The following is a 72089-nucleotide window of genomic DNA, read 5'->3' as shown; positions in this document are numbered from 1 at the left end:
GTGTAGGACACCTCTAACCAAGGGAATGCACCCTGGTACCATCAGTTCAGCATTTGCGTAGCAGGTCAGCAATTGTGCTTCCGTGCAGCAGTCAGCTTGCCAGTGGAAGATTAGCTAGGAATTGATGGCATTGAGAAGAGCAGGCAGCATTAGTACAGAGTGTTATTATCTTGGTTAAGAGCAATAAGGCCCTAGCGTTTCTGCAGCTTGAGAATAAGGACTCATTCCTTACAGAATGATCTAAAATGTGTTTGCCTTTGTGAACTGAATGAAGGAAATGATCTTGCTGAAATACCAAAAAATCCTGCTTTTCCCCAGATATTTTTCGCCTATATCAGTTCTTGGCTTAGGTTCATAAGGAATCCCAGAGACCCCTGTGGGCAAAATGGAAGGCAGCCGTCTCACCTGGGGGCTGGAGAAGAAGGGAAAGGAGCGGTACAGTCAGTGTGGTAGGAATGCCTAATGCTAAATATTGCCCATTAAGTTGGGTCCTCACCATATATATCCTAGTGGTAAAAGTAATAATTTTGATCTGGCGTTTTACCTGTATCCTCATAGGTTAAGGCCTGTCCAGCTACATGAGTTCGGTCCCTGGTTTAATAGAGCCTGGCAAGGAGCACTCTGAGACTGCAAGCCACATAGCTGGATCAGCCCCGAGCCACAGCAACATGCACCCTGTACCTTGGGCCCTGCTGTGCAGCTGGAGCAGAGAGCTGCACTGTGTGGCATGCCAGCCACAACTACATTGCTGCTACTTCAGAGCAAAGGCAGAGGGAACATATGTCAGTCTGCAAAAGGCCATGTAGACAGCCTCAGCAGGATGTGAAACACATAGTGAACAGTAGTAACTCCTGCCGCACATCAACAGCTAGAATTTCAGGACAAATAACAGATTTTTTTTCTTTGCCAGCATTTCTTTGCATGTTTCTCTAAGCATGTATACATCACCCTGACATTATCTATCAAAGGATAACACTCACTGAAGATGAGTATTTTACGTATACTGTAAGCATCCTTTAGTTTGCTGGAGTACATTTAATGAGCCATCAGAAAATCCCCAGTACGTCAAGACTGCTTTGTACATAAACTAAGAGGTCACATTATTTTATAACTAATCCCCACTCCATCTGTTGACATGCTCAAACTAAGGAATGCATCAGAAATGAGGAAACATTATACCCTCTTGTTCTCTGATAAAAAACTGATTCTGACCACTTAATCCACCAGGAAATCAGGAGCTTCTAATTCTGCGAGCAGCCCCTTGAGTCTGTGTGGATGGGTTTACCAGTGGAGAAAAGCAGCAGTCCACACAAGCAAAGGTGGCAGAATTAGGTCATAAACAACTTGTACAAGTGTCTTTTTTGGAGGCATATGGTCATTTAGTAGCATACTAATTGTGGTGGTTTGGAGCTGCCAGTAAATTATGGTCTTTCAGGACTGAATTTAGCAAGGCTAAGTACCCTGTATGGTTACTTCTGTAAAGTCTTTTACATCCTGCCAAGTATTTTTCATAGTTTTTGCTTTTCAGAAATTGAGAGAGGAGGAATTTCTGGGGATGGTGGGCATAAATAACTCTGAAAGCCTGGGTCTGCTCCAGGGCTGCCTTACCACCACGGTGTCTTTGGCTGTAACTGCATAGTACTGAGACATCTTCTCCAATCTTTGTCACAGAGCCCTCCGTCTTTTCTGGAACACAATGGATACCCAAAGAGCACTTTATGAACATCATAATCCCCCAGATGGTCTTTCACAGAAGAGCTCAGAACAACACTGTGAGGAATAGACCACATTAAATCATGCTTTTGGAAGAATTCTCTGGCTGCATGGGTTGCTGTGTTTACCGGTTTTCTTATAAGCTGTGCCACAGAGTACAACCCAGGTAGTACTCACATAATGCCTTATCCACCAGAAACACCCCCAGAGGAGCAGTTTATCCCAACATGTTTTACTTGCAGGTAGTTAAAGTCAGCACAAGGACATGCCATTGCTTTGTTTTGTGCTTAGGGCAGTAGTTTTCATGCTGTGGTTAAAAAAATCCCAACAGTCTGGGATCTATGCTGAAGGCACTGCACAATAGGCAACGAATGCTACAGTTCAGCACATGCTTTAGATCATCATAAGCCACTTCTGGCAAAAAAAGCAACCCAGCCTCTCATTTCTATCCCCAAATTACCTTTTGCAACGCTCTGGCACAAATGTTTATGTGGTTACTTAGTAAGCCAGAACGAGGAGCTGCCCTGACCGATTTGCTTTAGGCAGGTTGCTTTTCAGCCGGATTGGTGCTCTGGTCCAGTTCACTAAGCAGTTAGAAAAATGGACATGCTGACTTAAATTATTCATCAAACAGCAGATTAAAAAAGGCCAGCCTAGTGTCAGTAGGTTTAAATTCACCAAGTAGAAATTCAGATACACCATCTTGCCATATCTAGGGTCTGCAAATGGAAAAGTATTGAAGACCATGTATATATAAAGCATGATGTGCGCTCATCTGTATTTGCAGCCAGTGTTGTGATAAGGGACCTACTCCCAGCAGGAAACATGGGAGACTGTGGCAGTCACAGCTCAGGAGCAGGTTACTGCCTGACTCACTAGTTATCTCCCACAGGCTCTTTGCTAAGAGAAGAAAAATTAGTCACTAACCTGGAGCCAAGGCTGTCTGTAGTTAGACAGCCCCATCCATTGCCTCTGTAAGGCTCCCAGGTGACTCTCTCTGGAGGCAGGATGTCATCTGGTGTCCTGGCTGTGGATTAGTCATGTACACTGCACACGTCTAATAGGCCACTGGGGCATTCAGAAGGTTAGTCTTACCATGAAGACTTTTACTGTTCCCATGGGACATTTTTGCCTATAAGAGCTGCCAGCACCCTTGGGTTGTGGCCAAAGAGAGACGTGCCCTTCAGGGATGTGTGCAAGAAGAGCCCTGTGAGCACCAGTGCTGAAGGTTAAGCCGTCACCTCCTTGACATGCAGGGATTTTAGGCCCATCCACTCTGGAGTCAGCCACAATTGGGTCTCTGCTTAACGTCTTTCATAGTAGCTTTTGTCCTTTGCTTTCCTGGAGTAGTCTTTTAATGGAGAGAATACCATTTAGATGAAATTGCTTGCTGCCAGAATTGTTAGTGGAAATATCAACAGTGCCCTTCCATAGTTAATTTCCCTCTCTCTTCCCTGTTGATTAAATGTCAGCTCCTTTCTTTGTTCCCTTCCAAAGGAAGCTAATATCCTCCTCCAGCTGCAGCAGATCCCTTTAGTAGCACAAAGCAATGCTGCCCAGTGGTTTTACAAACCTTTCCAGCACAGTGCTCCTTCCCCACTGCCTCCCCAGCACTGCATGCGGCAGCCCGGAGAAAAGGCCAGGCACTTCTCTTTTATGATATACCATGTATATGCCACCACAGGACACAGATGGCTAAACAGATGAGAAAAGTGCAGCAATGACTGCCCAGAAAAATTTGGTATAATACTGCTTGAAGAGCAGGGGCCAAACTAAGCATTAAACATGATAGTGCATGTAAAAGCCTGCAGCTTCTTAAGAGTATAATTTATAAAACCACCATTTTGTTGATAATCTCCCCTTTTATAATGCACCTCTCCTACTGTGGTTTAAGTTTAGTGACATTTCCTAAAGCTAATGTTGCTAAATCATTTACAGTGAGCAATTTCACTTAATTTCACTTCTGTGCTATGTGAAGCAGCTGGGACAAGGTCCAAAGAGCACTTAGAAGCTTCCAGAGGCATGTGAGTGAAATTCAGGCACCTGAATGATCCCAAATATTCCACTTACTTACATCAGGGTATCCCAGATACCCACCTGAAATACCAAACATTGCTTATGTGATTAAAGCATTGCATTTGCAGTCTCCCCAGAAGAACCATTTTCTTGTGTGAGCTAAGCAAGTACACAGCAGCACTTTCAGGTGTGTATCTGGTTCTGCGACTAGGTTCCTGGGGTTTTTTTAAGAATACTTTTCACTCAAAGCACACTCTGCTGTCTCAAGTTGCCTCTTGAGAAGATGATGCACTCTTCTCATATCATAGTTTATTGTGCACAGCCCTGCTCCAGGGTTTGGGGGACCTGGCTTCTTAACTGTAGCCACAATCCCAGCCAGTAGGAATGCTTCTTACCCCAAGGTTTAGAGCAGGAAAACATCTACTAGCTCTCCCACTGGACTCTGGTCATGTTTCAAAAAGAGCCCTAAGCCTGGAAGGAGAAGAGGTGAGGCATGAGGAAGAGCCTAAATAACAGATAAGGCATGGAGCATGAACAGCTTACCTTTGTTCTACTTAAAGTCTCATAAAAAATAGCAAAAATTGCCACCCATTTAACAAATCAACTAATTCCCTTTGCTCTCTGCACCCCAGTCCCTTCCTGGGAACACAGAAAACACTGAAATGTTGAAACTAGAAAAAGTTTTAATAACTGCAAGTGACACAATATAATTGGAACACTTCAGAAATACTAATGATGGGTTTCAGTAGGCATAGCACCCGCAGAAGAATGATCACATCTCACGCTGGTAAAATCTCTATGGATTTTCTCAGGAGGGCAATGCAGCTTGTATTCTACTCAAATCATTTTATGCAAGATGGTTTCAGAAGGGAAATGAAAAATAGCTTCTTTAATTGAAACAATAGGGGTGGAGATGAATTTTTACTAATTAAGCAAGTCGTTACTTGGTAAGGATTTAGCATTTATACACCTCACAAAAATATGGGATACAGTAGATGATCTAATCATCCCACTTGGTCTTCTCCTGTACATAAATTTCTTCTCTGGTACATCATTTATACATTTATATCTTTGAAATTTGTAGTATAATCAGAATAGAAGACATTTTCATGGAACTGCTGCAAAGTTTCATAGAGCATATGCAAGGGCTCACAGTGGAAAAGGTGAGTGTCATACAAACAGAAAACAGGGAAGGCAGCACCCTGTGGCATATGACACATGCAACACTGCTACTGAAAAACATTACAAGTTCCTACCCACTTCTTCATTTGTGGGTTGCATCAGAAAGTTGACTTCTTCAATAACATAACAGGTTGTCAGCAAAAGAGCTGTATGTTGTTATTTTGATCAGCTTTGCTTTGGACCCTGCTTAAGTCTTTTTTGCAGAAACAGAAAAATAACTAGTTGTTGGAAGAACAAAGCTGATTTCAGATGAAATAGGGGAAGACCTCAGAGATAGTGATAGGAGGTCAATGAAATATACATATCAGGTCAGGAAAACGTATAATGGTAGGGATGCACTTAACATAAACATAGTTCCTCACAGGAACTATGCTGCAGAAACCAAGATAAATCAGTGTTTGCGTACTCCTTGTTTGCACTGTGTTTTTCGAATGCAGTTCAGCCAATAACCTGCAATTCTTTAGCTATTGCAGACGTTAATTCTCGCTGATATTTTGTTTGTTGTTCCATATTTGAAAAATACCTCATTTTGGCTCAGCAAATTTGTATTTTCCTATCCCTTTGCCTCAAAATCCTGAGTCCAACAACTTCAATGGATGATTTTTCATTGCCTGAAACAGGGCTAAGACCTTATAGCTATGCTTTTGAAAATCAGAAATACTCCTGTATTACATAAACCAAAGGATCATATCCCATAGACCCTGAAGTGGAAGCTTTTGCTCCTTCCAAAGCAATCACTTCTGGGTTCAAGATCTATGGTTCAGCTAGAACACCTTTTCCTGCTCTACTCTGCACTGGTGTGGCCTCATCTTGAGTACTGTGTGCAGTTTTGGGTGCCACAATACATTAAGAGGGTAAAGCCACTAGAGAGTCTCCAGAGGAGGGTCATGAAGATGGTGAAGGGTTTAGAGGGGAAGCTGTATAAGAAATGGCTAAAGTCACTTGGTTTATTCAGCCTGGAGAAGAGAAGGCTGAGAGGACACCTCATCAAGGTCTGCAGCTTCCTCACAAGGGGAGGAGGAGGGGCAGGCGCTGATCTCTTCTCTCTGGTGACCAGTGACAGGACCCAAGGGAATGGCAGGAAGATGTGCCAGGGGAGGTTTAGGTTGGCTATCAGGAAAAGGTTCTTCACCCAGAGGGTGGTGGAGCACTGGAACTGGCTCCCCAGGGAGGCAGTCATGGTGCCAAGCTTGACAATATTCAAGAAATAATTGGACAACACCCTCAGACACATGGTGTGAATTTCGGGGTTGTCCTAAGCAGGGACAGGAGTTGGATTCGATGATCCCTGTGGGTCCCTTCCAACTCAGGACATTCTATGATTCTATGATTCTATGGTTTTCTATAGCAAGTCACAGTATGGCATTAGGAAGACTGCATTCATCTCATTGTAACACCTTTTGCTTGTTTTTTTGTTTATTACCTTACACACTTTATGCCATTTCCTCCAGTCAAAAGAAGTCCAACATTTTACATATGCACATATGTATATGTACATGCACTTTCCATTTTGTAGAGCAGCTAAAGAAAAAGCTCAAGGGACATATTTTACCTTTATAGCCAGCTCATAATGACAGTTGATATTGTACTGGGTGCAAACCAAGCAATAATCCTTTCACAAAATAACTCACACATATACCCTCTCATCTTCTTCCTTTGGATATGCTGTACTGTTAACCGCCTTAGCTTGAAATACACATTGGCATAAGCCACACACTGGTTAGTCTTCCTACCATCAAATCCATTCACAATGTATTCCTTATGTTAATATCTTCAGAAATGCCAGGAGCAGGACTAATGATTGCAAGGAAATTGTTTTGTAGCATTTTAAAGGGTTAAAATGAAAGCGAACAGGTTGCATGGCACAGTCTAGTTCCAATGAGTTTCAGAGAGGGACATGTATTATGGCAGGAAAAGAGATTAAAATTAGTAGGGTTTAAAGGGAGCATGAGGAGTAAACCTCTAAGGAAGTGCCGGTAAAGAATTATACATTGTACAAAGTCTAAGGGCCATATTGAAGTCAAGGGTAATTGACTTCCGTATGATCCTATGGAAATGGTAATTTAGGAGACTATAGCCAGAGAACGTGAGTGTCTTCTTTGAATGAGTATTTGCAAGATTAATTTCCTAGGGATGAATCCTTTCTTACCTACTTTCTTTTCACCTGCCACTGACTTTGCCTCCAGTCACACAGATATGAATTTGCAGACAAAGAAAAAGTTATGGCCATTTCTCTGTACCACACCCATTTTTACAGCTTGGTCTGTTATGTGTGCTCCAGCTTATACAATATAGCCATGGAAAACTCATTTCCCTTTTCCAAGTCACCACTGAGGCTGGCCATGGTGCCCTCAGATCTGGATCAAGTTTCTATAAGGAGGGTTTAAGTATTAAGTGTCTGGCAGACTTTAATATCAAGCAGCATTGCCAGTTCTGCCAATGGTACCGCCTTTCCCAAGAAACCTTTCGGAGTACTCCATCATCTAAAATACAGAAAGTAAACCCCGCTCAAGTTAACAAGACACAGATTCAGTTAACAGCATGCAATATTGAAGAAGTGATAATGAGACACTTTAGTTTAGGGAGTGATTATTTTCCAGTACTGCTAATTGGGGAGTCTCGGTAAATGAATGACGTCAAGCTTCCTGCAAAACACATTTTCTTAGAAATTATTTTTAAAATAAAAGAGAAAAAATGTAGCATTAGTTTGTGTCCAAATAAGAAACTGCAGAAGATCATGGTCTACCAGCTGTTCTTCTACTTATTTATAACATACTTTTATTGGAAAAAAATATTCCAATCAATTGAGCAAGTACTGTGATAAACCATTTTTGAAAATGTCATTGAAAAAGGTAGTTGAAATCGTACGTAGAAATATGCAAGTCTGTAAATTATTTTGCACATATTTTGGACTTGGTGAAATGAATTAATATTTTAAAAATTAAAAATTAAAATGTCAGGTAAATAAAATGCGTTCCACTGAACTTAATTTTACACTAACAAAAACAATTTGAAAATTTTGCAAAAATATTCTATTCTTTGGATGTACAAACATCCTAGGCACTGATGGTCAGACTCCTGCAGTCCTGTTTAGATACTGTTTAGATCCTGTTTAGATACAAAAGAAACACAGGTGATCAGCTCCTCTACCAATTTTGCAAGGTAAAGCGGTGATACTGATTTAAATAGGGTAATACTGAGGCCAGGATTAGCTCTGCTTTTCTGATTCTAAGGAATGGTGGTTTTATCCATCAAAAATCGGTGTGCTTAGTTTCTTCCTTTGAAGAAACACAAGAGCATAGCACATTGAACAATCTCAAACCTATTGGCGTTAGCCTTGTTTGCTTCAAATTCATAGATGTAATTTCATCTTTCCAAAAAACAACCAGCACAGTCTAAAACCAGTGAATATTGTCTGTTTATCTTTATTGATTTTAACAGTCTAAAGCCAGTGTCTTCCATATATAATAAAATAATTTTGGCTTTATATATTCTATTTATCTTTATTAGTTTAAAGAAAATAATTGAAATTGTTTCCAGAGTCTGGTGTTTGCTGTGCATATAAAATCCAATGCATTAAAACGGAGTATAAGTAAATTGTGTCTTCATATATGAACAGTATTTTCTGTTTTTTCTGAATTAATCTCAAAAGGAATATTCACTGCATAGTTGATATTAATCATGTGATTTCCCATTAGATTTTAGTACAAGTGTGTCTTAGCTCAGTTAATATTTCACATTCCCTTGGGTTTCTAGGATGAGTTATTTCATAATTGAAAAAATGCAGATGAGCTTAATAACAAATAGTAAGGGCAGGTGCTGTCATTTTCATATTGCTTTAGGAAGGAGACTACAACATTAAACAGAGAACAAGGGCTTCAGTTATATCCAAGTAGCTAATCTCTCTAATCCATCCATTCAGTTTATCTACCTCTCTATAAATTAAAGCAGTCAATAATATGGCACAAGCTTTTGAGCACTACAGGGAAGAATGTAAAACAATTAGACATGTCAATCACTTTTTTTTTCCTTAAGTCTATAATTTAACGTCATGCAGACAATGGCAGAAATTGCATAAATTTTCAAATATGCAAGTGGTTAGAGATTAGTTGATTTAGTGGCTTGCTGGTTAAAAGGGAGGCCCTGTCAGTCATAAAACTTGCAGATAAGGGCAGAGCTACCCACACTTAAATAGCCAGTAATTCTATTTTAATACAATAAGATTTATTGACGCTGTAGTCAAGAAAGGACACACAAAACAAACTTCAGAGAAGTCACTGGATGAATGTATTTGCAATTTAATCAGTATTCTACACCATAGTCATGGTAATAAAATTAATAAAGATACTAAGTGAAAGGCAGAAACAGAATGAGAACTGTAAGCCACCAACAGTTTCCTTGGCTTATGATTAAACCCAAAGGTTTCCACTGACACTTCCTACCTGTTTTCTAGTGATTTTTCTGAAAAGCTGTTGTGCCCCAGTGCATCAGAAGCAGAATGTTTCAGATCAGGTTGTGGAGTTGCTGTTGTAAGCAGATCTGTAATTACTGAAGTCTTTCTAATTTTATGGAGAAAGAGTGACAGGTCTTACAAAGCGATATAAATCCTATGGGAGGTAGTATTTATAGCCCCACATAATTTAAGGGATTCTGGCTTGTTTCCATAGTTGAGTCTTTTATCCGTTTTACAGTCCTTCTCTCTCTAAATAATAAAGGAGAAATACATCACTGAAGTATTTCTGCCAGGAAAAAACACAGTGCAGAGTAGTGAGGTGAAGTTAGCACACAATTTAAGGCCATGCTTACACTAGAAAGTTTTAATAGGGGCATTACTGCTGCCACATATTTCCTGAGTATATCTATTTAATATTTATATTGTCTGAAAATACCTATCTGCAGAGCGTTTGCTTCCACCTGTGTAGTGCATGTCACCTGGACTGGCAGAAGATACAGTTTACAGTGCTGTAGAGAGGCATCCCTCTTTCCCCATTTGGCTCCATACCTTAAAAAATGGTGGAATAGCAACATTACTTGCAGGGAGTTCTGGGGTTTTGGGGTCCATGTCCTATTACCCTACCCACATCACCATCTCCACTTTTCTATTTCTGTATTTTTTTAAAAACTCCTGCAGCTTTACACCCAATAATCTTCTCAGTGTCAGTCTCTTTGTCACATCATTACCGTGTTCATGGGTGGGTGAGTCAACGCTGAGGACACTCATGTCTCTTTCAGAGCTACAGTACCTGACACTGCCAGGCTGTGAAAGTTTAGCTATTACCTCAGAGGTAGACCGTCATGTTACATCCTACCAGTCAATCAAGATAAGAAATATTCAGATGACTGTAATTATTTGGCAATCATGACCCAGACTTTTAGTACCAAGACAACACAATGAAAGTTGTGTAAAAGATACACCCACAGTAGAAACATAAAATTACACATTGCTATCAGGCAGTAGGTGGTCAGTTTAGAGCTGGTTAATCTTTGCAAGCTGACAAGAAGTTGACAGAGAATTGCCGGCACTCCTGCAGAAATGCTGCTTCTGGACAGAAGAGAATGTAAAAGAAACGGGGTCGTTTAAAGAGGGAAAAATATTCCAAAACCTGATATCTAGGACTTTCAGCTGGTGAAGTAAAAAGGTAGAGACAGTCCCTACTTCCTGCTGCCGATACCATTTTCTGGTGTATTTAAGTGTTCACTGTGCAGTTTGGAGACAGACATGGTGCCAAAGGTGGAACTTCAAACTCTCTCTGCGAGGGTCTTAACCATTAATCTGGAGTCACACGTGCTCTTACACCCCATCTTTCTGGTATTGTAAAATTTTGCACTCTTACCTGCACTGGCTCAAAAAAGTAATGCACAGGGTTTTTTTGTGGATGCAGAAACGAAATGCTATTTGCCAACAGAAATCTGATATGAAATAGATTAAAGTAACCCGAGATGCAGATAGCCCCAGAGTACTAGGCTTTTTGTGTTGCTTGGAATTAAGGCACTAAAATCTGACTAAATCCTGGATTTGTTGTCTGTGTCCCTTTTGACTGAACAACTAGCTATAGAAAATGGTGACAGAGCTGAGAACTCAACCCAGGCCTATTTTTTCTCAATTAAGCTTTTAACTCTGGAGCCAACTTTTTTTTTTAGGGTGCAGAATCTTCCCAGTTTATGTAAGTCTCATATTATGTTGTGCATATAATTAAGATTATTCCAGGTCAAGCTTATATTTTCATTCACATTTTGTCATCTCTTTTATATCAGTATAGCTATTTGATTTTTCAGTTTAGCCCCTTCCTAATGTACCTGCTACATTCCCTTCTGACACAGCTGAGAACCTGCATAAGTGATCCTGTTTTATTCTAAATTACAGATGAAGGTCGCAATCTAGGGCTTTCTCTGCTGAGGCCATGGAGAACCAGGATTGCAATTAATAAATATAATAGGAAAACAGAAGCCTTAGGACTACTTGGGGGAGAATTTAAACTGTGTCCTGAAGACAGACTACTAGAGTTTGACCAGCGAGTGCAAACTATGGAAAAGAGAGTCTGAGCTGCTACCTTTAACCTTCTCAGTATCATATGTGCAGGTCAGCTTCTCCTACCAATGTGTTTTTATTTTTCTCCAGTTGCTATAGCTTTGCAATGAAAAAAGTAAATCAACATATATTGTGGGAGCTGTGGAAACGTCAGAATGCAATTTTCACCAGATATAAAAGGGATTTAAAAACTTGTTCTCAATATTATTTTAACGGGATTACAACTGAATTATAAATTGTTTGTTAGCTAATACGAGTAAATGGAACAAAACGGTAAAAAGCAGTTGAGCAGCTGCTCTAGGTTTCATGCCACACCCTTTCTACAGCATGCTAATAAACGTCTTAAATGCATTTTAAAAGGCAAAGCGAATCCAGATTTTCCATACTAGCTCACATTTTGGACAGGTACAAGGAAGAGGTTAATGTCTCAGCCTACGTGAAAAGGTTCCTTTGAAGAGAGGTTTGCTTGTGCATACTATATTCCAGGGAAACTCCTACAGAAGCGAGTGAGAACCACTATAGACAAGTGATTTGGCTAGACCACTGTCTAGCCAAGTAACTGGAAAACAAAATAAAGATTCAGCAGTATTTTTCCTGTAATTCAGGTGGTGAAATACGTGAAACACTTATCCAGGGCGGGGAGGGTTTGATGGAAGCTGCTGACTACACTCCATCTTGTACTCAATGTAGCAAAACAAACCACTACAGGAGAAAACATGATACCCTCATTTCACAGAGTAAGTGGAACAAGGCAAAGGAAACTCTAGGAAGGAGGAAAATAATCACTTTTTACTAATTTTTGTAACTGCTGTGTCACCATGGCAGCATAAACAAAAGGCAGGCGCTCTCAATTAAAGTAATACTGATGCCTGAGACAGAAGTGCATCTAAAATACTGAAGATAAATACTTGTAGGCTCTCCTAACGTTGAAACAGTTCAGAACACACGTGCAGAGGAGTCGAGATGATTTTATTCACCAGCAGTGATTCTCCATTGACTAAGACTTTTACTAGGATGCTGCAGGGGCATATCTCAAGTGTTGTGTCAGGGTGTAGGTTTCTTCCCTGTACACTCACTGGATGATTCTGATGAAATTGATAGAAAACTCCATTTGGCACTGGAACCACTGCTTTATTCCTCAGTGCTAAGGAAAAACTGCAAGATTAGCAGACTGGGAGGGGATATCTCTAAACCTCGAATGCAGTGCAATATTGTGCGGAGGAACCCAAGCTGAACCCACTACCTTGTTTACCAGTGACTATGTTAAAGTAGCCTTCCACTTACATTAGTTATCCTTTCTGATGAACTACAAAGGGTGGGAAAACCTTTGAAGATTACAGGGCAGCAAAAGGGAAAAGTAAAAACCTAGGGAAAGACAGCGTAACACAGTAAGACAGCTGCATAGCTAGCTGGTTTCCATCAAGATCTCTTATAAAGAATTTGACCAGTAAAGATAAATCTGTAGTAATTTTAGAAACAAGTGTATCAGCTGGAGTGCAGCAGCATGTAATGAATTAAGAAATTAGGCTGTTCTCTTTTCCTTGAAAGCATGAAAATTGCCTTGTGACCTTGTTGTATATTACAGTTTATAATTCAGTAAAGATTTGCATGGGCCCATCTTATTTTAAGTGTCTGCTAAGTGAAGTTTCACTTCTGCTCAATGACAGAACACCTTTGGGAATGGAGATTAATACCACGTGCACACCAAAAGAGTCTGTTATGACCATTACTATTACGCTGAAAGCCAAGTGAATCCGTAGTGGCTGGGCTGTTCAGCGTGACTCAACTCTGAGACACCAGAGAATGATGCTTTTATAAATAGGCCTGCTGTGTGCTGCTAAATAAAGATATAGTCAAATTGCCAGCCATCACCGTGAGCAGGCTATGTTAAATTAAACATAGACATTATGAAAGAGTTAAAAGGTAATAATTGTCATCTGCAATAATTCGGAGTTTTTATAATTAAGATTACATTCCCACTATAATCAATGGAGCCTAATCAAGCCTAATCAATAGGCTTTGACTAACCTTTGACTGTAAGAGGGTTTGAGGTGACAAGGCTGAAAGGAGATACCTGTGTTGCAGACCTGGATTCAAAAGATCTGCAGGGTTCATCATCTGAATCGTCTCTGGTCTGCCTATTCTCCCTTATTTTCCTATTTTACATTTTATAACAAGCTTTTCTACCACTACAATATTTACATCTATAGCGTATTTGTTATTTTCTACAAACCAGTCTTCATCTTTACACCTTCACTACTGTAGAAAGCGAAGGCAATGAGATGGAAAGAAATGAAGGAATCTTGTTTTTATTGAACAGCACTACCTCTCATTTCTTTAAAGATAGCTCTTGATTTTTTTGTCCATGGTCATCCACTCATGTGAATCAGCAAACACTGTATCAACCTAGCACAAATCATCAGAACCCGATATTCACCTGACTCATAAGAGCAGATAACTAGAGTCAAAAAGAAAGAGCTGTCTTTAAAGCTGTCAGTTGCCACGGTGCAGAAACAAATGGGATCACATCCGTAGCACTCTTGCCAACCCCTTCTCCCCCTGCAGCAAATGATACACGTATTTATAAACACTCCAGAGGATTTATCAGCTCATGTTGTGCATTTTCCCAGAATGCAGAAATGAGCTATAACTTTTTTACTTAAGAGAAAGACATTGTTTCCCTTGTTTCTGTTCTTCAGAGTGCCACACTGCATCAGATATAAAGATTTCAACAATCCATGCTTAACAATAAAGCCATCTGATGTGCTCCAAGACTTACTTTGAAATTGCTTCACAGAGAAGCTCTGCAAAGCATTGAGGATGTGCTTGCACTACAGTTGCACACTGTAGATGTGCAATGTGAAATACCTGCCTCCAGTGCAGGTATTGGTCCTAACCCAGCGCAGCGCAGTGATGCTGAACCAGGAGATCTCCACCCTGCAGACACCCAAAGGAGAGGTCTAGACTTCCCAGGATGAGCACAGGGATGGGTGCTTGAACTACCTTGCAAACTTTATTTTCCAATAAATTAATCTACAGTGTTTTTGTACTTGTCTTAAATGATACCTTCTTTCTGGTTTGATTTTTCAAATACAGAGCCAGGTGACTGTCATTACCTCAGTTGTTTTCACCAAACTCCTTAAATATATTGAGTGAAGTTACAATTCTCAGAAAAGACTATGAATGAAATTAATTTGATTTTATGTAATTCAAATTCAGCTCACATAAGCCTGAACATTTACAACAGTTCAAATTAGCGTCATTGCGGTTTTAATTCCTTCATCTTTGCTTTCTGTCACAACAAATTAAGTTAGATTTGCTGTTTTTAGATTTTTATGGCATTTTGTGTTCTTGCTACTTAAATTAAAGACCCTTCTAATCCATGACGTGATGTGTAACAACCTCAGAAATAAGTTATGACATCAATAGGATTATGCTTTTATGAAAACAATGGCAAGTCACAATCAATAAAACATTCCACAATGTTATCAGTGAAAAGGAAGAAATATGAGCCAGATTTGAGAACTTAAACACAAATGAGAAAAGGGCAATATGAATATATATGTATTGGTATTTTGGAGGTTGTAATTATAATAAAAACCTAATAAATGATTAATGAATTGATGTATTCAATAAATTGTAGAATGACCACAAAAAGACAGATACAACATTAGAAATATTAATTATTCAGTTTATAGTGCTTGCCTGGTTTGTTCTGAGCTTGATTTATGTATTACTTAGATGTAATAGGTCAGAAAATACATATGTTATGATTCCTACTCATTATCTAGGTGAGTATCTTCCTAAAACTTCTGAAGGACACTTTTGAATTTGGTTACAGAAAATATGTTTGCTATGGTTACTTCCAAAATATTAGAAAAATTATTTTTGCAATGCTTTTGCCTTTAATAAAAGCTTGCTTGAATAATTAGCTGTGCCCTTTTAAAATGTATTTCCTTCTTCTTTTGTTCACATTTAGCTTGCTAACATCCCTACCACAGAAAAAGCTGTCAGGACTTTATGTGGCATTTTTGTGATGTGTACAACACCACTACATTTCATCAGCAAGCACGATGACAGATCAGGTGTCCGCTGCTTGTAGTTACATGTCAGTGCTCAAATGATGGATAATTACCAGTGACAGACCTAAGACTGCAATGGGAAGAATCAAGGGTCAGGAGAAGAGACGGAGGTGACAGTGCAGAGCACTCAAGGCAGCGGGTGCGGAGACAGGCAGCAACAACAAAAATCTGTATATAGGCCGCGTAATTTATTTATTTTTCCAGGAAATGCGATATCATAATCTAGAAGCTGCTCGTTCTGCTCCTATTTGTGGTTTGTGGTTCAGAAATTCTTGACAAGGAGAAATCATCACTTTCTTGTTGCCTGTCTAACTGGCAGCAATTAGCTACTGCTGAGTGAGAGGCATTTCTGTACCCGCAGGCAATGGTAGTTGGAAAACTTGTCAGGAAGTTTTTTACATTGATAGCAGAGGAGAGAGTAACGCTTTCCAGTTCTAGGAATGTAATAACTTCAGGATTACAACTTACTCATAAGGACAGACCACCTTTATGATATAAATGCTTTCTTTAGAAAAGAATTTTAGCAAAAAGTTGTGATTTCTTCCCCATGAGCCTGCTGTGAGGTAACCCTGCCTGATCAACAGGAAAGCAGAGCTATAAAGGCACTTGCGGCCAACTTCTGTAATGAAACGCTGAAAAAAACACATGTTCCAGGGCTTGTTGACTTTGAGCTGAAGAAACAACCGTTCAGAAAAGATGGAGCTGATTGAAAACGCAGTGCTGGTTTTACTGACAGTTCCTAAGCAAAGATGAATACCTTCCTTACACGGACTACTTGATCCTGCATGTGAGCAGTAAAGATACTCTTTCGAAGAAAAACCGTTGGCAAACTTGTCTTTTGTACTTAACGCCTGTACCACGACTGTGCACTTGCTGGGCACAGAGGTTGCTTCTGGCAAGCGGAGCTTGTCAGTAGTTTGCCAGCAGTATCAAGTAGAAGGTAACTGGTAGTAAAAACCTACCATCATCCTGCTTTAGTGACCTAAAGAGTCAAGCCTGATGTGAGTCTTGTCAAATGTGAGTAGGAACTTCTGCCTTGGTCTGAAAAAAACATGGGTGCTTTTGATGTTTTCCTGCTCTGTGGATTCCCAAGAGGATCTTCAGCTTCCTGGGAAATCCCCATGCACAGGTGCTATGCAGATGATCGGTTAAAGATGTCATGGTTTATGTCTAATATGACAAAGAGACTTAGGTAGCAGAGCTTCTCAGAAATGGCAAACATTGTTACATTCCAGAATGTAAAGCAGAAATGGAGAGTGAATACCATAACCTCCCAAAAATCCAACCTCAACCCTCCTGGTAAGTGTGAAAATCTTTCACTGAAAATCTCCAATGTCAAGCATTACCTCAGCAGTAAAGCTAGTAGCTCTCCCTGCAGAGGAGTGCCATCATTTACCAGATAAACAAGACAAGGCAGAACAGGGTTTGTGAGGACGGTGACTTTCCCTGTGACTTCTGCATTTCCCCCATGTGAATTCCTCTGCTTCTTACATCCTCTCTCTGTCACTGTCGCTTTGCAATCTTAGAGAAACCAGCTGCCCGTAAGCTCTGTGGAGGGAGGAAAGGAGACCTGGAGACAAAAACCCTGGGGTACCAAAGCTGTGAAAACGCAGGAGGGTGTTTACTCAGCTAGATCCCTTCTCACCTCCCTCCTGAGAGTCTGCTGTGGGACACAGCCAGAGCACCCATGGCTCCGGGCTGCCTCGGGGCTGGGGAACCCCCAGGCTGGGGTTGCCCAGCACATCTGCTCGGTGCACGCAGCTGCCTGGCAGCCTCCTGCAGTGCAGCTGCCTCAGCCTCTCTGCTGGGTCGGGTGATCACAGGCCGAGATTGCTGCTGCTTAGTGCGAAGTTAGATATGTCTCTAAAGTTAGTGATAGGAAGGAGAAAAGGAGCTTTGAAAGCATTGTCTAGCAGTATGAAAAACAGCATGCAAGTCAAACAACAGTTTTACATGTAGGAGAGTGATAAAAAGGGACTATCCTTTAATTTTATGGCCTAAACACATAACTCAGAATTTGGAAGATAAATATCCTTACCACATACCAAGGGGTAGAGGCAGCTACCATTAAACAGGAAAAGGTAAGCTGCTGGAGGAAAATATAAAATTATATTCAAACTAAGAATATCTACTGGTTAGAACTGTTTCAATGGCAAAGGATTTCAGACAGCCCCTTCTGAAAACTCTAAAATATAACGGGATTGTTTCAGATATTTGACTCTCCCTAACACGTATTAAAAGGGATAGTCTTTACATTATTCCTCTTATCTGTGTGCGAGTAGGTTTATTTTCCTTAATTTTGCCAACTTACATTAATATCTTCTTGCCTTTTATTGATTTAATTCTCAAAATTTAATTGGCCTGAGAGGATTTATAATGTGATTCTCTTACATGCGCTGTACCTTAGTCATTGTCTTTGTTATTGTGTTTACTAGTGTGAATTGCCATTATCACCTGATATATAAAGGTGTAGGGCAGAAGCTTCTTTGCATGTTTTGAGTTACTTTCTAAAAAAGATGATTACTTATTTGCATAATTGCATAACTTGTTGGAGATATGATTCCCTTTACGTCATGAAATTTCCTTTTGCTCATTGCTCATTTATGCTACGTGAAATTGACTTCATTCCTAGATAGAGCAATGTTTAGTTGTTGTTTTGCTTTTATTAATTGGTTCATGACCCCTAGGGATACTTGTTTTACTCTCATCTCTGCAAAGTGAATTGTAACTATGTTGTGTTTTCCTAAAGGCCATAATAATTTAATTAAAGCTTAGAAGATAAAACCAAAACTTACAAACTCTATGTGTAAGTCGGTTTATCACTGCTGGAAAAATATGATGTTCAAAGAACTCCTTTATCAACAACAGAAACTTCAAGGAGAATAAAGAGGACATGGCATGTTAATTTTGTGATACAAGGGAAAGGCTGATTGGAGCTTACAATAAAGCTCACACATGGACATGGGTAAGTGTGTGAGAAGCTGGGCTTTTGGAACAAGAAGATCTGAAGACAAAAGCTCTCTACATTTTGGACTAAGATTCAAATCCAAAATCTTCTAAAGTAGGAGGATTTTCTCCCAGGCTTGAAGATAAAATATTATGTCCTGAAAACCTTCCATCCATTTGCTTTCAATACTTTTCCCAAAGTAAGTCTCCTTTTCTGGCATTTCACATCATCTTGTTTTGATTACTTGTCATCTCTTTTCCCCTTGATTACAGTGTCCTCTGCTGCTTTCCTCTATCTCCTGTAGTTTTCAAAAGGTGAAAGAAATCAAACTGAATTTCATATCCCACTGAAGAATTTTCACTCACAGTTAGAAGAAACATGAATTTCTTTTAATGTGTACATAAATCAAAGAACTAGAAAAGTGTTGAGTTACAGAATGCACACAATCCTATACTGCTATTTGCCAGAATTAATTTTCAGAGTAGAAACACATTTAATCTCTAAAGATATCTTGACACATTTATGATTTACTTGAAGATTGATCCTCATAGCCTTGTTAGTCTTCACATAAACTCTAAAGTAGGCATTAATTTTCATTATTACCTGTATGATTTCGACAGCCTCTTAACTCTTGTTATTGAGAAAGAATTTCATCTGTGGATACTGTTTATGAAAAATGCTTGTTCTGAAGTGCTCCGTACAAAAATTTTGTCATTAAAATAATAAGAAAAAGAGTTCATAGCTGAGTTTGACCTGATAGCCTCAGAAGTACCACAGCCCTAATGACTTAGAAACATCTCTCTTTCCTGGAGATCGTTTAGGAAAAAATTCCTGGCTCTTTTCCACTGTGGCAGCAAACTGGGGAGCCAGACTGAGGAGGGAGGCCTGGTGCCCTCTGGCATATTGCCTGCCCCAGATGACGGGCAGCAAGACATGTGTGCACACTATTCAGCCCCCTGCCTTGCCCCACCACAGAGAAATACCCTTGCTGAGCTCTTGGCATATGCTTTGGAACTTTTCAGTTATTTTAAGCATAACTTTCTAATGTAATATGACCATTTACAGAAAATTTAACAAATCTGGGAGTTTTTATATATGTTCCTTGTCTGTGGTTTCCTTTCAAAAATTCAGGTTGGTGTTTGCTGAATATGATGACTGGCTGGAATATAAGTGTTTCCCAATTTCTCCATGTACACAAATACTGAAGATTTTGTATTTTCTAAACAGAAGAGTTCTGCTGTAAGGGAACAAAAAAAAAAATATTTAAAGAATGTCCTTCACTGTTTCTTGAGACAAACTGTCCTTAAAGTTTGATCATAACATGAGTGGCTTAGGTGGTTTCTTTTTGGGTTTTTTGAGGGTTTCATTTATTTATTGATTGATTGATTTTCACCACTGAAAGAATTTTGAGCCTACATATTTCTTTCACCTTTTGAAAACTACAGGGGATAAAGGAGAGCAGCAAAGGTCACTGTAATCAGGGGAATATAGGACAACATTTAATACGTTATGCATTCTCTGAAATGAAATAACTTCATTTTTTTCCAACTTTTTATTAAACAAAAGCTTAAGTTAATATGTGAATGGGTAACAGCAGGAATTGCACTTGTTAAGGATGAATTTGGTCCACTCACTACAATTTACAGTACATGCAAAAAAAATCCCCTTTATCCCAACAAATCTCCTTTCAGACCTGAGACAAGTTGTTATCTGGAAAACCTCACATTTTTCTGGTTATGAATTATCCAGGTACAAGCATTGATTTCAGTGGACATTCCTTTTATGCTATTATTGAGGAAAGGCATTTCAGTCTTTCTGTTCTTAACAAACTCTTTTGTCTGGTCTGTATAACAAATGTTTTCACATGATCAGTATTTAAATGCTGTCACATTTTCAACGTTAGCTCTTCTAGCGGCTGTTTTCTTTATTGGATTCATTTGCCCACATAATTCAGGCTCTAAATTGCAATTTATTTAGATCAGGGACTGGCCTGACAGTTAGGAATCATGATTCAGACCATTAGATATTTTTCTGTCCAATATACATTTCAGCACTTGCCAAAAATCCCTTTTTCTAAGTATATAATTAAAACCCTTTCATTTACTGATTTACTTTTGGCTTCCTATATGGATTTATACTGATCTAGCTGCCTTAATCAATAATTCATTATGCCCTGGGGTGGAATTTTTTTTTTGGCTCCAATATGTTGCAATTGCACAAACAAAATGAAATAAGAAAAAGGCAAATTTATGGGCCTAGATGTGTTAATTGAAATTGAATTATATTTTATTGAAACTGTTCCTATTTGAAGGTGAATATTTCCATGGCAGTTGAAATGGCCATACCTTTTAAATGTATATTATTAGCGTTCCTTTTGAGGTACACTTGGCACACGGGTTACAAAGCAGAGTTGCTCCTATAGCTTGAGCAGCCCATGTGCACTTTAGGGATTCTGTTTAATATGGGGGACTCTGTGTGATGTCCATGTGACTGAAAATCTCATTTGGAAGAAAATATAGGTCTGTTTGCTTCACCCATTTGATGGCCTTATTCCAGAAGAAGACTGGCAAACCACAGCAATTTGGTGTGACCATCAAATTCCAGGAAACATGTGATCCTCTGCCCATACGGCATTGTGCTCAGGAAAGAATCTCTCGAGTCTCATTTCTAGGCAGGCACATGGTAGATCGCTCAGTAAGTCTGACCATGTGTCTCATCTGACAAAGGATATATACGTCACGGCATCTGAAGAGAGCAAGAAGAAACAGAGCGGAAGGAAACCAGCTGCACAGAAGGCAGGCACAGTCCATGGTTTGGAGGAGAAAAATAATGAAAGATGAGGATAATGGATTCTTTGGAATTGCAAGGTTCAGAGAGCAAACGATACTCAAGAGTGGTGATAATGTTAATTTTCATTTGTATATTCCTTAGCTTAATAGTGATTATGTTTTGGCACCTAAATATGTCTTTGATATTTGTTTGCTTCAGTTATGATGTACGCCTGAAGAGGGGAATGTTGAACCAAAACCTCCCAGAATATCTTCAATATCCCAGAAGAGGTATTATTGGGCTTCAGGGCAGCCAACAGAGCTCCTGAATGCCCTGAGCTGGTGACATACCGGACGTGGTGCTGTCCCCCTCGCCAGCTCTGCCCCTCTACCCCACAGTGCCTGCCCCACAGCAGGGGAGCTGAAGGGGACCTTTACCGGTCTTGCACCACAGCCTGCAGCCTGCCACAGGTATGCAAACACAGGCTGTCAGACATCAATGTGCCTTGGAGACCTAGGGAGCATTGTGGGTAGGGAGGAGGCAGAGACGAAAGGCTGAAAACCTTGCTGCTGGTATTACACCACATGTTAATGCACTTTTGTTGTACAATTGGGCAGAGATCGCATCTCCTCTCAGCCCACACTATTGCTACTGCAGGATCACGCCCAGACCTGATTTTTTTTTTTACAGATTTTGTAAGAGAGAATTATGCTTTAAAGTTCTTCCTTGACAGGCACAGCATCAATCATCCAGTGGGTTGTTTGCCTTCTCCTCACTGCTGAGACGTTGAGAGGGATTCATCAAGTATTAATAAGTCCCCTAGGTTGCTTGCCGTGAGCTATAAAACTGCAGCCTGTAATTCCACACTTTGAAAGGAATGTATCTCTCTGTCTCAGTGTATGTTAAAGGTGCTATTTGAAATAATTAAAGAGCAGAAAGACAGGATATGGCCAAAATGTTAAAAACAAGAGCCCTGTAGCAACCCGTGTTATTCTTAAATTACTTTGTTGAAACCTTTTCATCTCTACCCATGATAACACCTCTACACAGATGTGCCAGACAACATAGGCTTGCCAGTGAAATAATTTCTAAGAAAACTGTGAAGTGAATAGTTGAGAAGCAGCTCTAGAAACATACTGCCCACTGGAAGAAAAATATTTGGTCAACGCATAACAGATGGCTTATCATACCTGATACAAGGGTGCTCTGAAAATATAGCCTTTTGGGGCTTATTAATTTGTTTGACAAACCATCAAAAAGGCAATTAAAAATTCTAATATCCTCTGATAAATAAACTTGAAAAAAAAGCATTAATTCAAAGCTTTATATGTGAGCATGATGTGAGCATGATCAGATGTGTGTTCTCTTATCACAGCACAGATGACGAGAGCATGTCTGAATACAAAGCGTTAGAAGCCTTGATGTCTCAAAAGCTGGAAAATCAAATGTGGACAATAAGGATGGGAGAGGCATTTTCTTTCTATATTTGAGTACAATGTGGAGGTTAGAACTGTGATTCTGGGATCAGAGCTACAGGGTGCTCTGGGGAAAATATACATGTATTAGTGTTCTCTTTCTGTAACATTATTCAAGATCTTCCCGTCTCATTTCATTTGCACAAAACATAAATGTAGGCATATTAAACAAAGCATTCTTGGGTTTACTCTGTTTCCTTACTGCCAGTAAACCTTCTTATCTCAGTGAATTTGCTGTTTAGACAAACTACCCCTGAGGAGCAAATCAGCCTTCAGAGGGATGCACAGAAGGCAAGAGAAGTTCTAGTTTCTGATGGCTAAGTGATGCAATAGCTGCTACCACTACTGTAGCATAGTGCCAAAAAAACAGAGTAACCAACAACCAAGATTTTACCCCAGGACCAGAGAAGAGAGTAGAGCTAGTAGTAATATTTAACATGCTTTATATTTCTTAACAGTGATTAGATTAATGCTCATATAAGTTGTTTAAATCTCCAACTGCTCATGTGTTCTTTAACTACTCTGGTAGCACTCTCATTCTGAAACAGTCATCTGAAGTGGAGTCGTCATAGAACAGGAACAAAATAATCCTCTCCCTAGGATCCAATCACTGCTATGAATATCCCATCATTGTAAAAACAGCATGAGATGAATCTTGATAAAATAAGAACACTTTGAGGATGCTCAGTAAAATAAAACCAGCTTATCCTTTGGAAAGAATATAATAATTGAGCCCAAATTACGGGTCTGGATTTTATTTTCTGTTACTGACTTGTACTTGGGGATAAAAACTGTGGGATTTTTACTTCATGTCTGTATGGTTCACAGCACACTAGCTGCAGTCAAGTAACCACAAAATAAGGTAATAAAATGCTCAAAGCAGTGTATCGGTCATTTTGTGCAGTTCATAAATAGTTTCGGAATTCTGCAACACAAACATGACTATGGATTAGATATTGGTTATTTATCACATTTTATGGTCCTTTATGTGAATAAGCGACAACAGTATTCTAAAGGTCAAATGTGAAATGTAAGAGGCAAAAGCCACCAAACATATTTTCTTGTTGTTGAACATTTTGTTTGCGCTGTGCATAGCTTGCCCTAAGGATTTCTTGCTGTCCTCGAAAAGTCAACAAGCAAACAATTTGAAAATTATTAATATTGATTTTACAGAATACACTGCAGTTCTGCTGGAATTCTGTCTGCAGCAGAAAGTTATATTTATTATCTTGAACAGAGGACAATTAATGTAGTAGAAGTGAACCCAGAAATATTGGTCTAGACCATTTCCCTTTTTTAAATTGCTCCAGCTACTTCCATTCAATTGGGTTTTTGAGAGTAGCTGAGAATAACTATTACACTTGGCAATCTCATTATGGATTCAATCAAAGTTTAGTCAGATGAACACACCAAGGAATAATGTGCAGAATGTACTGGGTGTTCCTGAGGTTGATGCTGATGCATCTCGCTGCACCTTGCCCAGGGTGTATTTGGCTGTACTGGTACAGATACTGGACCTGGTGTTGCACGATTGAAGACTGGATCTAAATACAGTCAGGGGATGTATTTTCCAAGGAAAGGGGTGTTAACTGAGGGTCCATTGCTTCCATGTTCAAGGCAGGAAATGCAAAACTGAGTAAGTGGATGTCCTTTTTCTGTAACGTCCTAGCTGGGAAAGCCCTAGCTCAGCTTTGTACTCACTCAGCTGCCATTGCCAACAAGTGCTGGTGCCCTAAATGCAAAGCCCACAAGGGAGAAATGACAAACACTAACAAAGGAGAACTAGGACTGCTAATACCTTGTTGCTCTTGCATTAGCCCAAGGGACTCAAGTAACAAGGATTCACTGTGTGGATATGAAGTCTCTGCATGGCCACAGGCCCTGGCATGTTTTAGAACAGGCTTCACCTGCCCCAGACTGAGGGGCTTTGAAAGATCTCACAAAATCCTGATGCAGCTTCCTACAAACCTGTGGTTTTTGTTTTTGTGGTTTTTTTGTTTTGTTTTGGTTTGGTTTGGTTTGGGTTTTTTTTTCCCCCTCAGGAATACTGATGACCAGCTAACAGTCCAAATTCTGGTTTGACAAATTCATTTTTCCATGAAAATTCTTTCAGAAGATAACCAGTTGTTTATAACTTAATGTAAAGAAGGTTTGGTTCAAACTCCTAGGTTTCATGGGAGCTCCTTCCTATCCTTTAGGGAATGGGCCCTTGCTAGCATTACCAACACCCATTAGTTACTTCTGTCGTTAGTCGAAAGAAAGGGTATAGACCCAGTGCTGAGTCCAAGTAAAGAGAATAATTCACTGGCTTAATAGAAATCTTTTTCTGTGCAAAATTCTTTTATCTGTGGGTTTTTCTGATATAACTGTAGATTTACACAACCTTTGCACTGAATCACAGCACAAAAAGTAACACTTGCAATAAGCTTATTGCAATTTTACACTGACTATTCAAAAATCATACTTTCTGTGAAGGAAGTATCCATCCTCCTTGACTGCTTTCTGTCCAGTTTTGATCTGTTTTCTTCAGGAAAGGAATATAAAGGACAATAGTAATTATATAATATTTGAATATAATTCAAATAATTAATGTTCTCGCAGCTATAAATTCACCAGCAAACTGATTTTGAACTCTTTGTTTCAAATACCATAAGTGGAAGACAGTATTCACTGGTTAAAAAAAAAAGCTTCCACACACAGTGACAGTTTCCTGTTTCATGAAGCTGTTGTTTTGGTAAAAGAAGAGCACAAATTTATCCACTCCATTTTCCCTCCCATACTCTGATTGAAAGTGTAACACAGGCAATATATTTATTGCTAACTTGAAAAGGAACTACATTTGAAGCATGTCATCTGTCTCTGTCATATACATGCAACCTTTTCTCTTTCTGTTAATTAGCTTGTAAGTTTGCACTGTTACTTTCTATGTGTCTAGACACTACAGTGTTTTAAGATATGTCGTATTAGAATATTCAAGATAATGAAGGAAAGATGTTATCCAGGTATTTGTCTACTGCTTTCAAGAAGAACCAAGCTCTTAAAAAAGTTAAATAATGACCACACTAAACTGGAAATTAACAAGAAATTTGATTTCTGCTGAAAGAACTAATATTCTTTTTTTGTCAAACCAACGGTATTATCAGCTTGAAACCGTTAATATCTAAAATATAAGAGCACTTCAGGAATATTTCTGAGGAATGATGCACTGTCTTTTAATTTGTGAGAAATTAGTAGTTAAACACCCTTGAAGAGTTAAACCTCCAAACTTTAATATTATTGTCATTCTTGATAACACCAGATGGCACTGTTACATACTGGTGTCCAAGTTCTTTTTGAGAACAGATCTTGAATGTCGGGAAGACAGGCTGGAAGTTGCAGTCCATTTTTGCTTTTATGAATTGTGTTATGGGAAACATGAGGCAGCAGTTGTTAAAAAGAAGCTGCACAAGCAGCAGTTCACTCTCTGATAACACTTAATTCTTCAGCTAGTGACTTGAGCATTGAAATAGGACCACCTGTACTATACTGAAAAAGGGTTTATAAGTAGCATTTGTCCATCTTTGTTCCTGGAACACGTATCTCTAACAGGAAAGTTATAAATAGAATATGTCCACACTCTGATTCATAATTTCTCCTCCACTACACATTGCTTTTTGCTTGACTAGGTTGACTGTCAGTTTCAGACATTCACCATGCTGAGAACAAGGCAAATGCTATCAGTGTACCTAAGGTCTTCTTTAAGCAGAATTGTGTACAATATAATACCACAGACAGCTGCTTCTCCGAACGCGTCCATCAGCTGAGCAGTGTCAACAGTGAACAGTCAGAATGGGCAGGATTTGGCTGTGCCATGTGCCCACAGAAACCGAGGAAAAATGCCATTTAGCTGTCATTTATCCAAACAGAACTTTCCATTCCTTTAGGTGTTTCTTTTGTAAGTATTACTGCTTCCTTGGGATTTTGAGTCACTTCTTCTGGTCTTCTAGGCTTGTTTGATATGCTGGATCAAGTGCCTGATGGAGACAGACAAGAACTGGACATGGCTCACTAAACTCGGTTATTTCCTCAGAAAACACCTGTAACATGGGAGCTTAGTCAAAGGCAAAACATCTGGTCTAAATCCACACCAAATACTCCTTCTTACTTTGCCTCAAGGTGCACTGCTGACTGAGGCATGAATACAGAGCAAAGACACTCACTGTAGCTGACCAAAGAATAAGGCTTCTGTGGATGCTGTGTAAACCCCACACCTCATTTTTGAGCAGAACCTTTCTCAAGTCCTGGGGAAGACAGAGTACCCGCTGAACTTAAGAGCCTATGCAGACAAACTACGAAACTCACCTGTCACCAGCAGTGATCTTACCAGCTCTGATACCTCACCAGATTGCTGGGAGCAGGCTGTGATCTCACCTTCTGGCTGAATGAGGAAAGCTTCCTGCTCACAGAGGAGGCTTGAATGAACTGCTTCAAAGTGATTTTTCCGTTTATCCAGTAGATCTTGCAGCCTGCCACTCTGCCTATCACAGATGCCATTCAGTTTAATAGAAACTACAGAAATTATGCCTGGGTTTTAGAAGGCTTTCCACGTTGAACATGAACTTTTCTGAGCAATGAGTTGACAGTATTCTAAACTTGAAACAAGATGGCCTTTCTTTTTTTCTTAATAAACATCTCTGATGACACTTGCAGTATGACAGGCTCTTATTTGCAATAGCTGCTGCAAAAATCACCTCACATGTGATGTCTACTGGTCAGTTGCCAGCACAGGTGGTCTGAAATAATATTGATAAAAAATTAAAAGAAACTGAAAATTCAGACTTTAGGCATGTCAGAAAGCAGGTAGCTGCTTGACAGCTTGACTCTAATATGATCTCTCCATTAAAATCTGTTACTTGATCTACAGGAATATCAAGATTGGGCAAATATTTTTACCAGCAGAAAACTGTTGCCCGTATCAATTTTTCTGTGTGCTCATAAACTGAAGTCTGTTAATCACCAATTCTAATGACCAATAGCAATCCAAATGCAACTGTTCAGATGGTACCAACTCTCTTGATCAAATGTGAGGTAATGGAAGAAGAAGTCAAAAATCATTGTATTACTGGGAAATATGAATCCCAACAACTGCTCTCTATATCTACTCTTCTTCATGTCAGGTTTCTCCAGTGTAACTTGCTGGATGCCTTAACCACTTTCTACACACCTACTGGTATAATCCAAAGTAATGATGACTGGTCTTTCCAGATATCATTAATAGTAACTGCCAGTTGTTGACAAAATAGATCACAGAATTGCTAGCCTGAATCTTAATAGAAAAACATACCACAGTGATCCGAACTGACCCCGGTTGGTCTGAAATCAAACGTTGATGTAGGTTTACACTGTAAGTAAATAGAGCCACTAAATATATAACAAGCCCAAAATACCATTTTGGCATGGAAAGAAAGCAGAACAGCCAAGCTCTACTGAGCAGTCTATTGAAGAGGCCTACAAACAGAATTGGTTGAATATTCCAGTGAGTTTCTCTTTTTAACCAGTAGTTTTCATCTGTTTTCAGATTCATTTGTTTGAATTGGTACTGATAAAATCTGGGACTCCTAATGTGTCAATAGCAAACCTGCCTTGAAAGATCTTACAGCATGTACTTAAAGCATGTTAAAAGTCCAAACATTAGGGGATTTAGGCATTGAGAAAAGTGGCATCCAGCCCAAAATTGTGAACACCAAGTTTACATGCATTTTCATGTCATGCATTCATTTTATGCTTACAGCATAAGCTATTCAGTCTATGTTGCCTTCCACACCTTTGTAAATTCTTTTCAAGGGTCTTTTAAATCTAAAATTCATAGCTTTACTGTATTCATAATTTGTAAAAACATAGGCATTTCCTCTACCAGCTCTTCATCATTTCTAGGCCAGGCTATTTCAGTTGAAGCTTTTTACCTAATAAGGAAGGTGGCAGCAGGTGTTCTGGTGAAAGTCAGCCCAAACACCAGTTTTACATTTTGTGACTGAGGTGCTTTTACCAATAGCCTGTTTGCAAGATCTTCTTGATCATTTTCACCTCAGAAGGAGGTAAAAACTCCTGGCCATTTCAGCTACAAGACTAACAGTTTGGTGGTAGTGGTGTTTGACAGACACCATCATGATATGACGACATCAGTCACATCCTGAGGGCTGGAATCAAAGTACAGCAGACAAATTATTTTGTTAGATCACAAAAGTTACGGTCTTCAAAGTGGTTTTTTTTAGTTTTATTTGATACTGTAATACGGTTATTTCGTTTATATATCAATATTGCCAGTCAGAGCTGTATATGACATGAGGTTCTTGCAATCATATTTCCAGTAGAGAACTACACCTGGTAGAACTTGAAATACTGTGAATGTAATTAATTTTATTTGCAAAGAAATATTTGTCATGGAACACATATTATTAACCACCATGCTCAGAATTCGTCCTTCCAGGAATTTCAGCACAGTACCAGAACAATATTGCTCAAAGAGCAATGATAACTAGAGGCCAAGGCAAAAAGAAAACATATTTTTTGATTCTTTATCACGTTTCCTGTTTCTTCAGAGAAAAGCTAACCTTGAGATATCTTTGGATTCCCGATCATGTTTTCCTTCTCCAAACCTCTTTGCATTCACATGCAGAACTAGTAATAAAGTCCTCCTATCATGCAAAGCAAAATAGGTAAATCCAAATTTAACATCTTTACTAACTTACTAGCGATATAGGTCTAAATGGAGAATGCCAAAAAGCATCTTTTCTCCACCAGATTGTTTAAGCCCATCCCTCCACATTACTCCTCCTTACAGCCTAGGGTTTCTTCCTAGGTGATAACCTCTTTCAACTCTCAAGCTGTTCTTGTGTTGAGTATTGCAAATATGGTTTGTGTGGCCACAGCTACAAGTAATCTCTTTGGATGAATAATTCTCTATAAGCCATGTGTCATGGTTTTAGCTGGGATAGAGTTAATTTTCTTCACTGCAGCTAGCATAGTGCTGTGCTTTGGTCTTAGTATGAAAATAATGTTGCTAACACACCAATGTTTTGGTTGTTGCTGGGTAGTGCTTGCACTAGTCAAGGACTTTTCCAGCTTCCCGTGCTCTGCCAGGTCCACAAGAAGCCGGGAGGGGAGGGGGCACAGCTAAGAGAGCAAATCCAAACTGGCCAAAGGGATATTCCATATCATGTAATGTCATGCCCAGTATGTTACCTGGGAGGAGCTGGCCAGGGGGCGAGCAGCGATTGCAGCTCGGGGACTGGCAGCGTCAGTCAGCAGTGGCTGCATTGCTTGTATTTTTTTTTTCCCAGGCTTCATTTATCCCTCTCATTATTTTCATTATTATTATTAATAATAATAATATTACTATTACTATTATTACTATCATTACTATTTTATTTTAATTATTAAACTGTTCTTATCTGAACCCATGAGGTTTTTTGCTTTTGCTCTTCCAATTCTCTCCCCCATCCCACAGGGGTGGGGGGAGTGAGCGAGCAGCTGCGTGGTGTTTAGTTGCTGACTGGGGCTGAACCACGACACCATGATATTGCCATGGTGACCCAGAAGAAAGGACTTGAAGGGTCTCCCTGCAAGTGGAGGGAAAGTGGCTTGCTGGAAGACATGTAAGCTTTCTGCAGCAAGACTAGTGGCTCTCTCCACTTTTGATCCAGCCTATCTTTCTATACCAGATCTGCCTCATGTCTTTGCATCATGATCCAACCCTCTGCTCAGTCATTGGCTTCTTCCCTGCATTCATGTCCATACCTTGCCATGTGCTCCTACTCTCTGCTTTGCCTCTTTTCTGAACTTTGCCTCAAGTCTCTGCACCACTTCCGCCTTGACTTTCTGCTCTAAACATTACACAAGAACGTTGTTTTGCCTGAGTGCTAAAACTATCAATTTAAAAGCTTTCTTGTAGAAAAACCATGTCATTTGGTAGAATCATTGTATAAATCTGTGAGTATGTTTTGGCTGTCCATGTCGATTTATTTCCAGAAATAGATTTAAAAAATACTTGGCCTGCCTTTGTTAGGTTTAGTTTGCCCATTGTAACTTCAAGAAAATAAAAATATTTAGATCAAATTTATATATAGTCATATATGTATAATTTAAACATACACAGGATGGCTCCACTGAGCCACTACAGCTCTCATTGGCAGTCCTATCATCATCCTTTTTAGATATGGATCTGGTATATCTTTTCATCACAATTTTGCCTGGAGAATTTTTTTCAGAGCAGTAGTTCTTGCCAAATCTAATATGAAGCCAGCAAATAGGAATGCTGTATGTATCTGTGAAACATAATCTCTGCAGCAAATTTCTTCAGACAAAGAAGCATTCCAATGCAATGGCAATGTATTACTTTAAATCAATTCCTACCACCCTAAAAAGTACATTCTCAAATTACACAAAATACCTTTTTTTCTCAACATTTTTAATTAGAATCTCTATAGTGCTGAACCACTGCAGCATCTCTGACGAGAATCTAAATGAGTCCACCTATGGAGGAAGATGATACTTTTTGCATTATCAACATGCATGTTCAGTTTAATGTTTTTGTTGTCAAATCTAATCCTGTGAAGAAAATCATTCACTGTATCAGTCTTCAGAAGTGCTCCTTGCACCTAGCATATGACTCACTCACACACATGCCCCCATCAAAAATCAGGTTTTGTTTCCAAAGGGAAAGGAAGCATGTACAAATGTGATTCACTAACAGTTCCTGAGAGAGCAAATAATTGCCCCAGGCTGTTTCATGTTTCCCAGCAAAGTAAATTAAGAAATAATTCAGGTGCACAGGGGGTACTGTGATATAAGGGGAAACGTCACTTTATATAGATGTGTAAAAAGGATATATAACAACTCTTTGGGCAAAGAAGAGTAAATTTAGTGTTTGTAAAATATTCAGTCAGGGAGAATAAAGACTGCACAATCAGAGATTAGTCAAAGTGTTCCTGTGGCAGCTAAACCTTCCCTGATATTAGCCAGCTTTCCCTGCACCTGGGAAATCACATCAAGGAATGAAGGGGCACCCTGACATTTAAGTTTCCTTGGTGAACCAACCCTGAAGATGCCTGGAGTTGCAGTGATTCAGCAATATGGGTATCATCTGCCTATTCACTAGGGTTTGGACAGAGCTCACCAGCCATTTCTATACAAGATCCTGAATACCTAACAAGTACCCAGCAAAACTATTCATTCCAGGCCTACTGTATCAAACTGATTTTTGGATATGTGTGCATGCAATGAGAGAACAAACAGTATAAATCATGGGGAACCATTACATGATTGTTACACACTTGCAGTGTTGTCAGGCAGAGTTCACTGGATACCTGCCTCTTTTCCCCACAGTCTGACAGACCTAAGAATGCCAGTTCACCCTAGAAAGCATCCATCCAAGAGGCAGTCTTCTGATGTCTGCATTTTCACTAGTGCCTGTGCTGTATCCAATAATCCTTTTTTTTTTTTTTTTTTTGGCATAGGCAGTTGACTGTCGTACTAGCTGGAAAACAAATGTTTCTTGCATATGGTTAATTCTAGTCCTGAAAACTGGCAGAAATTACATTAGTGTTAATAATTTACCCCTTATCAAGAAAGCTAATATTTCTTGTCTGACTGTTCCCTTCATTTCTCTCTGTTTGCCTCTCCACCCTTCCCTATGCTGCACTGTTACCATCACAGAAGCACTGGCATCAGCTGGCCTCTGCTACCCTTGGCTGCCTCCCCATCTCTTTTCACGACCGGACTGTGCACATCATTCCTGCTAAGTGTTCCTCTAGGATCTGAATTGCCAGACCTCACGTACCACGTACATTAAAGGCTGCTAGAGCAGTCAGTACAGCACTACCAGCTGCATTGCAGCTCACAGTGTTTTGCAGAGCGGAGCAGATGATCAAAGTTGGGAAGGGACTGAATTCTGGACAAAAGCTCTCTCTTTTCAGTCTGCCTTGGAGAAGGCTGAAAAATGAAGGTAGAGTTTTCATTTGGAAAGACTTTGGCAAGCCATTTCTGTCACACTTCTGTCACAATGTGAAATTTCTGTCACATCTTCAGTCTTATTTTTTACTTATTTTAAGATTCTTTAAATACATCTAAAGCTAAATACCTTCATAAACAAATATTCAAATAGATAAACACCTTACATAGATTTAGCAAAGATGAAGACCACTCCTGCTCTTATTGATGTCTCTGAGGACAGTGTGAGGCAGATATTTCACAGTCTAAAAGGGCACAGTAAGACTCAGCAATGATCTTGTGGCAATACAGAACACTAATGTGAGACACAAGAGACTGTGAAGTGTGTCTGCAGTAAATGGAAAATGAAGAAGGCAGGGACAAATATATCCATAAAGATTTAACAGAATTATTATTAGCATTAGGAGCTGTTAGCTTAATGAAATTGCTATTAGTTTTACCAACCAAATACAGTATCCCTGTAGGAGTTACTGTAAGCAATGCCACTGGAATCTCTGAACAATAATGGATTAATTACAAAAGCCATTCTTTTTATTTTTTTTTCCCTCTAATAACCAGACTTTTCCTTGTCACTCTCATTAAAAAGTGCATTAGTCTTGTAGCTTTATCATCTCTAGTAGACAGAAAAGGGTAGGTAGAGTAAGATGGTGCTGTGACATAAGCTGTCCCTTCACAGTCCACAGGGGCATGTAGTACATCCTTGCTCATAATCTGAAAGGAGAACAAAGTGTTTGAGTTTTTAACCCAGCCGCTGTTCACTCTGACTTTTCTTTTTGCCAGAACACAGAGGATGTTGGGGGTTCCTTCCTCTGGCACAGACAGCAACAAGTTTATCAGCCTCAGTAGGTTGCCTCAGTGGTTCAGAAGAAATAATTTCCACACCACCTTGCTGGGCATCTGTCATACCTAAAGAGTACAACAGTGCTGCTCAGAGTGGCCTTTGTCTCTCGTTACTGTCCTTGCTTTTCAGTCAGCTGCAAGGAAAGCTGCAGGTGGTGAGGTGCCCCCTCCTGGGTCTCCAGCCCCTGGAGATGTCCTGCCCATCCCTACTGCCAGCAGTGTCAGTTTTGAGCCATGGCCTGAAAGCCAGCCTAGCTGTTCACGGCCCTTTCCCATTTTAGATGTTATTAAGTGCTGCACTTGAGTTGCCAAGGGCAAGCCTGTCCTCCATCTGCTTTGCCTTTCTGCCATTTACCAAAGAGCTGCGTGCCATTTCTTTTCACTTGTTCATTTGGCAAATTGTATCTCAGTCAACACGACAGAGTTCAAACTGCTTTGGTCTGCCCAAATTCATGTTTGTTGGAGATGTGTCAAACATGAGTAGCGCTTGCTGACCATCACCATATCTGTTCTGCCTAAAATATACAAGGCACAACAGCCTTAAATTAAACAGCTTGGAACACTGCTTTCTAAAATGTTGGTTGTAAAGAAAATATAGCTACTTAAGTGTAAGATTAAAGGCACTTTCATACAGATTAGATTTAACTCAATTTGTCGTTTATACTCAAAGAGATTTCGGTATTTAGATCAAGCCTTCATTTCTGAATAAGAGTAATTTTTCTGAACATCTGACACAAGTCTCATCTCATTCTGATCAAAGAAAATGCAGAAAAGTTAAATCAGACTTAAACTGTTTATAATTCATAGTGAATAATTTTACTTTGATTACCCCTCTTTATTAATTATGGTTTTTTATTAGTTAATGCCTTAGATACCTTTTTGATTGTTTGCCATCCATACCTGTCATAGCCACCATGTAGTAGTGCATAACATATCTAACACATACATGTGCTTGAAGGAACAGTGTTTCAATTAAATCTCTGTGTTTGTATATCACTATGTACAGGGTCTGGCTGGGATGGAGTTAACTTTCTTCACAGCAGCCTAGTATGGTTCTGTAGTTTGGATTTGTGACCAAATCGTTGATAACACAGGGATGTTTTAGCTATTGCTGAGCAGGGCTTACACAGAGCCAAGGCCCTTTCTGCTCCTCACACCACCCACCAGCGAGTGGGCTGGTGGTGCACAAGAAGTTGAGAGGGGGCACAGCCGGGACAGCTGAGCCCAACTGACCAAAGGGATATTCCACACCATATGATGTTGTACTCATCAATAAATTTGGGGGAAAACAGAAGGAAGAGGGGGATGCTAGGAGTTGTCTTTCCAAGTAGCCATTATGTGTGAAGAAGCCCTGCTTTCCTGGGGATGGCTGAACACCTGCCTGCCGATGGGAAGTAGGGACTGACTTCCTTATTTTGTTTTGTTTGTGCATGCAACATTTGCTTTACCTATTAAGCTGTCATTATCTCAGCCCATGACTTTTCTCACTTTTACCCCTCTGATTCTCTCTCCCCCATCCCACTGTGGGGGACTGAGTGAGCAGCTGGCTGGGGCTGAGCTGCTCACCAGGATTAAGCCATGACACACTATGTCATTAGAAATGTTTCTTAAAGTACATTGGATTTTTGTGCTGATTTGTGGTGCCACTAACTTTAAAAAAATCCTTTCTCATGTACTCAAGTGCCCTTACACACATTATGGGGCTTGCAAGACACGAAACACCGTTTTTTTTTCGGGTGATGCAGTCCTGTGCAATACAAGGCTTGTAAAACAGAGGGGTGAAATTTGCCTGAGCTCATGACTTCCTTGGAAGCTTATTGCTTTAGAAGTCTATGTTTAGAAAAGAGACAGAGGACCCTCGCCCCAGAGTGTCAATATCCAACTTTTCTTAATGACTCCTGGTCAGAATCCCCCAACAGCAGCACAGGATGAGCAGTCAATAAGTGTTATAAACACTTCTTAAGCACAAATAGCTGTCACTAAGTAAACATAAACCCTTTAAAGAATAGTGGTAACCGTGGCAAATAATGTACCAGAGAATATTCCTGAGTGGTGCCCTATCTCCTTGTAATATTTCTGCATGTAAATCGTCTGCATGGACAGGTCTGTGTTCAACTGAAGCGCAGTCATGGTGGTCCCATTCAGTATTTACCTGTCATGCTATCCTCCTAATTGGACCTTGTCTGAAGTATGCTTATTCCTAACAATTTAATGTGTTTTACTCATGATGAAAAATAGAAAATAAAAAAGATGTTGAATCAATGCTCTGAATGCAACACATTGTACCTAAATAAGCAGAAAGGGTACTACCATATGTGATTCTAATACCACCAACCAACAAAATACACACACTATACCCAGAAGTATTTTGTTCTTTTTCTGATATTACAGATTCAGTATTTGATAAGTCTCCTTCTGAGTTAAAATAAGTTTTGCATAATTATTATTTGCATTTTTTATTCTGGTGTGTGAGTTCCTGTACTCAAAAAGTAAGACTTTATTTGTTATTTAATATTTTTGTGGGTGTTATTTTTTCTGGATATGCAAATAATCTTTTGCTATTTTTCTATTCAAATGACATGCAACCAGTTCTAGTTGTAGGCAAGTTTGGTATGTTTAGTTTAATTATCCTTCAGATTTAGAATGGATTATTACGAGTTATAAAATATTAATGCTTAGGTTCATTACATTGAATTTTGAAATACAGTATGTTCCTAGACCTGGAGGCTTAACTAGAAAGACTCAGCTTCGTCACCAACTTCCCAGAACCATTACGATTGACCTTTTGATGTGAAACCAGAGGGAACTTCTTATCCTGGCCACTTGAAAGATACCAATGGCCAATGTGCAGAAGAGTTCTTTCAATGTATATGACAGGGGAGGAGCGGTCTTTTGATACATCTTTCTCACCAGCATGACAGCATCAGGCATATGTCTACGAGGCATTAATTAGAAACTAAAAAGTCTGTAGCCGCACCTGACAAGCCACTCCACTGACAAGTTTCTTAGATGACACTGTTTGCAAGAGATCCTGGTCAGCTCTCACCTCCTCCAGCAACGGCATCCCACATCATTCTCTCTTCTGTTCACCAGCATGGGGGTGTAGTTCTACAATCTACAGAAATGTCACGTTGCTACCACTTGCTTGCCTTGCTGTGCAGCAGTAAACTGCATTTTGGTGCGCTGCGAGGTAAATGTTGTGTTTCCAATGCTAGCATGTGTAGAGCAAAAGAAATGTTGCAGTAAATCATTAGCTTGCCCATGAGAAACTTGGACATTTCTCAATAGATCCTAGCGTATAATGCAATTTAAGTATTTCACAAGTCTCCTTAGATCATTTGGAAAATGCATACAATTAGTTTTTAAGTATCTGAAAGAAGTATGTGATTAATAGTTGGTAATTATTTTCTTCAGCTATAAGATATACTTTCAAGAACCCTTAATCCTAATTAATTGTTAGTTGGAATACAGATGCTTAATAGATGCCAAGTACTGGACCTATTCCACTTTTTTTCACAGTGTAGAATAATATGCTACAAGTGGCAAAGACAGAATGCAAAGCTGTGTCAGATGAGTTTCTTTAAAACCCTGGGCCAAGAAATTACCGCAAAAATGTGAAAACCCCAGGTTTTGGAAGGCAGCTTGTATCACTCTGGAGAAGATGGAAAGGCAAGCACTGTTGTCATGGGGAAATATGAGTTAGGACATGGTGGCTAGTCATTGGTGAGGGGATTTGATATGACTTCCTAATTAGGTATAGCTGAATAATGGTTATTCTGATAACTGGTATAAAGTAAGAAGCTGAGCCTCTTAAGAGCCACAGTGGTTAAATGGAGGGAAGAGAGGATAACTGAAGCACTGAGGAAGAAGCTCTGTGAGATAGAAACGGGCCATACTTATTTTTCCACTCTTGACCAGTAAGAAGTGGCATGGGAGCAAAAAATCAGGAGATACAGGTGCTTAGCATTCATGTGGGGCAGAGATAGCCTTTACATGAATGAAACAAGCACATACGTGCTCTTTCTACTAGAAAGCAACTAGGAGTGCATCACACTGTGACTGTCAGAGGGGAAATGCACACGCTTCATCCTCTCTGTCCCTTCCCTGCCCCTGGTATATCAATCCTTATCCATCCCAAGGAATAGAAGTTTAGCAGTAAAGGATGTAATTCATTGGCATTCGGTTGTTGAGGCACTTAAGACTTTTTCCAGAGTACATTGCAATTGAATGGCAATTTTGGTGGTGTCTGAACATTGGATGCCCAGTGATGTTTACATACCCAGATTTTCTTGTCAACCTAATGATTTATTTCTAGGTAAACCCAGGTCTTAGTGGTTGTGTCTATACCGTGGAAGCCGGGACCACTCCCAGCCCCTGGGCCCAGGTGCGAGCACTCACTATGTCTGCTCTGTGGATTAAATGAGTATCTCACATTTCTGGAGGTTTCACAGGACACTGAATACAATTTACAAAATGAAGGCAACTAGCATGAAGAAGGAGCTGAAGCTGAAGTTTTTAGTTGTTCTTTGCCTTTCTGTTCTCTGTTTCTTTCCTTTAAGGCAAAGAAGTCAACTCTGGCTGTTGTGCAAAATGAATGCAGTCCAGACACAATGTTTGAGCTCAGGGATAGCTTAAAACATTTGTTTTGAGCAGTGAATACCCATTCAATGGGTGCTGGGTCAGAAGCCAGGGACCATCATTGCTGGCAATATTATCAGTATCTGCCATATTTTCTCAGACCCACAGACCCAAGTCCCAAAGATGCAAGACCCAAGGTCCTGGATTCAAGAAAGCACATTAAAAAGACATTTCTTGGTGTTGTGGTAGTTGTGAAAGGCTTGAAGATGTAAAATGAGAGTTTCCTAAAGATTCTAAATCTACAAAGTGAAGTAAAAGAAAGTTATTGATTTTTTTGGCTGAGGATAAGGAAGAGAATTGCAAAAAAAATGAGATTGGCAACCTGGTCACATCATAAACTGTTTCACTATCACTTGCAGCCGTTCTGAGAGGTGAGAACAGCCTTAAAATCCCCATGACAGCACTTTGGCATCTGGGTAGTTTTATTTTCCTTCGGGAGAATTCAACATTCAAAGTTTGAAATGTGAAGCCTCAATTCTCAGCCTGAAAGTAATGAAGCAACAAGGAATAATAATACTCCAACTCCCCCAAATTTTCCTCTTTGCCTGTTTTGTAGCCCTCTCTTCATTCTCACTGCTCTTCCCAGAACTTTTTTCCTCTGGAAGCCATCCAGGTAACTCCTATATTCTTTGAATTTTATTGCTCAATGCTCAATGTTGCTGCACTTCAGGAGAGGTCAGTGCTGAAAGGAGCAGGATTACTTCAAATGTCTTGTTAGCTATGCCAGTTTATTAATCATTGTGGGTGATTAATTTTATGGGTTTGCCTTTACACAATCCTTTGATTCCTGTTTAAGCTGTGATTCACAATTCTAAATATACTCCTGCAGAGCTCTAACTTAGCCCTTTGTTCCCTTTCCTATATTTGTGCAGTTAATTGTTCTTACCCAAGTCCATGGTCTGGCATTTGCCCTTATTAAACTGTATTTTTTCTTTTTTATATCATTTCCTTGTGTATCAGGATCCCATTGAACTCTAATCCTGCTTCCCAGTGTACACTATCAGCTTATCAGTGTCTTCAGATGGAATCAGTATATTTTCTATTCAATCACCTAGGTTATTAAAGAAAATATCTAATAGTACCACTCCCTCAGGACTGAACCCTGCAGAGCATTACTCAGTCCTTTTCGGGATGTTCCTGAACCACTGTTAATGAATTCCTAAGTAAAGTTTTCCCAAGACTTTGCCAACTGCATTTTTTTTTTTCATCTAAATATTCTTTAGTTTGGTTATGGGAACTCTATACGTTCAAAAGTCTTATATAAGCCAAGGTATATGGCATGCATTGCTTCTCCTTTCTATTACCTTGTGGTAGAAAGAAACTGGTTTGATTTGATATGATGTGTTTTTATGAAATTCACTCTGGTTATTGCTCCTCTCCATGTTTTCTTTTAGGTTCTTAGAAGTAGTCTGTATGCTAATTTGTCAAGGTTCTTGTCCACTGGTAGGAACTATTAGGAACTACAAGCTTCTATACAATTATTTCCGGTGCCTGGTACCTGGCAGCAGGCACGTGGGCACTTCTAGCAGTGGTGGCAGTGAAACTCAGGTTTCACCAGCTTAGGCTGCGCACAACTAAAACTGTTACAGATGCTGTTACTGGTTAGCAGCGTGGCAATACCACTTACAGGACATGACTGCATCAGCAAAGGTTTTACTGTGAGCAGAACTATAACAACACAAGAAAAGAACAAGCAACTCACGGCTAAAACTTCACTCTGTTTTGTTCAAGTGAGAAGAAGTCCTCAGTCTTTGAGAATGAGCTTGGTCCAGTCCTCCATCCTCTGCTGTGCTCTGTGTTTGTCCTAACCTGCCTTCTTCTGCAGAGATAGGTAGTTATTGCTATTCTACTAGCAAATAGATCTTCAAGCTATTAAAAAAAATTAATGGTGACACCTTCTAAGGCTAGTATGTCAATAAAAATTGTTTCTACTACTAGACATTCTCTTAGCCCATATGGTGTGTATGGATTGTGCAGACTTAAGACTAAGCCCTGGTGATCATTTTCCTTCCTAACCTTCTTCATGTAACAAAGTGTTTTGCAATAATTTTAAAAAGAAATACTAGGGTGCTTATTCAGAAATACAAAACTTATAAAATTAAGTCTCAACTAATTCTGTTTGTGATTTCAAGATGCAGGTTTTAAAAAAAATTAGAAGAAACTCTTCACCCAGAATTATTCCCCATTTACTACAAAGTAAGAACAGCGAATGTGATGAAGATATGGCAGAAGACATGTATATTCCTGTTTCAGGTGTCTCAGGTAGGATATAAAATTTGATGCTTTCTCTTTTAACATCACTGAGTTTATCTCTGATGCCAAGCAGAGTTATTATAATGCACAGAGAAAATATCAGCCTTAAAGCTGACATCTCCTATCTTGGAAATGCTTGATGAGCAAGACTACTGTTCTTTTAAAAAAGACATTACTTTTGTTATTTTAATATTTTTTCTGTAGTTTATTATTTGAAAGCAGTAAGATTTCTCAAAAAAGTGGTAGATTTCTTCCTGCCTTTGTTGAACTGCTGAGTTTTTAACTATACCTTGCTCTGTAATTTTTTTTTATATTTTTCCCTGTAGGCTGTGTTTATAAAATATATACAAGTATATGTTAGAGAAATAATTTCCAGACTCAAATTAAAAATTATAACCCTTCTTATTCTCCACATGGTTGTCTCTGTCTCAACCGTAAGAAAAGAAGATCATTTTGAATCTCTAATAATATTTGAAAAGTGCAGTCTATTGTGTAAAGATATGCTATGGGAGCTGACAGTCTATGTTCCAATTCAACTTCAATGTCTTATGATACCCACGAGCAACTGTGTCAAGACTCACTGCATTTATTTATTTATTTATTTTCCAAGTACTTCCAGATGGAGAAAAGAGTATTTCTGTAGTTTTGATGCTACTGATTACAGGCTTTATAATATTGTTTATGTTGAATGTTGTAAAATACAAAGCTAGAATTTTTGCACTTAGAAATTAAAGTTTATTGTTTTAATATAAATGTTTTTTCTAAAACATAAGTAACTTTGAGAAACTTGGTTCCAAGGAATTTCATACTGTATACAATAGAATGATATATATTGCTTATGTAGATGTTCCATGTATAGATTCAATTTAATGTTCATGCCAAATGTGAGAAAAGTGTTGCTTTATTTACATGGTGACACTGGATGAATACTTTTAGCTATCAGTATTTAGTTATTGCATTTGGTTTATTGTAGGTCAATATGACTCAAAATAGAAAATGCCATTGCCTTGTATTGGCTTGATAAGCCTTGTCACAGTATTAGAATATATTTGTTGCTCTTTAGTAATTTCAGAAAGATGTTAGGAAGTTGCCTGGGAGACAGGAGGTAAAATGTACACATCTTACTAAAACTGCCTTCTCAGCATTCATCATTATGGCTATATGTTGGCCAGCCAAAGCGCTGTTTAGATCTACTGCTTTTTGCTGCTCCTGCAGCATTTCTTGTTGTTATGAGACACCCTGACAAGCTTATTCTTCCTGACACCTTCAGGAATAAATTATCTACAGGATTAGAGAATATTCCAGTGGAAAAAGGAGAGAAAGCTTTTCTGCTTAACTTGCCTTCCTCAGTCAGGTCAATTCTGCAACATGTAAAGAACCACTTGTCATGAACATAAGGACCTTTTCACAGCAAACTGATTATATGAATGGCAGCTAGTCCCACTGGCCCTTACATGGTTATGGTGGTTCAAAGGAAGCAAGAGAATGTCAAGCCACTTGTGCACCCTTGGATGTTGTGAAGGGCCAACACAGAACAACAGAAACAGCTGCTACCTCATCGTATTCCTGAGCTGATAGCAAGGTAAAGATTAGTTCATATCTTAGTATAGAACCAAAACCACTGGAAAGAAGAAAAAAGCACCTCCAGATGCCCCTCAGCACAGTGTACAGCTCAGCTGAACTCCAAGTGTTCAGTGTCCCAGTAAAGGTTTCAAACCAGATTCAGTATCGAGCTTGGATGGTAAGGAGCAATTGGTAATGTTAATGTACTGAATGAATATATTTAATATTGTAATCAATGTAAGGCAATTGGTTGGGGGAGGAAGACTTCCTAAGAGCTAATGTGCCAAAGTATTTACATATTTACAACTTTGTTTTGGTAGTTACCCTGAATTTGCGACTTTCCTCTCCATTTTCGTTTGTTTATGGTTTATTCCAGGTATTTTCTCTTGTTGGAAGCAGCTAAACAAACATACCTGTGTCTACTACGGTCCAGAAAGAAATAATTTCTCCGGGACAGGTGTACAAAAACAAACCTCTTGTTTAAAAATTAGCCTGGTCCCTAGCACAGCCCATGAACAGAATTCTCTGGTTTTGCAATTCAGTGCAGCCACACAGTCATAAGACAAAACTTGTTCTCCTGCTGTGTGTCCAGAGCAGGAGTGTTGGCCTCAGTGCCCTTCAATACTTTGCAAAACTGTGTCACAGCTGTATCCGACTGAAGAAAGAAGCGTCCAAAAGACCAGTAAAACAGGACTGGGAACACGCACAAGGTGGAAGATGTCAACATTAAAGCTGTCTCTGCAACCTCACTGCAGGGCTTCTCAGTGATGTCCATTATACAGACTTCTTGCCCTCTGCAGCCCTTGCCTGGATGAGCGCAGCAGGCTGCAGCACAATGCACTCACAGGGACACTAAACTGACACTGAGTTCTGGCATTTCCTTAATTTGAACGTCAGGTCTTGCTTGCACAAAATGTCAATATTTAAAGAGCTGTCAATATTGTTGCAGTTCCCTAGGTTAAAACAACTGGGGAAATAAAAGTTCCATCGTCTGATGGCACACGGATTCCCAATGGACACTTCCACAAGTCTGAGCTGGTTCAGGGTCAGCAAGATGCAGCTGAAAAACTTACTAAAATGTGTAGTTACAAACAAAGAATGATTTCTGCCTGGTAGCATGTCAGTTTGGTTGTTACGTGCATTACTCTTTTAAGGCAGTCCCCAAAAGGAATGCAGCGTAACCTTAAGGCTTCCTCTTGCCCTGATGCAAATTGGCTTCAGTGGCTTCAGCAGGGACTTTGTGTGCACGTAAAGATCTCGAGCTGGGCCTAGGAAACAATAACAGTGCACTTTCCCCTGCTGTCTTCCCTTTCTTCTCTTGGCAGTGGTGCTAGCAGCACCCCACAACAAAGCCCATGCCACAGCAGACTCTTTGCCTGAGCATCTGTCACCCCACAGACCCCCTTTCAGCGCTGCCATGGGGTCTGCTGGCAGTCCTGCAGGCAGTCGTGCACTGGTGCTGAGGAGGCTGCTGGGATGCTCATGGGGTCCAGATGCCTCGTCAGCTTAGAGACCAGTTATGTTTGTGCTTTAGAGTTTGTGCAAGGTTTTCTTCTGTGTTGGAAAAGACTGATGTTATTTTCCATTTCCATGCATGGAGGATTTTTTTTAAAAAGGCTCACTCCATGGACTTACAAAGTTATCAAGTAGAAATCTGTTTGCTGTACCTGGGGGTTAAGTAATGTACTTCTGCACTTATTCTCTAAGCAGACACTTCCATCTCCATCTTACTGCACGTAAAAGAATATGTGGAAAGTCCTTTACATTGATTTTACATTGCTTAACAATTTCCGACACTGACTGATTTCCAGAAATACTAAAATGTTATATCACTCCTATTTATTGCTAATAGGTTTTTTGCACCATTTCAGTAGAGTGTTATTGTCAAGGCCTAGAGTTTGTGTTATTTGTCTAATACTACTGGATTTTTTGTGTGTGTGCAGGAAGTTCAACATTCTCTCCTATACCTCATCTTCAGAGCTGATCAGGCTTGTGTGTTCTTGCAAGTAAATGAACATCAAGTGGCTAAATATTCAGTTACTGTTAGACATTTCAACATCGGAAAGGTAAAATCAGAAGATAATTATGGGTTACAAGAACACAGCAAAAAATTGTGATTCCCTACAATGTAGTTATTAAACAGAAAAAATATATTAATTTGCAGCATATCATTAGAAAGGTTAGTGTTCGCTAGACTTCTTTATGATGTGCTGGGCTATCTCTTTTAGGGAAAAAAAGGTACTGTAAGAGTAAGTGTTGTAGCTGTCATTCTTCAGGGAAAATAGAAGAAATGTGAATATACTGAGTTTTGAGCAAGTACAAGGGAACAGTGACTAAACCATTTACATTAACTGAGACAGAAGTTCAGTTTTGTTTGCTGTCATAATTCCAAAGGTTTCAATGAGTTTATGATAATTTTGACCTGAAAAGTTTCTGCTTCATTCTTCTAACAGCAGAGTGCAGATCTGTTTTCTCTTAATACCACATACCTTCTATGGTTAAAGTCCAAAAGAGCAGCCTCATTTACCTCTTTGGCCTACTTCTCACTTTCTGTTTCTTTTTCCTTTTTTTTTAAGTCCGTTTTAGAGAAGAAAAAAGAAGGGAAAAGTGTGGGGATGATGGTGTCAAGTAGCCAGAGATAAGTGAGGCTGCAGAGAGTGCCATGGTCTTCCAAGGCATCCTGGGATTCATATGCCTGTATGGGTTAAAGAGCATCCTCATAAAAATAACTGAAAGAAAGTATTTGTCTCCAAGCCATCTAACTATTTTTTGTTTTGTTTTCTCATATGCTCTTGTGGGAGGCAACAACCTGGTCTACTGAAACAAGTATTAATTTAGTATCACCTACTCAATAAGTGTTTAAATACATTTTTTTTTACCAAAATGCAACCCATGAAATTTAAGGAATGATCACTTATCCAGATGAAGTTCTTTACAGCTGAGACCAGTGAGTGTATATATCTAGTATAAAATGCAGTTCCTCACATAAGATGTTGCTGCATGCTACTAATTCAGCCCACAGAATGGGGACTAGATAAACAAAGAAGCAGACAACCTGAAAAAGAGGCAACAGCAGCAGTGGTTACAATTTAATGTTCTTATTTTTTTCTATCCATATAATCGGGTTTTATCTAATCAGGCTTCAGACTCAGCCGCTGCCTTGAGTTGTCCTTTGTGCTTGACCTTTGTGTTTCCCATTGGCCTCATCCTTCTGTCAATTCCTTTCTCCCTTTCAGAGGGCCAAGCTAGAGCAGTGCTCTGCTGGTTCCTCCTGAATTTCACCCTACTAGTCGAGGACACTCCCCCAGCGGGCCAGGCAGGATCAGCGTTGGTGCAGTCCAGGCTGCTCCACGGGCTTATCAAGGCAGAGGGTCTCGGCCCACCAACAGCGCCAGGCTGGGGGTGGCACGCACGTGCACGCCTGCGTGCACACTCGGTGTGTGCGCACATGGTCTTTACACATATGTAGGAATCACGGGTAATGTGCAACATTCAAACTACTGCGTTTTTAAGATTTATAGTTTGTACTGAAAATGTGCCTTCTGCATTAAGCTGTTTTGATAAGCCTCTGTTGCCAGAAACACTTTGTGGCATTAAGTTTAATGAAGCCTCAGTTTAAAAAAGAGGAACAGAAGAGAACTTTCCAGACATTTGTACTGAAAATGGGTAATATTAATATCTCGCACTAAAGCAACCTAATTATTTCTATGGGGACCCTCATTTAGAGGAGTAATTTGCAAGTCACGTGGGAACGCTTGATCTCTTCATGTGAAGAAGGGTAGGACTCTGTTAATTTCAAGCAGAGACAATCACATAATTAATTTACCCAGCAGCAAAAAAGAGTTCGCTGAGCAAGTTGCCCAGAGCTGTCAGTGCCAGGGAAATGACCTCTCACATCTGATTTTACACTGTAATGACTAATGGCAGAGCTCTCTGCAATTCCATCTTTGTTCAGCAAACTTAAAGAGAAAGCACTTTTAACACTTTGAAGCATAGCTTCTGTTTTGCTCCCTCCAAAAATAATTGCACCTGCCACAGTGTGGGCTTGGAAATATCCAGAGGGGAATGTTTCCTCTCCTGAAAAATTTATTTTTGTTTTGCTTTCATTTTTTTGGTAGATGCTGCTTCTCCAGGAAGTATATTGAGGAACGATGGTTACAGTTTTATCTCTTCATTTCTTTAGGAATTGTCCCGTTTTCTTCCATGTGCTGTTTCCTGGGAAGTAAATCCTTGCAAACAATTCTGATCCCATCTTATTTTGTCCCCAAAAGTTCCCATTGATTAGGTGCAGTGATCTTGACAGGAGCACTGGGTAAGAACAGAGCTGTTTCCTGCCACAGCAGTTCCTATTACTCTCTCAAAATCCTGACAAAACAAGAGGAGGCTGCTTGCTCTGATCTTTGTCGTCCACTCTCTATTTCCAGAACCATTTAAAAAAATCAACTGGGGCTATATGCAGCTAGGCTATAGCTGTCATAACTATTCACCTCAAATTTCTACCTTAGTTTGTGTTTTTACTTCATCTCCTTTAAATCTGTTAGTACATGGTTTGGGTGCTATGACTTTAATGTCATTTAGGGTAGTTTTTAGAAAGGAATATCTTTGCAAGTTCAGAAATGCCAGTCCTTGCACAGAGATGGGAAAGAGTGTTCTTCCTCAGAGAAATAAGATTCTCGCACAAATATTATGCATTATTATGTAACACAATAAGGAGGTAAAAAAACAATGCAACAAGGAAACCACTAATTAGTAGATTAAATAGTGCCAGGGGATATTCCCAGAAACTAAAACTTGAAATTTATTCTCGAAGACAATTCCCAGGTGTGGTTGAGAAGTTAGCGTTGGCCAGAGAGCATTTCCAGTAAGCAGTAGGATGTTGCCACCCTCTTTTCTTAGAGACTGAGAGAGTTCAGTCATATAGGTGTGGGCCATCCTTTGCCAGTTGTTTTCAGAACCATGCATTTAATCCACTGCTATAGACATAATCTGGAAGTCTGTATGCCGGGGGGCTTGGACTATGTTTGTCTATTGATTTGCTGGACAGTTGTTAGGATTCTGTAAGGATTTCCTGCAGGTCCTGCTCTGACAGGCAGAGACACAGCCTTTCAGCCTTCTCACTACGAGCACCTCTCTGTCTCCTGCTGGTTGGCCACCACAGGCCTGACCCATGTTGCAGAAACTCTGCCTCTCTTCTGGTGGGTGGAACATGGGTTTGAGTCCAACCATTCATACCACCTGTTCTGCTCAGAAGCAAGCCTCAGCTGAGGCCAGGTGAAGTTGGACCAAAGCCTGGAAGGAGAAAATTGATGTAGAGCAAGCCCCAGGTGTCAGTCGTGCAGTCTGGGCAGATCAGACATCAACAGTATTGAGCACTACAGCTCAGTTAAGAGTCTAAGCATTTCTTAAGACAGCAGCTCCAAATGTAATCAAATCTGCAGCCTTCGGTGAAGGTCCCAGTGTTGGAAGGCCTACCTTTTATCAAGTCTGCCTGAGATTTTAAGCCTTTACTTCTAAGCCACAGTAGTAACCTTAAACCTCCACCCCTTACACATACATATGCACATTGAGGTACAAGAAGAAAGCTATTAATGATGCAGGCAAGTTTAACTGGCAGATACACACCTCTATCCATGGGGCAAGAGCTGACCTTTTCTTTTCTTCTGTAGGTCTAACCACACAGGGTTTGATAAAAGCTGACAGGAAAACATGGAAGAACCTCTACCCTTTTCAGCACCTTCAAACCTTTAAGGTTTTCTTCTGCTGGAGAGCACCAAATAGATAACGACAATGGCAGAAATGGAAAAGAGTGAAAATATGTCCTTCTAATTTTGTTGTGGTTAAAAAATGCTGTACAGGCCCATTAATGGCCATTAGCCTTTTCCTTGTGATCTCAGTTTTAGGATCTCTTGAAGATGCTCCTTCCACAGGTATTACAGACTGTATCAGAGGGCTAGTAAGATGAGGCTTCAGTGAGATATAACATCCACATAAAAATGACAGATAACAGTGACAAGCTGGTATCAGTACCTTGGGAGATAGTGAAATGAAATCTCTTCAGAAAACAGACTGCAGAGAGCAGTTCTGCTGAAAGCTGCCTGTGCCACAGGATGACCTCACACATCCAATTCCCCACCAGTGAAGGCAGATGGGGCTATGCGGTGTTCTGTAGGCACTAGGTTGCTTCCTTTATGTGATCAAATACCAAGGCTGAAGCAATGACTGAGGCAGAAAATTGTACGACACAGCCACTCCTATCTGCAAACCACCTAGAGGATCTTACGAAAAAGAAGTGATCAGAAGGAAACAGAAACATATAAATGAAGATAATGATGCAGACTTCTTTGGCAAAGTGCTTTCAGATCAGCAGATAAAAGCAACATGTGACAGCTAAGCATAGTAGTATTAGTATTTGGCAAACTAATGGATTATAACATTTTGAACAAGGAAACTTAGAGGGATTGCGAGTTTTAAAAGGAAAAACCTCCCAAGAGACAGGTGCAGGCTGCCCCTCGCTTGCAGAATAAGTAACACTAGACAATGCTTCATAAGTTTGCTTAAAACATGCTCTTCAGCGTCATGTTAACTCCGTGATGCTTTTCACATTTTCTTTTCTCATCTTAAAGTAATCTTTGAGAGTAAGTGACATCATAGCTATACCAGGTGGAGAATGGCACAAACAAAGCATGCAAGAACCGGAGTGACAGACTGCAGGGCAGCTTTCATTAATAGACGCTTGCCTTCCCAGGCGCGAAGCAGTTGGGTATTGACCCGCCAAAGAAATGGAGCTTTTCCGTGAGTAATATAGTACTAATTAAAGCAGTGTGTACTTGTTTTGGGAAAGTACGTAGCAGGGGGCTGTCTGGAAGAAGGAAGGTTGCTGGGGTTTTGTTTCTTTGTTTACTGCTTCTTCCCTTCTTCCTTTGCTGAGCGCTTTTCAGTCTGAAACTGGAAGGGTGACTAATAGGCAGTTATTCTTCTGCAGCAGCGAAGGGCTCCACCACAGTCCTCATTCCTAAGATGCCCTCACTCTCCATGTGTACTCACTTAGGGAAAAGACCAGCGCAGAGCACAGCTGAAGTAAAAAAGTCTTGCGTGAGGTGACAGGCACTTCCTGGAGGGTTATGTGTGTACTTCAGAGTATGATTTGTCACTAGAAAGGTTTATTTATTATGACCCTATGCAGGCCTCTGTTAAAGTGAACCACCAAATGTCAATATAGGTTTTATTCCGTTCTGTGCATGTTCACTACTTCCTATATGTGTGAAAACCTGCAAGTAGTCATTATATAAGGTGACATTTGTCGAGGTGTTTTCTCTCTTTTGTGTACCCACACTTCCTTCTTTGTTGTTAAAATCTCTCCGGGCATCACTAGGACTTCTGCTTTGGAGGAAATACACAACTTTTTTAATGCATAAACAGGACTGATTAGAAATGGGGAGGGACTGGCTGAGAGCTGGGTGTTCAGCTTGATGATAGCTGGGAGTCAGGGACGCTTTAACCATTGCAAACTGCAAAACAGCAGGTTTGGTTTCAAGCCTCCTGTGTATTGGTAGATGGTTCTTGGGGATCTTTCAGGCTGGAAAGTTTGAGCATTGGGATACCAATTCTCAGAGATAATCTGCAAAGTTAATCCACATTTTTCTGTTCACTATTTCTTTCAAAAAGTTTCACAAAGCTGCCTAAGCTCTCTTTGTAACTCTATGGGCCTTTTAAGCTCCACATGGGTCTTTAAGCTCCCTACAGATGACGCATACACCAAAAACTTTTACCTTGACTTGTGCTCACATAGCCTTTTGGCAAGATTATGTTTGGCCTGGGCTTCCTCCAAAGTCCTATGCCCACACCTCTCAAATACGCTAGTGGCTTAGCAATACTGCTTTCTGTGCCTCTGTCCTCAGGCTGGGCTAGTCTGGAGGTTGCTTGTTCTGGAAGACACAATAGTGAAGACAAATTGGTGTAAGCACTGGAGAGAGGTTTTCAATACAAATGTGTTGTGCAAATAAGGAGCAGACATGATAGCAATAATAACAATAACTTGTAAATTGATCCTGGTGTCTCTTTTTATTCATAACTAAAGTATTCTTTGCGGCTTGATCAGTTGTCTTCCATGACTCCTGATCCTCTTGCTCCAAGGTTTCTCAGATTTGCCCATGGCTTAGGGTTTTTTTTGCCCTTTGTCCCACTAATAGCCAGCTTGCTTTGTCTGACAAAGCAATTAATTCACCAGTTCCGTTACACCCAGAAAAAGGCTGCTTTTCTTTCAACCCAAATACACCTTATTTCTTGGGTGGGAGGAGTACCTGTTTCCTTGGTTTCTCACTTCACGGCTGTAAAGGTTGATTCTGCCAGGACACATACCTGTTGTAGAACCAGACCAAAGGTCATTTAGTACAAATAGTGTCTTTGCCTATTCTGGATCTTCTTCCAGAGAGAACATGCAATATGCACTTTTCCAAGGCCCAGTCGTGATTTATTTCAAATTGAAGGTTTGAGTTACGTATGAAACTTATAATCACAAATTCATAAAAGGCCCTTTAAAAAAAAAAACAAAAAAAAACAAAACCCACAAAACCCCAACAAAACATGTTCCTCTTCATATATAATTAATATAGAAAGGCTTCTGAAACACTGTTCCCTAACTGTATATTTTCGTCAAAAGCTAAACAGTCAATTCTACAGCCTCTTCTCCCACAAGTGGGATTGCTTGGGCACTGGAAGTCAGTTAGGATCATGGCTTTACAGACTGGATTCATCCCACTAGCTGCAGTCATTTGCAGTGTACAGATCTACATATAAGTTGTTTGGTCACCCATAGGTATTTCTAGAGAGCAATTTACCTGATCTATTGCAGATATCTACTTGCATACCTTCTTCTGTAAGTGCCTCCATCCCTACGTTGAATACAGTGCCTCTGGGTGAGTCTCAGGAACCTTGCTGCAGATCTTTATGACTGCACCTTGCAATTTCAAGGTTACGCAGATAAAAAGAGCTGGAATGATGTATCCCAGTAATTACACTGGAATCATTATCAAGGACACATTTGCTTCCACAACTGAAGCAATGGAATTACATTTCTGCCATAAAGTTGGGCTCTGTTAAATGAGATGGTGGTTTTCCACCTTCAAGGTGCTACCGATTTCCATATCCCATTTTCTGTGTGCACAAATAAATAAATAAAAACTCATCTCAGATTTCTGCTGTGTTTTTTCCAGTTCATGCACCAGCACCTCTACAAGTTCTTAGGTGGCAAATGGGGTTACAAACAATGGCAGGGTAACAGTTACACAGGTAGAATAAGATCTGTTTTCATTTACAGAGGAGGCATGAGATGATGAGCACATTACATAAGATAAGGCTTATCAATAAGAAAAGCAAGGCAAGGCACATATGTACAAGATTCACAGTTTTTCCTATGACTGCATTTTTAAATACAAATATCTAGAAGTTATTTCCACATATATTTAAAACTTAAAAGAGGGATTTTTCTGTTAGAAAAAAACCCACAGAAATAGAAATGTTGGGGGTTTTAGGTTTTGTTTTCAGATTTATTACCAGAGAAATACAGACTTGATATTTGGCAAGCACTTACCTATTACTGAACCTCACAAGCATGTGTTGAATACTCTATTGGGATCAGGGGATGACATAAATCTTGTAATTAGAACAGAAAGTCAACATCAAAGATGTTAACTTAATACCTAATTTCAAACAAAAAATACCATTTGGAAAAACTTTTATCCGCTAGGAAAAAATGGCAGATATTGAGAACAAAGAAACAGTTTAATACTTGTATAAATAGTTCATAATAGTAAATTTGTAATTGTCATTACAAAGAGCCACTTTGTTGCCATGCATTCTGTTCTTGTGCCCTGTGCCCCAAGTGTCCTGGTTTTAGAATTAATATGTAGAAAACACTGCTGAGGAGAACCAGTTTCTTAGGAAACTGGCACAGCGATTCCTATCACACAAATTGTTTGATGCATAGTTCCACTACAAACCTTGCAACAGATCTGTAATGGGAGTAAGTCTAATTCCCTGCCAGGCTGGGGAAAGCCTTACATCCAGTAGCAAGTAGTTCTGCATAATAGGAACGAATTTCTAGAGCATCAGTTGTTACTGAAGACCTAACATACAAACTACATGCAGTTCAAGAGGTCTTTTCTTTGGATTAACTCTAGTTTGGTCATGGTGTCTGAATATCCACTGAAGTGTGCTTTAGGATCCTCTTTTGCTTTAGTTTTACCTGAGAATAAGAGTCTAAGTGCTGTGAATAGTTTCTGGACAAAAAACAAGGTGCAATAGATGGGGAAATAAGAAGACTCACTTCCAAACCTCAATTTCCCATTTGAACAGAAACACTAATGCAGGTGCATCCAGTAAGCAGTATGCACAAAGGATAATTTAGCTCATTTCCCCAAACTCCTTTTACAATAAATTGAGTAAAATGAGTAAGATAGAAATGAAAAGTGGTCCTGAGGTTTATTTCTGGCTGTATCAATCACAGTGTCTCCTGTGTAGGGAGCAGTGGGCACTTACTGCACTGTAAGCACAGAACAGTACCATTAAGGCATACAGGAGCAACAGGGTAGTTAAAAATAAACCAGTATTTAGCAGTTTTGCTGGACTGATCTTTGCAGTTTTATCATAGACATTAAGAATGAATTTTGCAAAGCCACGAGCTGCATGAAGAAGCACAGCACATCCCAGTCTCTCAGGTTCACAAGAGGTAGACGTGGTGTCCGCTGTGCTATGTACCACAGAGGTCCAGGCTGGGCTGTCTCCCAGCACAGCCAGGCCCATCTTTGGCCAGTCTGTAAGGAATCCAAGAGCTCTTCCTTATGAACAAATATGTCACTGGCAAAGGAGATGAAAATGGCTTGCATTTTTTTCTTATGCACTCAGAAGAAGATCCCCAGTGACTGATATGAGACATAGGACTATTGAAACTCTACTGGTGAGACAGCTGTCCACTGAAACACAAACCTTTCAGGATCAGTATCCTGTTTCATGATGTTTACCTGGTAAAATTGAAAATAAGAATTGCATTAAGTAAGCTTAGTTATTTAGATCATTGCATTTTAATGCACATTAAAAGGCATTTACGTATAATTTCATGTTCTATATTATGATTTTTACTAAGGCACAGAAATCTTGGTTTTCTGAACTGAGATGCTATGGAATTTCAAATGGGTCCATGAAAAATTTAGAATTTCATCTTCTGCTTTAATTTAGAAAGGAAACATATTTTGAACCAGATTTCGCTTGAAAACAAAATTATTTTATCAGCCCACCTCTAGCCAATAATTGCCCGTTCTTCAATTTCTTACCAATAATACTTTATGATGGCTGGCTTTAGTGAGAGCTTACAGAGTGTGCTGAATCCTGCCTCTTTGTGTTTTATCTACTTCTCGCCCCCATTCCTTTATCTGTACTCTATGACTTTGGGCTCATCCTGCAGACTTTGAAGGTAACAGTAAGAGATCAGCAGGAGCAAAGCTAAGGTCTAAGGCTCACAGGACATGAAATGACAGCTCATGAACTGATTGATTCATCCTCAAACTACCCTTTGTCTTCAAGGACACTCCATTCAGAGACAACATTCCTCCTGTGTGCTATCAGTGGCAGGATCATGGCCATAGGCTTTCTGCAAATGCTTTGGGCAGGGAAATGTCTCCCTGAATTTGTCTGAAAAGTGACATTAAAACCCAAGGATGTTGTGGCAATGAAGTAATAATAATGTTGAATTTTAAATAGAGTGCACATTTTGCATCCTTTCCCCTCCAAATTCAGTGCACATTTTCAAATGCATTATGTGCAGCCAAGTTCAAGCCTTTAGAGCCTGCCCTGGAGAAATGTCTGCTAATGGTGTACTTTATCTCAGTAAAATTTACTTACAGAAACATGCATCATAAGACTATTGTGCTCCTTAATACGTTTAAATTTCCATATACAATGAATTTTAATGCACTGTTCTTACACCATTGACTTATTTCATTCTAATATTTTGCAATATTAATCAAATTGATTTGAGAGTGCTGAAAGATGCTGCATTACAATGTGGTTACTTATACTTTCAGCTTACTTAAATTCACAGTTTATTTTAAAATTGGCAATAAAAATAAGTGATTTGCATCTAAATAATTTTTTTTTTCTGGAATAGCAGTGGCTGTGTGATCCATTTCTGCCAGGATCGTATGCACCTACCAACACTGCTTTTTGCTCTCTGTGCAGATTACTTATAAGCAACCAATTTAGTAGGGATCGAATTTTTAGAACAATACAAAAATGGTTTTCATGCCTGGACTGAGCCCACACATATTTTCAGATCGTGAGTAAGAGAAGAAACAGGATTTGGAACGTTCAATCAGGCATGCAGATGCAAAGTTGCGTCACGGTCGTCTCACTTGGCTTATGCTGCAAAACAACTGTTTCTTAATCTCTCCATAGTAAAATCTTTATCTGACAACACTTCAGTAAATTAGAAAGCATGGTCTTTGAAGGCAATCATTCCCTTAATAAAGGAGGCTAAGAAGTCTGCCAGAAGGGACCCATAAATGTTGCTGTAATTATGTCATATAAAAAATGTTATTGCTGTCTATTAAGGTATTATTATATAAACAGATGAAAATGCTTACTAGATTTTAGCATATTTGAAGACTAAGTTGTAGGTGACATTTCTCTCATGACACACAGGTATAAAAATATTATCTGCATCAGCAGTCTAATGTTCCAAAATCTAAGCCTAAAAAAACATTTTAAATGACATTAAAAAATTCAAATCTCTACCTCCAATTACTTTTATGAATGCCGGGATCCAAACTACATTAGCTGCTCTGCTGGAGACTGGAAAGCTCCAGCAGAAACACGAAGCTGGAATCGTGCACTGCGTTACTCAGCAGAGATGGAAATGATAAGTGATTAAGGGCAGTGAGGGACCTGAATATTAGTATTCAACTCTGCACCTTTTGAACACTGTGACACTGTGCACTCCTGAGTCCTTACTCTCTGGAGTTAGTCCTACTCAGTTTAGTATGGACCGCAGAACCAAGTGCCGAAACAATTTTTCTCTCATGAGGACAGTTGTTCCACATGACTTTTGTTACTAAAAATTACTGTCTGTCTTGTAGCCTGAGAAACCTCTGCTGAGTGAGAATCTAGATTTACATGCTCTGAATTGCCCTCTGGAATAAGCTGGGCTGGCCAGGGATAGGAGGTTCGCAAAATTAAAGTAGCCTTTTAATTGAGCTCATAAGGAGCTTCACTTTCTAATTATTTTTCTCTGGTTTTGTTTTGCAGAAGGTGTCTTCTGGGACACATTCTTAGTTTCTACTGCAGCCCTATGACATAAATACTTGACTTCCAACAGAATCTGCACTGTTAGAAGCGTCTCATGCAGCTTGGTTTCCTCATAATATCTATGCACTCAACTGCCTCTAGGCATTATTACCTAAGTGAAAGTGTGACTAGAAATGAGAGAATAATATTTTAAGAGACATCCAGAAATGTGCGCTTCAACTTTCAAATGAATTTTCTTTGGCAGTCCCACTCTACTTTCGTGTTTCATGTATGAATATTCCAAACCCCAGGATGGTATAAATGTTGGCCAAAAAAAGGAGATTGGAAATAAATAGCAAAATATGGAAGAAAATTATTATCATATTTTAATTAAGGGTACTTACACTGTTAATCTAAGTCTATGAGGCATGCTTAGTTATGAACATAAATATGCCACATGATCACTGGAGCCAAACAGCATACATCAAACTGAATAGACAGCACACCGAGTGATTCTTCAGTTCAGGAATCTCCCCCAGAATTGCTGGGGCAAGGTTCATCTCACTTGACTGTAACCATTGAAAATGCAGATATGTAAGTCAGATGAAATGGACTCTCTTTACTTGCCCTGGTCAGTGGGGAGAAATGGAGAAATAACAGCTCTGGAGAGCAATTCTGCACCCTGGCCCAGCTCTAGGCCTCTGTATGAGAAGATGTTGATGAGCTTTCTGGACAGAAGCTGAAGTGACTAGTTCACATTCAGAAGTTTTAGAAACCTAAGTGAAGGCGTCACCAGTGAATAACTTCCAGCAGCACACTCATACATGTCTTGGAAACTGTAATCTGCCAATGACCAAAGCCAGCAAGCTACAGCTCAGAAGATCCAATCTCATACACAGGTAATGGAAAGCATAAAACAAGAGGCAGAAAAGATGATGAGAAAATTATAAGACACTTGAAAGCCAGAACAATGGGAATAGGACTACAAATAATTTAAGTAAGTATAACCCCCTTTGTTCACATGAACCTGCCTTTCAGAGAGGGTGAAGGTACTCTTTCTACAAAGAAGGTACATTTATATCTTATAGTGTAGAAACCCAGGTAGGACATAGCTCATGGAGATGAGACTGCAAGACTGATCATAACCATTTTAAATCTCATTTTTCATTTGTTGTCTCAGATAATATTGTTGGTGGGAACTATCATCTGATATTGGATGATACATAGAATGGACTGGGGCAATGTGAAGACAAAATGTTTTTTAAGATGTTTCTTTGGGTACATTTACCATTAAATGAGCAGAAGCTTGCCATTTACTTGAATGAACCCAGGATTAGGCCCTAACTCTTTTCCAGCGATGTTTGACATGTAAATAATGTAGTACACAGCAACACTGCTGCAGCCATTCACACTGATATCATTGGTCACTTGTGCATTGTCTCAGCATGAATCTTCAACAGAATTTCATCTACTTGATCCAAATAAATTTCATAATTTATGGCATAACTACCTATTCTTATATATGGAATTTTCTCACAGGTCATTTATTCTGTCAGAAAGCAGTATTCTATCAAAAGTAAAAGTTTTTTGAAGAATTTTTCTAATTTTGTTTACAAATCCTATGCCCCCCCCCCCCAAAAAAAGAAAAAAAATCAGGAAAGGTTAAGATTTTCCATGCGCAGAACAGAAATTTTTTCAGAGGCATGGGTCTAATCACAAAATAGCAAACGGCCCATGAGTTATGGCATGCGCATGAAGCCAGGGGAGTGGGGTAGGACAGATGTAAATCTGGACCGCTCATATAACAAATGGGTGTCCTAAGCTACTGGCCAGTGTGTGGTTTATCTGTTTTTGGGAATGCTGAGGAGGGTACAGCCTGCTCTTTTGTGCTCTTCCAGCTCACCCTTTCCCTACTTTCAGCAGGCAGTGGGGCTGCTTCAAACAGGACACAGATTTGTCATTGTTATTTTTGGTAAGTGCTTAGCTTTTGAATATTTCATTTGCCCTCTATAAGCAATACTTATTCTGATCCTTTCCCACATTTCAAAGGATTATTCTAGACTGGATTCAGAACCTGGAAATAATGCACATGCACAGCCGACAAGATATTGCCGGTTGGGAATTACATTGCCCCTGATATGGGCAAACAATGGGATCAGACAGCCTAAAAAAAATCCTCACAACTTTGTTCACTGCTATTACTTTACTGAATTAAAATCACCAATCAGTTGTCAAAAATAAAGTCAAGGGATGGTTTTGTCTCATATTGCTTCCCATAATGCATTTTTTTTTTTATTTTATCAGAAAGTATGTAAACAAGTATAAGCATTCAGGATCTAACCCAATGGCTTTTCTATCTAATACCATCAGGTATGACTGTGACCAGTAACAGATGTTTTACATGCAGGTCCAATAATAAAGTCCAAAGAATTGATATTTTATTTGCTCACAGGGAAAGTACTTTCCCAATTCCTGCTGACTGGTATTTGATTGATGCTTGAAGCATAAAGTTTATATCCTTCTTTAGGTTTTTGTTTGGTTGTTTGCAATACACTTGGGCATCCAGCTGTTTTACCCTATCAAAGATAAGCAGAATGTTTAAATCTATGTATCATTCTTTTTGCTTGTGTGAGTCTTTTCATTACCTTGAAAAACAACAAAAAAAGAACTTGTGGAAGAGTATGTCAATACCTTAGCTACCAAAAACTTATCCTAAAGGCTAGATATGTACCGCTGGCACAAGCTTGCATGTGGGGAAGGGATGTACTAAGTACCTAATAAGTATTTCAGACCAGTTGTGCATAGACCACTTCCCTTTGCAGGTGCAGATCCTGCCTTTTTTCTCCCATTTTCCTCTTTCTGGATAACATGCACTCAAGGAGATGCCTGGAGAAATCCCTGTCCTCTATAGAGGGTCAGGCATATGGCCATCTTCACTGCTTGCGCAGAAGCCCTGAAAGGAGTGGCAATCCTTTCCCATACACAAACCATGGCCAGTCTCACCCTCTTCTGACAATTATATTTTTGTCTAATTTTACCAAAAGTCTTTCCATTTTGGTCAGCCTATCCATTACAGTACTTCACCAAGTTCAACTGCTACACACATCCCAGACAAAACCCAGTGTTAATTCCTGCCCACCCACATCCTGCCATAGCAGTCCTGGGGTCCCGACTCTGACAGCCTTACTGACACAGAGAACCACCTCACTGCTCAAGTAGTCTTCTTGCCTGACAGCAAACCAATTTTGATAGATAGGAAATATGTCTATGAACAATCTAGTTAACTCCGTCTACAAGTACATGCAGAAAACAAAGGGATATATTAGTTTTTCTCTTTTCAGGAAAATGAGCAAACCATAAAAGATGAAGTGTGTAATCATGAGTGATACAGTGTATACAGTGATAACACATGTTGTAATGTCTACTGATGTACTGTGAAATTTCAAACAATTTTTTTCATTAAAAACTTGATAGCTCCATTGGAAGCAATGAGAAATACATGTTAATTTTACAAATATTTCCTGCCATCACTGCAAGACAGTTTCTGCGTAGTTTTCATTGAAGCACCAGAGCAGAAATATAATTTTAAACTTCATAGCCATTCATTTCCATTACCTTGTTAATATGCTGTGCCATTGCCACATCTCCAACTAACCGAAAAATATCCTGAATAGTAATAAGAGGATCAGCACCTTCCAAAATAATTGTTTGATCAGGTATGAAGCGTCTTTTTCATACAGAGCCTTTACATTAATAACTGGGTTTAATTAGACTGGTTAGAAGTCAGAAAGAAGCAATTCATTCTCAGCATAATAAACTGCTAATTACTAACCACAAAAAAAGGTTAAGGATAAAGAGGACTTTTGCTATTAAGGCACATAGCAGAACTACTTCCATTCCCCTCACATTTCTTACACGTATTATAAACAATTGCAAGGCTCTTTCCAAGGCTTATTGGTCTCTCTTCCACTACACTACTCTGAGATAAAGAAACAGCTTTAAAGCCAAGAGTGTAATTTTCATTTACCTACAGTGTGTAGAGGTATTTCAAGAAATATTCTCGAGACCAGTGATGATAGACCCTCAGAATTTCTACTTTGCTAGAATTTTTTTGTTCTCATTCAGAAACCAAATAACAGACACTTCAAAAACTCCTGTAAGAATAATATTTGCAAGCGCTGTTTGGGAAATTATTTTCATTTCAAAATACCAAGATTTGGGGCCCAAGAATGGCAAAGTAATCATGATTACAAAAGCAAGTGACGTTGTAATATGATCTTTAAACAAAGGTAGCTGCTACTTAATAAATCTTCGAATATTTGATATTTCTTCCTCTTCTTTTTCTTCTTAAGTTGAAGTAGTTTCTACTATTACACTATTTATTTGAACCGCTTCATAAACAGTGGTACTTCCTGGTACTTTCATGACACAATGAAATCATCTAGCAAAATAAAAATATTTTAATAGAAGTGATTTTACAAGATTGAAAAAAATAATTTTTAGATTTTTCCAAAACAAGACACAATTCAAAATATTATTTGGGGTTGGTAACATTCATTTTATGAAAACCTGGTTTTGCTAAAAATTCATAGCTTCTCTAGTCATGTATCTAATTTGGTGAAGGAAAATATAACACAAATAAAACTTTCTTCTAGAGATGTTTCCTACTTTGTCATTAGTAGCTTCCAGTGTGTAAGCTAAGGGTGCTGCTCTAAGCTACAAAATTCTCTGTGAACAAACCAGGAATGTGCCTTATTCTCTGCTTTTTCACTTGCGTCCCAGGTCACAAGAGCTCAAAGGTACTATTCTGACTGCTGATTAGCGGAAATTTGGTGGAAGCATGATTTCATCTGATATACATTAAAGAACAATTCCAGAAGTAGAGAAGAACTGAACATCAGTGAGGGTTCTTTAGAATTCCGTGTTTTGAAACCCAAGGAATAAAAGGTCTGTGCACAAGATGTGAATTTTCCTTTGAAAAAGTGGAGCTATGGAGGCAAGACATTAGGAAAACACTTTTTCAAAATAAGACCTTTTCCGTATTTCCTTTTTTTTTTTTTTCCTGTGTGTGTTTGATTTCCCCATCCCAGTTCATTCTGAGAAAGATTGCCAGCTAACATCATCAACCCGCTGGTACTCAGGGAATTATATGCAAACACTGCAGCTCAGCTCAATGACATCCAGTCTAGCTCAGACCCCGGAGCTCTTGAGCAGTACAGAGCTCTGCAGAAGGAATCCCACCCTAACATAAGGTTGGGAGTCCCCATGAGAGCCATCCCTGTCCTTCCTGTGTTTGCATCCCAGCAAGGCAGTGACAAGGCTTTCTCTCTCTCCCTGTGGGATAATTCAGGCTGGAACGGGGCTCAGGAGGTCTCTAATCCAAACCCCATCCAAAGCTGGTCCAGCTCTGGGGTTAGACCAGGTGGCTGAGTGCTTGGTCCAGTCATGGCTTGAAACCCTCCAAGGATGGAGATGGCACAGCCTCTCAGGACAACCTTCCCCACCGCTCATGGGGGAAAGGTTTCCTTTCATACCCAGTCTGAACATCTCTCCTGTTTCAATCCCTGCCGGTTGTTTCTTGCCCTCCGCCATGCAGCACCATGAGGAACCTGGCCCTGTCATCAAAAAAAAAGCTCCTCTCAGGTATCAGAAAGCTGTCGTTAGAGCCCGCCCCAAGCCCAAATAGCATGCAGGCAGGAGGCATGTAGGTTCTAGTGATGTGGAGTCCACCACATAAAATAAGTTCTGTTATCAAGTCTTTTCAATAATGCTGATTTCTTGGCAGGGTGGGAAGCTCCACAGTAAATTATGGAAGAGCAACCCACTCAGACGTAAGGTTGAAAACAGGAGTATGACCAGCAGAGCCCTCTCACAAAACTCTAATTGGAATTACATTTCTAAAACGAAATAATTGAATGCACAGTAATTCTTAGTATAGAAATTTATTGTTAACATTAGGAAGAGCACTGTGTGGCTGTAGAAAACCAAAAACACATTTCTTATATCTCACCCTTTCATGCTATGATACCTATGAATGGTACTGTAATGGATCTGGTTTCTCCCAGGAGCCCATAAGCAGTTCAATGAGTTTGACCCTAATTATAAATACAAAATAACATGATGAATGCAGAAGCATTATTGATCCTTCTTGAGCTTAGACTGATTATTTTGTCTAGCTTATTATTCAGCTATGAGTTCAGGAAAAAGGCACAAGTGGGTAATGCAATACCTCTTCAAAATATTTTTAATACTGACACAAGGAAATGCGTTTTGAATTATTACTGTTGCAAAGGATCTACCCAAGGGCTGACTTTATCTGGCCTGTCAGATCCAGAGCAGAAAAGCTTTAAATTTTTTTGGTCTTTGCTTGATGTTGGCTTTAGATACTAGAACATCCCTTGGCATAAATTAGAGGATGCTATCTGATTTGTAGAATTTCATTGCATTAGCTAGACCACCTGAACGCAGCAAGCGCCACTCATACGCTCTCCTCCGCTTTCATGACGCTCCAGCCAAGTAGGCCGTCATATGGGACGAAAATTCTCCAAAAGAAAGGAATTCCTGGTATCCCCCTTTGACAGTAAAACTGCTGTCATCAGGCCATTCTGTCAGTTGCAAAGGACTACAGCTTCTGACTGGACCAGATTAGGTTTCCTTCAGGAATCCTGCATCCCCCAAATTTATTATGTCTTGTTGCTAAGGGCTCCTTTGGGCAAAGGATTCCCTGAGCTTTATAAATGGCAGTGCAGTTGGATCCTAAGCATTACGTTTTACTACATTTGACTAGGACAGTGGTTTACAGTTCATCATCTTAATTCAAAATATGATTCATATCTGAAATTGTCGGAGGCATCAAGATGGAAAATTCTTCAGTTCCTGATATTGCCATGATCTAAACTTGTCTCCTCCAGAAAACTATTTTCATCTCTTTGACTTTATTAAACACATTCTTTTATTTAAAATATAGTTACTCTTCCAACTGTTGCATTTCTTTTGCTACTATAGTAACAAAAGCAGGAGGAAAAAAAAAGGAAAAGACTAGTCCTTTGTGTTCCCCCTGAGTCACAGCATAAAGTCACAAAGGAAATCCAGGATATAAAATCCATTAGCAGATTGCAGACTTTATAGGTTTATCTCCCACATGCAGTGTTAAAAATATATCCTATTACTAAATGTCTGTGGCTTTGCTGCTGAAAGCAATAATTAGCAGGGCCTGTGATGAAACATAATAAGTGTCTAAAATGAATGGGCACTGGTTATGTTGTTGCCGCCCAGGTACTTTCATTGACGATAGCATCCTAATAAGACATAATCCCATAAGACACTGCATTCTTGCTCTCAGTGGAGCATATCAGGGAGACAGCCTTGCCACCCATTTGCTTTCACTTCTCTTGTTTTTCAGTCCTAATGTTGAAAACCATTCTCCATGGGAAAGACACAGGGTTTTGAAATATGATAAGCAGGTAGACAGGTAGGTAGATAAGAAGCATTTAGTGTTTTGTGGAGAAACTACTGGGCAAATAGGTAAATGTCTGATAGCTAGTTAGAGGGTCATCCCAGGTATCCTCATCAAAGAAGGCAGAAACTTTCTGGTATGTCAAAATTCAGACAGCTGCCTACTCGCTTTATATACTTCAAACCAAAACAAATAGCATGTCTGGGAAAGTCTCACTGCAGGGGGTTGTAACTCAAATCGTCCACCAAAACTCCATGTAATGGGGAAAAAGCTTAGGTATTGTACACCTGCAGTATTCCTCAGGAATCTAGGTGCTTTTACCACTGACACGGCCAGATGATGAGGCTGAGCTCCTTTACGGTTTAGGAGGAATTCAGCCCTCTGTCTTCAAAGGGCTGTGCAATGATAAACAAAAAAATCCCAACAAATTTCGTAGTTTTAAAAGAACTATGAATAGATTCTTTCATATATATACACACACATATATATACACACACATCTGTATACACACATATAGAGATTGTAGAGTTTTTTATACAGGTATGTGAAATCCATCTTTCTCTCTCTAGATAAATATACAATTAAGTGGGATTTTATTTTAACCTTTATTTCCTCATATCTCTGTTTAATTTAGTGTAATTATCTTTAAATAATTAAGCCTATGAAGAGTTATGTTGTCTAACTTGTTTTAATTCAAAATTTACACAGTAGAATTTGCGTCTGTATAATCTTACATTAAGATTAAACTTCAGGTCACACTTTCCTTACATGGCATTTAAGTCTTGGGGGTCTCTTACAGGACTGCTCACCTTCCACCCGAGATGTCCTCCCTTGGGAGAGCTGCCCCTGCACCTTTGCAGCCCATCGGAAGTTGTGGTGAATCACACTGAGGCAGCGTGTCCTGAGAGGAACGCGTCCTGTTAAAAAAGCAGTTTCTTCCAGCCAAAGTGGGCAACATGGTTCTTTTCTTACAAAATGCAGACATTTTGTGGGTTTTTTAGCAAGCTTTAGATTATATCTGGCGTATGTGCAGCCCTAAAATAGTTCTTCCCTGTGTTTGGGGCTCACTGCATTGGGTCATGAATTTTAATACTTTTGTACCTAAACAGAGCCCAAGCAGTGCCTCTGCCTGGGGTTTTAAGGCACGGTCTTGGTGTGCAAACCTTCCGGCCACCACTGCAGTATGAAGGTTGTGATTCTGCTGCAGAAGAGAGACACTCACAAAGATCCTGTCTGAAGAAGCACAGCTGCGGTGGGGGCCAGGGCAGACACCTCACCTTTTCAGAGGGGTGCCATGAGGATATCCTCACGCTTTGGTGACGGTTTAGAACAAGACCCTAAAACACCCTTATTCATTTCTTAGCAATGGGAGATGGTGGACTAGGCAGACTTCCCATGCAGCCTCTGCCTCTGCTCTCTGGTGGCCAATGACTTGCTGAGAGCCACTCGCTGTCCCCTCAGTGCCCAGGTCCCCCACCCAGCAGACCACTCATCTTCTGAGCTTCAAAGGCTCCACTGTCTGCTCCAGGGTGCCTTGATTTGCTTATGACAGTTGTGCAGCCATACCAGGCACTCTACTCTCAACACACTCTCCTTCCTCGTGACTTTGTCCATCTCTTTGTATAAAAGTTGTACTTCATTACAATGTGAGACATTATAATTTGCTAGCAGTTGGGAAGCACCACACCATGTATCAAAGATTCACAAGCAAGAAGAATGGGAAGAGACATCAAGAGCAAGACAAACAAAAAGAGATAAATAGGTGCATGTCAGAAAAATTACTGAGTATTCTAAATATCCTTGCCTTCAAGAAATCTGATATTAGATTCACAAAGGTTATGTTTGCAGTCCAGATCCCACTGAGATTAACAATGAATTCCAATTCACTGAAGCAAAATTTGATTTAGTTTTTGAAGACGGCTATGTTGTTTATGTTTCAGCAGAAGTTCAGGCATTTTCTTTTCTAGATAGTTGTTCTCAACCATTTTTTAACAGGGTGAAAATTATTCTTTTTAACTGCTTACATTGATTGCAGAAGTCAGCGGCTTTCTGGATCTCCTCAAATACCTCTAATCTGAAAAATTATTATAAAGTTAATATCATATATCCCTTCCTTATCTTCTCTACTTAGTTTCTGATATCAGTATACTTAATTATTAAAATAAGAACTACTGAATCTCTCACATCTTCAAAAATGAGAAAGCTTACTACAGATGGTGAAAATGTATCTTTCTGAAGTATGATCAGTAAAAGAAAAATGTACTTTACGACTCAAGGAGAAACTTTAAGTTCTATTTGTTTTTTCACATTATTTTTTTATTTATCTTGAGCACAAATGAGTTATATATTTCTTGCTTCAAAAGAATTTTAATCATAACAGTCATAACAAAATTTAAAAAATAAAATCACCAAGGAAAATACAGAATTAGTCTCTGAAAAAAAAACCCAATTTTTTTTTTTTTCTGAGTATAAGTTGCTTCTTGCATAAAGCTTCTTGCCTTCTGTGGAAATTAGCATAATATTTCCAAGGGAAAAAAAATCTGAGAGGTTTATCAGTGGATGAAATTGGTTCAGTTCCTTTTTCTACAGTAGACTTCAGTTTTCTTAAGTGGAAGGAAAACAACTCACATCACATAAAGGACACAGTGTAGAAAACGTTTGCTGCGTATCATTCCTCAGTGATACAAAGCAAAGACAAACAAAGGAGGCAGCTGGGTTTTTTGCTTTTTGGTTCTTTTACTCCTTTTCCAGCAACTTTTTCACATCAAAATGGAGACTCAGATGTTCCTGAATGAATGACAGTGGAACATTTAATATACAGCTCAATGCTAATTACAGCTATCTATACTCTGCTGCTTTCTTTCGGATTCAATAGGCAGATCCTGTCATAAAAGTTATTGACTGTATAAAGATTACGTTGTGGCCAGGTATAGATTATGTCAGTTCAGAAATGCAGTAATGTGAACTCTTTGAAACGGTATTAACCTGCCCATTGCTATTAAAAAAAGCAAGACAATTAACAAAAATCAACCCAAAGCTTATGTAGCTACAGGCAAGGTAGCTACATAGTTTGAAGTGCAATGTAAAGAAATGCATTCAGGTGTTTTGAAAAGCCCAGAGACCTGAATCTATGCCATGAATCAGAAGACTAAATTCTGCTCCAGAAAATAGATTTCTGCTGAAGTTCAAGCAATGCTTAGACTTTTAAAATTTATATCTCCATTCTCAAAATGACAACAGACTATAGCTGGAGATTGCGTGTCATTACAGGTCTGGTGTGTGGGCTGCAAAGCCTATCATCATTATATCACACTAATATAACCTGACGACAGTGGCCACATTTGCATTTTCCACATGACACATACTATTTTTCTGCAACCAGAGAGACCAAATTCATCTCATGAAATAGTATTATTTGTGATGACTTTATAGAACAGTATTTCTTCATATGTACCACAGTGTGTTCCATGTATTATGGATGATTTTGCTGTTAATCAACAGATTTTCATTTTGCCAGAGAAGTCAAATTTGACATACAATAGAAAACCATGGGAGCCTTTTTATCAGGCAAAGCTTAGTACATCACAAATTGTTTCTTTCCCCAAAGAGACCAGTGAATTGTCAAAGGCAATAGTGGATGTTCCAGAGAGCCAGTCATCCAGGGAAAATTATTCACAGCACTTACTGACTGCAAAAGAGTTGTATATTTTTGCTGCCCCCAGGATGACTGAAACCATGAAAGATCAGTTTCACAAAGAGTCACAGTGGGATATAATTTAAACAACAACAAACCTCCTAGTGTATCTTCCCCATATTTTAAACTATGGGCTTCATCTCTACATCTTCCTAGTTCCATTTTTAATGTATTCAACATAAAATCATAAGAAGCATTACGTCAAGAAAAGTCCAGCCAGCCCTTTGTCCTCCAGCAGTGCCTAGAAGGGCTGGCAACATAAAAGCAGTATAAAATTTTAACAATAGCTATTATTTAGCAATACCAACATACTCAGAAATACTTCCTCAAAATACTCTTCCAGACTTCTGCAACTTGTGGCTTGGAGATTTCCTGAGCAGAGGCACTGCCTTTGCCTCTGATAGTCACTAATGCATTTTTTGTCCCCTTGACTTGTCCAACTGCTTCTTGACCTCATGCAAACTTCTAACTCCACCACATCCATTTGTAACATTCATGGATCACATACACAGTTTGTGAAAACCAGTCTCCTTTTTCTTGTTTTAGATCTACCACTTTCTAGTTTCGTTAGATCGCCCTTGCTTCTTGCACTGAAACAGACGGGGAAAATCCATTCCCTGTTGATGTTCAGGTCAGAATATTACCTGTGTTGTGTCCCTTTCAATTATTTCTTTTTTCCATCTGGTGAGCCCTTAGTCTATTTAGTCATTCCTCATTTAAAACCACACCCCTCTTGTGGCCCTTCTTCTTGTCTCCACAGAATCTTCCCTACTTTTATTCCCTCTGAAACAGAAACTTGAGGTGTCTATTAAGTGTTCAAGATGCAGACACCCTGTAGATTTATACTGTGCCATGAAGACACTGCTGTTTTGTCTCTTCTCCTTTCCTAGTACTTCCCAACATTTGGCGTACCTTCTGGTGACTGCTGCCTGCTGACCTGGTGTCGTGAGGCAGCTGCCCCTGCAGCTCTCTGGTTGGGGGATCAGCAGCTGCTTTAGGGGAGCCAGAGGTCATGGCCCTCTCTGTGTTTAGGCAAGGATCTTATAAGTAATATCATTAATAACTCAGGATTTAGAACTTGGTTGAAGATTCATGGAAATCTCTGACATTTTTTCAAAGACAGGATCAACCTTTCCATCATATGTATTTCTCTGGGGGAAGGCATGGACTGAATTTTCGGCCAGTACTTGGCCATGACAGTAAACCTTTCCCATCGTTACCAGCAGACTTAGACTGACAGCAGTCTAGCCCACACCATAACGCTCTCCCAGACTTGTTGTTGCAGTTTTAATTTAAAATGTTTTGCATTGGAGACATGTTTAATATTTTATACCCTAGTTACGCTCATTGAAGTGTTGTTGAGCACAGTGTGATGCTTATTATTTTAATCATATTAGGCCCCGTTTGGGAGCTAAATTGTGTGCAGTTATTGTGGGCTCTTTATCTCTTAGATTCAGTTTCCCCACCCCTTTTAGGAGGATGAAAGGTTTTAATGAAACAGTCAGTGCAGAGAGCACTATAATGGGTACTAGCAGCATGCCACTGTTCCCTTTCAGGGCAAGAGCCATGGAGTGATCTGGTTTTTTCTTTTACATCTAAAGAAACACATTTATAGAGCTTACACTCTGCTGCAGGACTCCTGGACATGCACAAGTACCTGTTTTAACATGTAAGGATCTAATCAAATTCCCTTTAGAAAGCATTCAAAGCGCTTGGCTCTGAAGAACAGACACGCAGGATCACTTGAGAGCTGAAACTAAGAAATAAGGTGCACAGATGAAACATACTAGTGTCATTTAGTTTTAATTAAGCATAGGATTATAGCATATTATGCATTTTAAGATATCATATCATCATTAGTGTGTTATCTAATAAAAATTTTTAAAAAAAAAATGAATGGCAGATTTTGTTCCAATTCGCTTTCTCTGTTGGGCTTTGAACTGATCAAGAGTGGTATAAAAGCATAGCTTTGGCAGAAGGGGACTGAATTTTGCTTTATTACCTCAATGTACATGGAGACAGTGAAAGTACATCAATTTGAAAGAATTGACTTAAGAGATTCACTGAGGAATCCACAAAACTAATAACTATTGTCCTTGACAGACCGTGAAAGTGTTAAACAAGTACAAAGAAAAGGGCAAAGACAGAAATGAGGTATGCTGTTGTATATAGTTTCAATGACACTTGAATTTTTGAATGCCAGATGTTACCCTTTCTTGCTTGGCTCAAATGCTTTGCTCTATAGCTCTGATGAAGAAGTTTGAGCGGAATTATGGCACTCACCTAAAAAGGTATTTAAATCCAACCATGACTAAGTAGAGCTTGTTGCTGTTTCCAGAAGAGATAGACTTTTTCAGCCTTTTATATTCTTAACTCATATTTTCTTCTTGACATCCCTTTGGTTTTAATTTTTATGAGCTTGACTCTGGGCAGGAAGGTGCTGAAGCCCACACCTGGAGGTAGGACTTTCAGCAGTCAGGCCCAGAGCTAGCTATGGAAAATGGGGGCTGACACCATCAATCGCTTTCCTTGGCACCATTCACTTGCCACTTCAGGTTCGCTCACCTTGTAGAAGAAATTAGGGAAGAATAAGCAAAACTTTGGCTTAGCAAGTAAGCCTAATATAAATTAACTATTAATCTGAAAAAAAATATTAGCAGAGGATTTGTGTTGCAAAACAAAAGATGCATTGGATCGGTGAACTGGTTTCAGTTTCTACAGTAGAATTAGGAAAAAATTAGGTGGAATAAAATCTGATATCTTTCTTGACAGCTGTAACTACACATCTTGACAGTGAATAAAATTACAGTTCATTTAAATCTAGAATCCTGTTGAAATATTTATTAATATGAGCAACCTGGCATGGCAGAAAAACATAACAGTAAATGATCAGGAAGAGTTTGATGCACTTTCGACAGGAAACCAAAATTAGTATTTTACTTTGCTGTCACTTTAAAAAGCCTTTCCTTCCTGTGACAGCGCTCTTTTCTTCCTTTACAAAGGCTTATTAATTATGCACCCAAGGGAGCTGTAGGCTCTCCAACAGTTTTAAAAACTAGGGCACCTTACCATCTCTGTGACTGATATTATGAAAACGGGACGCTCATGAAACTGGGGCACCTGGTGACCTTAGCAAAGATTTATATTAATGTTAAAAGCAGATAGACAATCTAAATTAATCACGTTTTTAGAAAGCTAAAATTATTCCCATGTAAGTGATGGTAGGAATGGAATTTGGAAAGTTAATGCACATATATTTGCATTCAGCTGATGTCAGTGTACAAATGAATTGGGTGTTTCCATAAGCCATGGGCAGAAAGGCAACAGGCATTTGCAAATGGCAAAGGAGCCACTTCTGGGTTAAAGGAACTGAAGCTGTGGCAGCTTGGACAGCTGACAGCAAGGCAGCCTCTTCACCATTGGGACTGTAGTTTCTTGACACACCTCAGCAACACAGCTACTTCAAGGAGCTCTTACCCTGCCCCTCTCACTCCTCTGTGTTCAGTCCGTCTCTGGGCAGGTCCCCGAGATGTACTCATGTCTAGTTTTTTGTGGGGAACTTCTGAGGCCTAGTTCAGTTACATCTGGGTTGACTAGAAACACACGCAGACCAGTTCACCGTGTTTTCACATCCCACCTCCACAGGCAGTGCTGTTGGTGCAGCCAGAGGAGCCATGGGGCAGCCCCATCAGCCAGCATCACTGCTGCACTCTCCAGGATGGGAGACTCTAGCTTGAGGAAACACGCCAGCCCCGTGCTAGATCTTGTCCTGACTGGAGGTGTCCTGCGCAACCTGGGGCATGGGCAAGGTAATGGGGCCACTGAGCTGCCAGGGCAGCTGCCTGAGCTATGCCAGGGGATACGTGGGATGAGGGGGCTAGGGATTCAGAGGAGAATCAAATATAGCTCCGTCAGATAAGCTGTTTCAAAATAGGTTTTTCCAGACTTTTCTCCAGTTGGTCAAAGAGACACAGAGTAGGCGAAGGGATCCAGGGGAATCTGCGTAAGTAAAGCTTATACATACCTAATTTATTAGAAGACTACAGTATTATGGGAGTCCTCAGTAAATATGCAATTTTCACTCTCCCTGCAGTGCTGTGCTGTTCATCAGCCAAGCAGGGGATAACATTATTTATTCAACTGCCTGAGTAGAGACATCTTGGCGGTGTGGAGAGGGCCACTTTGGGGACAGAAAAGTTTTTCACCTTAAAGGTGTGAGAAGTCAAGGGAAAAGAGTGTGGAAAAATATTCAACAGCAGAACAAAGCATACAAAGCACCCCTATTAGTTTTAGGGAAGGGGAGATGTATATGTTATCTATTTATCTGTTGACGCCACTGTAGCATTTCTGTTGTAGGCATAAAGAGCTTACTGTTTTTATAACCTTACACACAGATTGCCTGTGTTGTGTTGCACCTGCATGTGGCCTTGAAAAAGCTAAGTTGTAAACAGTACTGGCACCAGTCATCTTCCCAGGAAATAATGTGTGTAATTATTAAAGCAGCTTGGGGTTCCCAGCTCATCCTGGAGGTCTGAGGAGACTGCATGGGCTTTGATTTGAGGACTGTTGTGGTCTCACTTCATGTGTCCCCCACCAGATTTTTTTCTGACTTCAGGGCGGGACAGCCTTGTGGGGATGCATGTGGAAGAGATGAAGAGTAAGCCTGCCTGTCTGGATGTGTAGGACAGCTGTAGAGATCACTTGCCATTTTATTACACTTTTAGAACATGTGTGTATAGTAATGCAAAAGCTGAGCATGGCTGCTGGTGGCATTGACTAAAATTCAAGCTCCTTTCTATTGGGCATCACGGAGTTTTCACACAGGCACTTGACAAATCACCGTGGTTTCCATATCCCCAAATGCCCCTATGACTTTTTTTGTGGTACTGTATCACTTAATCCTTTGTCTTTATGTATTAATACAATGCATTTTCTACAAGGATTTCGCTGTGATCCTCAGATTATTACTGAGATAGTGATTCCTAGCTTATGTGGAATTTCAAACAAAACTCTGTCTTTAAGTTTTACTCTCTACCATATTTGAAGAACTTAGCCTTCTGGCATCTAAGTCTTTGCTGAGGTAAAACAAAATATGATGGATTAAAGAAGGAGAAGAAAAGCAGTTACTGCTTTCTTGGGCATTTAACAGTTTGGGGATCTTACCAAGAAACTGTAGTGTTCTTGATGTATGAACTCAACTGCCTTAGCTCTGTCAGATTTGGCACCAAAAATGAAGCTAGGATCTAGTGTTCACAATGTCAAGAAAAATTCAAAGCTGAATACAGAAACATGTCTGTAGCTGTACGCTTCTACGGGAGAACTTATCTTGGGCCGCATACCTCCGGGACACAGGGCTCTACCCACCCTGGGGACAGTGATGCACAGACATCAATATGATGGATGCAAAATGTCCGTCTATTTAGCTGCGTCACACGCTTATATAGCTCTTGCGGTTCCTGTTCCTGCCACTCCTATGGGGAGGAGTCTATCTTTCCGTCACATCCCGTAATCTTCCGGTTGCCGATCCCTGCCTATTCCCCTACAATGTCAGTTCTTCCAGCCTGCATTAGGTTGGAGGAGGGGGTTTATTATCCATTTAATTTAAGGACAAGAGTATGGAACAAACCAGTGTGGCTTAAACTTGTTTGTTTTTGAATGCCACTGTAGCAT

This window comes from Phalacrocorax carbo, chromosome 1, assembly GCF_963921805.1.
Source record: "Phalacrocorax carbo chromosome 1, bPhaCar2.1, whole genome shotgun sequence".
Classification (NCBI taxonomy): Eukaryota; Metazoa; Chordata; class Aves; order Suliformes; family Phalacrocoracidae; genus Phalacrocorax; species Phalacrocorax carbo.
This window is presented reverse-complemented; position numbering follows the sequence as displayed.